Below are 72089 nucleotides of genomic sequence, written 5' to 3'. Positions count from 1 at the left end.
ACAAGCAATCAAACAGTGAATCCATAAAGTCCCCTAGTTGGACTAGTAAAATCTATAAAAAATGTAAAAAAAAAAAATTCTAAAAATATGAAAAATTAAAAAAAATAAATGTTCAAATCAGTTCCCATTCGCTCCATTGAAAATGAAACATTAAAAAAATAAAAATATACACATATTGTCACATTCAAAAATGACCAATCTATCAAAATCTGATCAGCACAAGTTGTGGCGAGAAAAAAATTCCAAACGCCTAATTTACGTTTTTTGGTCGCCACAAAAAGATGGAGTACCACCGCTGCACTGGGTAGTACACGGTGGCAGTGGTGTGGGCAGCCAGATGTTTAACCCCTCCATGGGTAGGGGAAATGCCCCGGGACTCGGTGTAGGTGACAGGGAGGTGCCGTTGGGATGGTCAGGGATCACTTAAGTACTCACTCAGTCTAATAACGCTGACACCGACAACCGTAGTAAACCAAAGTTCTTGATATCGCTGCAGCAGGGAGGGAGCACGCCTGGATCCCGTGCCCGTTGGTGTTGCTTGTTAGCCTGGGGCCTTTTTCTGTGGCACCTAACTTCTAACTGGTCCCTTTAGCATAGAACTATCGGGTCCTGCTCACCAGTGTGGCTAACTGGATGAGCTTGCTCTCAGGGTTCACGCTTGGGATTTTCTGGACTATGTATTGGAGCGGGTGGAGAACGGATCTTGAAGGCTCCGTCGTTGTCGGGTAAATTGCCAGGACGCCTGAATCTCCTTCCTGACCCAGGGTCCACGTACCCTGTCATGTCCTCGACAGTCCGTGCCCCTTGTCACGATCCCCTGCGACCAGCGTCCAGCTCCTACCAGGCCCAGACCAACGTCTACCACCTAGTAGTCTCAAGGAGCCCAGCTCCTGACCTCCTCTCACTTTCACCTTCAACACTACACTGTCCTGCTCTTAACACTCCTGACCTCCCCTTAACCAAACCCCCAAGTGGGCGACCCTATCCCCTTCAGGTCAGCCACTGGTGTGTCTGGTGGGTGTGGTGCAGAGTGTTCCTAGGATTTTTATTAACTTGTTCTTGGCAACACCAAAGGTCAGGGACCCGTAACCAAGGAGGAGGTGGATATTGTACAGAAGGGCAGATTGCACAATACCCTGTGACGACCTGATAGGCCAGGACATCACACATGCATAGTGTAGAAGGAGCTGGCAGGTCTAATTTGCGGTGATGTCACTTAGAAGAGTAGAAGGCCTGTGCTAAACTTTGGAGAGCGCAGCAATAGGCTAGTATATTAATACACTCGCACTACATTACAAGCATGAAAATAATAATATTTATTTACTTATACAGCGCTGTTAATTCCATAGCGCTTTACATACATCAGCAAAACTGTCCTCATTGGGGCTCACAATCTAAATTCCCTATCACTTTGTCTTTGGCGTGTAGGAGGAAATCCACATAAACATGGATTTAAACCAAGGACTGTAGCACTTCAAGACTGCAGTGCTAACCATTGAGCTACCGTGCCAGCAAGTATATCCACACACATTTAAATAATAAAAACGTTAATGAGAGTGCTTCTTTAATGTGAGTGGTTATGCCAGTTTCATATAAACTTTATCTACTATGTATATAAAACAATTTCCAATCTGTTCTTCTAGTGTATTTGCCACTTGTTTCAAATATGCTATCATTAACCTAACACTAAGGGCGACTTTGCACGTTGCGACATCGCACGTGCGATGTCGGTGGGGTCAAATCGAAAGTGACGCACATCCGGCGTCACTTTCGACATCGTAGTGTGTAAATGCTAGATGATACGATTAACGAGCGCAAAAGCGTCATTATCGTATCATCGGTGCATTCACCGACATTTCCATAACGCCGGTGCCGCGACAGGTACGATGCAGTTCCTCGTTCCTGCGGCAGCGCACATCGCTGTGTATGAAGCCGCAGGAGCGAGGAACATCTCCTACCTGCTGCCGGCGGCTATATGGAAGGAAGGAGGTGGGGGGATGTTTACATCCTGCTCATCTCCGCCCCTCCGCCGCTATTGGCCGTCTGCCGTGTGACGTTGCTATGACGCTGCACGACCCGCCCCCTTAGGAAGGAGGCGGGTCGCCGGCCAGAGCGACGGTCGCAGGGCAGGTGAGTGCATGTGAAGCTGGCGTAGCGATAATTTTCCCTACGCCCGCTATCACAAGATATTGTACCTGCTACGGGGGCGGGGACTATCTCGTGCGACATCGCAGCATCGGCTTGCGATGTCGCAACGTGCAAAGCCCGCCTAAAAATCATCACTTGATCAGAAATTCTTCTTCTACCCACAAACCTTTCTCCTTTCCTCCATTTATCTCTAAACTCCTGTCTAACCTGACATCTCTCAGATAACTCTCTTCTTGACCCTTTATAATCTGGTTTCAGCTTTTTACATTCTACAGAAACTGGTCTCAGAAAAGTCTCTAACAATCTACTAACAGCTAAATCTAATGCTCCATTATTTTTTTTTATTCTTCTGGATTTCTGTATCTGTAGTTCAGTGATGGCTTATTTTTGCGCCTTGAGCTGATGTTTTTAATGATGCCATTTTTGTGCAGATACTATATTCTGATTGCCAGGTAAGTAGTAAGAAGAAAAAACTTTTCAGCTCACCCATATATGTGCTTCCCAGATTCCAGCTGGATGCTCGCATTCCACCGGATCTCCATAGTACAAGATCAAATGGAAAAAAGAGGGGGGTTGGGACTCGGCACCAATTCCAAAAAATAAAATCAGAGACTTTATTTGATTATTTTAAAAATTTATATTACAAAAGGTTCCATGAAAAACGTCATAAGCCCTAAGACGTTTTTCATGGACCCATTTGTAATATGAATTTTTAAAATAATGAAATAAAGTTTCTGATTTTACTTTTTGGAATTGGTGCTGAGCCCCAACCCCCCTCTTTTTTCCATTTGCTATGTTCTGATTACCTGTTATTGCATTTTAAATTTTATGCCTTCTTCATGGAAGAAGGCGTAAATAGATTTTAATGTAATTTTTTTTAACCAAAGTTATTTTTTATATATCCCTGGATGTGGATCCTTTGCTGGAATCTTTTCCTCGTCCTTATTAATAAGGTAAGTAGATGTTTGCTCTGAAATATATGAATTTATGTCACTTATTCTCTTCTATGTTAAAAATGTACTTTAAATACTTTAATATTTAAATTTAATTATAGATTAAAAACAGATAATTACCATGAAAATAATAAATATATTTTATTTCATAATGTAAAATAATTTCCATGATACACTAAGCAGGAGAGATCTCTATTTCTGTTACAGGTTGACGGGTAGGATGTTACTTATAAATAGTGCAATAGCGACAAGCCGTGCAGAGAGCTCAGTGCACTGATCTTTCCATCTTAATCGACCAAGCCAACTGATGGATTGAACTTTAGTCAGAAAATCGTTCAATATTCATGACTTTGTCAGTATGTCTGTATTAATGAGGACAGTGATTGGGGTCACGCAAATGTTAAGAGATGTTTTCCCGGCTCTGGCTGAGGTCACAGTCTTGCCTACAGGTAACAGCACGGTAATATGCACTGGATTTCCATTGTAGATGGTACAGTACATAGTTATTACAGTAAATGATAGCATTGATTTCTCATTTCATTAACTGGTTTCTTATACAAATAATGACTGCGGTATCTGAGGTTAAGCAGACATAAGTCAGAAACTCAACTTGTTAGTTCATAGAGGACAGGGCTACATGTATATATAGTTCTATAATGTAGCCATATTTCCTTTAAACAGTTAAAGGCTGGGCCATTTACCCTCACTACTGACCAGGCAATTTTTTGTATTTTAAAGCGCTGTCAATTTTTTTCTCGTTTGGATATTCAAGTAATTTTTGCGCTTTTTTTCGTGATATATATGGCTCCATTTATATGTCACCATCAGATTTTCTTTTTTTGCTGTTATTGGGTGATATCAGTGTAAAGTAAGTGTCTATTTTTACCTTTTATTTTTATATGACTATGAAGACTACTAAAATACATTTAAAAATGTGTTCCCCTTTTTCTAACAATTTGGTTGCATTTCCATCTTTGTTACATTGTTGTATAACCTTTGACTTTTGCTGCAGTATTCTGACGGATAAGTAAAGCTTTACGGATATTGTAGCCTTCACCTTTCTTGTGTAAATAACTTATTTTCTTTCTCTGGTCTTCTGACATTTCTCTTCCATGTGGTGCTATTGCTGACAGCATGAAATTAAAAGGGTGTTTCCTTCTCGTTTGGATATTCAAGTAATATGTTTTGGTTTTTTTCGTGATATATATGGCTCCACTTATATATCATGAAATGAAAAGTATGTTTCCTTCTTAAGTAACGCCCTTTTGTAGTCACCTGTCAGTTAGACAGAAGTTTAATGAATAGTTCCACCTATATGTGGTTGAATTCTTGTTCATTAGAATTTTGCAGTCTAAACTTTAGCCTTGCACCTAAGACTTTCATTGGGGTGTATTTATTTTTGCAACATGACCTTCAAAGAAAAAATACTTTTTTGTGTGTGCAAAATAACAAACCTTGTTAGCAATCAAAGGCCCCTATTTGTGGGAGTATTTTGTATCCTTATCCGTATTGTCTTGTCCCATTTGTAACAGCTTTTGTACATTTTAATAAGCACTGCATAATTGGTGGATTAAATATACAAAATGTAATAGCTGTGTTCCTCTTGTTCTATAAACTGCACCCCTAAAGCCTCAGAGACTCATCGTTACCAGAAACAGGTGTCCAATTGGCCTGTAATAAATAAACGAATCATAGTGGCAGTTAGTTTTCTTTTTCTTTGGTCATTGCAGAGCTTCCATACTGAAGTATGAGTATATATATATATATATATATATATATATATATATATATATTAGTACAGACCAAAAGTGTGGACATACCTTCTCATTCAAAGAGTTTTCTTTATTTTCATAAAAATTGTAGATTCACATTGAAGGCATAAAAACTATGCATTGAAACATGTGGAATGAAATACTTAAAAGAGTGTGAAACAACTGAAAACATGTCTTATATTCTAGGTTCTTTAAAGTAGTCACCTTTTGCTTTGATTACTTATTTGCACACTCTTGGCATTCTCTTGATGACCTTCAAGAGGTAGTCACCGGAAATGGTCTTCCAACAGTCTTCAAGGAGTTCCCAGAGATGCTTAGCACTTGTTGGCCCTTTTGCCTTCACTCTACGGTCCAGCTCACCCCAAGCGATCTCGATTGGGTTCAGCTCTGGTGACTGTGGAGACCAGGTCATCTGGCGTAGCACCCCATCACTCTCCTTCTTAGTCAAATAGCCCTTACACAGCCTGGAGGTGTGTTTGGGGTCATTGTCCTGTTGAAAAATAAATGATGGTCCAACTAAATGCAAACCGGATGGAATAGCATGCCGCTGCAAGATGCTGTAGTAGCCATGCTAGTTCAGTATGCCTTCAATTTTGAATAAATCCCCAACAGTGTCACCAGCAAAGCCCCCCCCACACCATCACACATCCTCCTCCATGCTTCATGGTGGGAACCAGGCATGTAGAGTCCATCCGTTCACCTTTTCTACAAAGACACGGTGGTTGGATCCAAAGATCTCAAATTCGGACTCATCAGACCAAAGCACAGATTTCCACTGGTCTAATGTCCATTCCTTGTGTTCTTTAGCCCAAACAAGTCTCTTCTGCTTGTTGCCTGTGCTTAGCAGTGGTTTCCTAGCAGCTATTTTACCATGAAGGCCTGCTGCACAAAGTCTCCTCTTAATAGTTGCGCTAGAGATAAGAAGGTGTGTCCAAACTTTTGGTCTGTACTGTATATATATATATATACATATATAATGCAAAAATAGGAGCAGCACTTAACCTGTTGTGGTGCAAAGTCCTTCCAATCAGTCTCACCCGATTTCAATGAGCAGCAAAAAAAGTGAAGGCAGCACACAGCTTCAATCTTGAATGAAAACGTCTATTTATTGGCCCATATGATATATATGAATACTCATATGTTGGAATCAGATGTTTATATACTATATGTTCAGTGGGAAGTGTAGCACCCCTGAGACCCTCAGGGCACTACAGGGAACTACATCCTCTTGGGGATGCAGGACCTACCCCCTGGGACTTAGAGTACCAGTGCCGATTCCACCAAAACATGACCAAAATCCTAGTTCTCCACTCCACCCTGGGCATAGAGGGTTAACCATGTAAGGAGATGATCACCATGGGAACGAGTCCCCAAGTATAGCCAGCCTGGTGGGAGGGGTCAACAGTAAGTCTGAAGTCGGTAGTGAGTCTGGGGTCGAGTAGCACACAGGAGAGGTGTGCGGACGTGCCTGAGCTGGGTCCATGTAACGGTGCTGACAGTAATCCAGATGTGGGTTATCTGGGTTCGGGGAGCATCAGGTTCGAGAGGGAGTCCGGTATGGCTGCTGTGAATGAGGAGGCCTGCCAAACCATCATCCGGCAGCTGAACCAGAAGCGACAGGCTCGGGCTGCTAAGAAAAGGCAAGTGGTCACCCGCGACCTGCAGAAGAAGCAAGGCTTGCGCCGAGACACGTGGAGTGCCCGTGGGGTCTGTTAGCAGGGCACCGTTGATAAATTCAACCAGCATAAAGGGTGGGGATTTATAAAGGAGCCCAGAATGCACAACAGCATCTTTGTGTTCCGCAGGGATGTGCTAGACCACCTGGCACAGGGACATCCGGATCGTGACCTGCACCTGGGTGACATGGTCACGTACACCAGGCATCATGGAGAGAGGGGCTGATATGCCCTTGATGTGCAGAAGATCCGGGATCTGTCCCAGCCAGCCCCTCCTACTCCCCCACCATGTCCAAGATCCTCCACGCTGTGGTAGCAGAACCAGGCTTCCCCAGCAGTTACAAAGTTGAAATGTTATGTGTGCAGTTATTTTGCTTCCTGAAAATGTTTACCTAACCTGAACAATCTGCATAATAATCTAAAAATGTTTTGAAAATTTTGAATAATTTATGGAAAAGTAACCTGATTCTCTAGAAGTTAAAGTTAAATATGGACCACGGCTGAAGGACTGGCAGCAGCTAACACGAACTTGTGTTATTGTAAATAGTTGCACCCAGTGTGCCTTCCAGAGTAATCCCATCTGCACCATCAAGACATTGATCCCGCCACCAAGGAGAGAAAGGTTGGAGGCAAGGTCTGGGATAGAGATGACCCAGACCTGGTCACCAAAGGGACCAGTAACCTGCCTCCTCGAAGGGCTTTGGGGAACCAGGACCTTTTTGGGTGGTGGGTTGATGGAGGGGATGTTCAATGTTGTAACGTTTAAGAAAAGTGCCTCCACTGTGTGGAAGAATGTTATATGTATTGCTTAACTTTTTAACTTTTTCATTGTGGTTAAAAATAAAACTCTACCTTGCTTACAGCCCAAGGATGTGCTGTGTTTAACCAAGGGGTAATGTAGCACCCCTGAGACCCTCAGGGCACTACAGGGAACTGCATCCTCTTGAGAATGCAGGACCTACCCCCTGGGACCTGGACTACCAGTGCCCATTCCACCAAAACACAACCAAAATCCTAGTTCTCCACTCCACACTGGGAATACAGGGTTAACCATGTAAGGGGATGGTCGACATAGGAACGAGTCCCCAAGTATAGCCAGCCTGGTTGGAGGGGTCAGGAGTCAGTCTGGAGTTGTTAGTGAGTCTGGAGTCGAGTAGCACACAGGAGAGGTGTGCGCACATGCCTGAGCTGGGTCCGTGTAACGATGACCCCGGGGACACAGTAGAGAGGTTGCCAGGACAATTATCAAAGATCCCGCTGGGACCAGGGCACGCACGGGGCACTGGGCCCTAGGTCAAGCGCAAGTTTTAGACTGTTTGGCAAATACATGCCCGGTGAGGACACCTTCACGGACTTCCCCGAACCAAATAATCCGGGGTAATCAACAGTAAACTAGGATCAGGGTTTGGACACTTACCTCCCCACAGGGTCCGCACTGCCTGCCGTACGGAGGAGACTGTACCCCTAAAGGGACAGTCGAGGCCCCCCAAACACTCCACGCTACGGGGACCCAATCAACTGAGAGTGCCAGGGACAAAGCAACCTGGGTCACTACATTGGCACTGATCCTCCAAGGGACCTGAACCAGCAACCCCTGGGTCCACAATGAGTAGAGACTGTTAAAGACAATCTGGTGTGGTCTCCATTATTGCCCTCTTGCATCTCCCACGCACAGCCCTACCTGCGGAAGCCTACCATCACAGCTGCCACTACCATCAGCCCTGGGAGTACCCACATTCAGCAGCGGTGGTTCTCCATCTTTGACTGCAACCTGCAAGTGGCGTCACATGACAAAAACTCTTATCTCCCCTGTAAATACCCCCATTAACAAAAGGGGCCCAGGGCACGGAACGGGGCAACGGCCACCAGAGTGATATTCCCATTTGTTACTGCCCGGGATCGAGTACCCCATATCCCTGGGCACTACAGAAGCACCCAATAACCTGCCTATTAGCAACAAAAGTAATTGCCTCATCCATCAATCACAAGTCAATTCTGTGATTGTCCTGACAATTTTTGGCAAGTGGAGTTCTGCTGTTGAGAAATCATAAGTCGCATGGCAAGGTCCGTTAAAGGGTCTATATTGACTTTTAGGATTGCTAATTAATTTCACAGAAGAGCATTGCATGGCTTATAAGCCTCCTCACACAAGCATGCTAGAAGGAGAAACATTACCCCTTAGATGTTAATGAATTAGACGCATATTACTCCAGGGACCTTGTTCATTAAGACCGGTGTGCATAACACTAGTCTTAGGGAATCAAGGCACTAGTGTATAAAAGTCACCAACGCTCTGTTGACTCAAAAAATGAGCCGGAGTATGAGATGGTATACATGGAGCTTCTGAGCTCATGTTCACACTGGCCATTAGACAAAGAGAAACCAAGGGAAAAATTGTGAAAACATACCCTGCTGTAACTAAATAAAAGCATAGTGCATATAAACATAGGGTACTTAGTAAACACTATTTTTGATCAAAAAAAGCATAAAGCTATCCCACCAACGCCAAGGTGTACCCAGTTGGGATAGTACCTACACTCTCTAATATGTTGGTGGGATAGCTTTATGCTTTTTTTGATCAAAAACACTATGCTATAATTTAGTTACAGCAGGGTATGTTTTCACAATTTTTCCCTTGGTTTCTCTTTGTCTAATGGCCAGTGTGAACATGAGCTCACAAGCTCCATGTATACCATCTCATACTCCGGCTCATTTTTTTTGTTTTTATGTAGTTTTTTTGTATTGAGTACAAATGGGGTGTGGCCCTCCCTCTTGGTGAGCTGGACATTTCATTCTGTGAATCCCCCTGACTGTGTGTGTCCTGTTGGGACCCGGTCGCTCTCAGCCCTTAGCCACATTGAGGCCTATTTTAATATTAGAGAGTGTAGGTACTATCCCAACTGGGTACACCTTGGCGTTGGTGGGCTAGCTTTATGCTTTTTTGATCAAAAACAGTGTTTACTAAGTACCCTATGTTTATATGCACTATGCTTTTATTTAGTTACAGCAGGGTATGTTTTCACAATTTTTCCCTTGGTTTCTCTTTGTCTAATGGCCAGTGTGAACATGAGCTCACAAGCTCCATGTATACCATCTCATACTCCGGCTCATTTTTTTTGTTTTTATGTAGTTTTTTTGTATTCAGTGCAAACAGGGAGTGGCCCCCTTCTCAGCGAGCTGGACATTTCATTCTGTGAATCCCCCTGACTGTGTGTGTCCTGTTGGGACCCGGTCGCTCTCAGCCCTTAGACACATTGAGGCCTATTTTAGACTCATGGTAAGGTTTTAATATTAGAGAGTGTAGGTACTATCCCAACTGGGTACACCTTGGCGTTGGTGGGATAGCTTTATGCTTTTTTTGATCAAAAACAGTGTATACTAAGTACCCTATGTTTATATGCACTATGCTTTTATTTAGTTACAGCAGGGTATGTTTTCACAATTTTTCCCTTGGTTTCTCTTTGTCTAATGGCCAGTGTGAACATGAGCTCACAAGCTCCATGTATACCATCTCATACTCCGGCTCATTTTTTTTTTTTTTTGTTTTTATGTAGTTTTTTTGTATTCAGTACAAATGGGGTGTGGCCCTGCCTCTTGGTGAGCTGGACATTTCATTCTGTGAATCCCCCTGACTGTGTGTGTCCTGTTGGGACCCGGTCGCTCTCAGCCCTTAGACACATTGAGGCCTATTTTAGACCCATGGTAAGGTTTTAATATTAGAGAGTGTAGGTACTATCCCACCTGGGTACACCTTGGCGTTGGTGGGATAGCTTTATGCTATTTTTGATCAAAAACAGTGTTTACTAAGTACCCTATGTTTATATGCACTATGCTTTTATTTAGTTACAGCAGGGTATGTTTTCACAATTTTTCCCTTGGTTTCGCTCTGTTGACTCAGTAACAACAGCAGGGCCAGATTTAGGTCCTCGTAGACCCTAGGCACACCAACTTAAAGGTAACCTGTCAGGTGCAATATACTCCCAGAACCACTAGCAGTTCTGGGTGCGTATTGCTAATCCCTGCCTAACTGTCCCTGTATCTAGTAGCATAGATGAAGAGATACTTGGCTAATATTCAAAGTGAAGAAGAATTCAATGAGTTTGAAAAGGCTGCAAAAGAGCTTCTTCCAAATGCAGAATATAAACAAAGCTTAGACAGAAAATGCAAAATACATAACTTGTTTGAAGGAGAAACCAAAAAGGAAATAACTGCAAGAGACACTTTTCGAGTCCAAGTATTTTATACTATTGTTGACATACTAATGACAGAGATGAGGAAAAGGCATTTGGCATACAGTGAATTATGTGATAAATTCAGTTTCTGTGACGACCTGGACTAGTCAGCTCGTCCCAGGTAGTCACACACAACATCACACCCCCTCCCGATTAGGTGACATCAGTCAAACTAAAAACCTTGTCACCACCCTCCAGGTTTGATGTTCACACCAGGGGGGGTGGAGCCAGGTGGTAGGCTCCGCCCACCGAGGAGTCAGACAGGAGTCAAGTGGTAGTGAAGAGTAGTCGAGAGAAGGTGGAGAGCGGTCAAGTTCACGGGCAGTCCTGTGTCCAGGCCTGCCAAGAGACTACCAGGTGGCTGGGTTGGAGCCCAGTCACCATTGGCAAGGAGGCAGACGGTGGTGGCTGCCTACAGGAGCTGGGATTACAGCCGGTGGAACCGTAGGGACCGGGGTCGGGAGGTGGTCCACCGGTACCGAACCGGGGAACCAATTGGAAACCGGAGCACCAGGAGGGGTACTCAGACCCAGACGAAGCTTCGAACCGACAGGGCCAAGTCAAATCAACTGATTGCGGACTGGACTTTAGGACCTATCCTACACAAGTCCCGTTAGAAGATAACAGCCCAACCATACAGGGTAAAGCCACCGCCAAGGCATAGAGACCCAAAGGGCCAGAATCTGTGGGAAAACGGGCTCCTACAGCATATACAAGTCGGGGAGCGGACTACCGGTGTTTAGGCATAGGATTCAAACATTTACACACAGAGGTGCAGGAGAAAGGCGGAAACCACCAACCTATTCTGGGAGAAGCTGCAGCCGGCTGCGGGCCCCGTTCATCACTCCGTTTGGTTTACCAGAGACTCCAATGTGTTGTGTCAGAGTGAGTACACCAGTGCCTTCGGGACGCGCACCGCGCCGCACGGCAGTAGCGTCAAGCACGCATCACCCGCTCCCCCACCTCAGCACCTCCCTCGGGCCCCTGGGACCATCGCTCCCCTACCCACGGAGGGGTCAACACCAAGCTGCGCAACACCGTCCCCGGGAGGCCTAGTTAACGGCAGCGGTGGTGTCCATCCATTCACCACAACCCGTGGGTGGCGTCACGAACTTACAATCCAAACCAAACCACCGCGGCCCCGGCCGTGGAACTCCTCACCCAAGTCCCCGCGTGTAGCGCCAACTCCCTTGCAGAGTGACGTGACCCCCGGGTCCGTGAGAGGCTCGAGCCACCACCCGCAGTACGAGCACGGATCCAAGCGGCTCAGCGGTCGCAGCCGAGCCCGCTGGGCGGTACATTTCCTCACAGACAAGACCATATCAAGAGATGAAATTAAACTAAAGTCACGTATGTTAGTCAATATGTATTCATCAGACTTGGAGGAGGAATTTGTTGATGAGTTTCTAATGTTTTCTACTTTGTATACGGACAAAAAGTCTGTTCTTCAAATGTTGAGATCTCACTTTATAGATAATCTGACTTACAGATTTTTTTTTTTTACTTTTCCCAATGTTCACATTGCTTTCAGAATTTATTTATCAATACTTGGGTCCAATGCCGAAGGGAAATGGTCATTTTCTAAGCTGAAGCACATTAAGGGCTCATGCGCACATCGCATAATAGCATGCATTTATGCTGCGTATTGCACTGCAGCGTAAATGCATGCATCCTGCGTCCCCTGCACAATCTATGAAGATTGTGCATGAGACGTGCGCACGATGCTTTTATGAACGCAGCGATTTGGTGCTAAAATTTTGACCCAAATCCGTGCGTTCATAAAAGCAGCATGTCAATTATTGCTGTGTTCTGGATGCAGCTCCCACTCTGTCTATGGTGGGGGCAGCAGCCATAGCGCATGAAATCGGCTTTTTTTAACAAAATAACTGCATTCATTATGCAGTGTTTCTACAGTGATTTGACGCGCACATGTGCTGTCAAATCGCTGCAGAAAATTCAGCAGTAACGTGCGCATGAGCCCTTAGAACTATTTACGCTCGCTCATGGGCCAAGATTGTCTATCATCTTTGGCTCTTCTGTGCATTGAAAGTGAATTGAAAGAGTATGGAATTTGAAGGCATCATTAATGACTTTAGTGAAAAGAGAAGCCGTAAGTACCTGCCTTGATTAGTTCTGTATTAATTTCAATATGTTGTCAAATATTGTATAATTCTAGTTTATTGGAAGTTCCTATTAAAATCACATAAAAATGTATTAGTTCACATTATTTTTTTTACCTCAGGATATTTCTTTTCTATGGTTCCTATGCCGTAAAAAATTCATAGGCCCTAGGCACAGAGCCTACTGTGCCTAATGGGAAATCTAGCACTGAACGGCAGAGCCCCAAACTTCCTGTGGTATTGGCATAAGCACAAAAACTGTGCGTCGGGAGCTTTATGGCATGAATTCACATGTGATCCTGCATGTAAGCCTTACATCACCAAGTACAATGCCTACTGCTGGATTGAGTGGTGTACACAATGCTACCTCTGAACACTGTAGCTTTAACAATGTGTTCTGTGGAGTGATGAATCACATTTCATCTTCTAGCAGAGTGATGGACATGTCAGTGTTTGCCAAGTGCTAGGAGAACATTACCTGCCTGATTGCGATGTACCAACTGTAATATTTGGTAGAGGAGGGTTTATTTTATGGGCTGTTCTTCAGGTCTAAGATCAATGGAGACACGACAGAGAGAGAGAGACAGACAGGGAAAGAGACAGAGAAATAGAGACAGACAGGGAAAGAGACAGACAGAGGCAGACAGACAGACAGGCACAGAAAGACATAGGCACAGACAGACAGAAACCATCAGACAGGGAAAGAGACAGACAGACACTGATAGACAGGGAAAAAGACAGATAGGGAAAGAGACAGACAGGGAAAGAGACAGACAGGGAAAGAAACAGACAGACAGGGAAAGAGACAGACAGACAGGGAAAGAGACAGAGAGAGATATACAAAGGCAGATAGGGAAAGACACAGAGAAAGGGAAAGAAACAGACAGGGAAAGAGACAGATGGACAGAGGCAGACAGGGAGACAGACAGAGGCAGACAGGGAAAGAGACAGACAGAGGAAGACAGGGAAAAAGACAGGCAGACAAAGAGACAGACAGAAGCAGACAGGGAAAGAAACAGACAGGGAAAGAGACAAAGAGACAGATAAGGAAAGAGACAGACAGTGAAAGAAACAGAGAGAGATAGAGAGAGACAAATCGAGACAGACAGAGATAGAGAAATAGATAGACAGGCAGGGAAAGACACAGCATGACACACAGAGACAAACACACAGAGACAAACACATAGAGACAGACAGACTAAGAGACAGAGAGAGACTGATACAGTGACAGACAGAGAAATAGGCAGACAGAGACAGACATGGATAGAGACAGACAGACAGAGACAGACAAACACACAGATTGACAGACAGACAGAGATAGACAGTGAAAGACAGAGAGAGACAGATAAACAGGTAGAGAGAGACAGCCAGACAAAGAGATACAGAGACAGACAGGGAAATAGACAAACACACAGACAGACATACAGAGACAGACAGAAAGAGACAGACAGAGAGAGAGAGACAAGGAGAGGGATAGAGAGACAGTTACTATCCCGGGCAATGCTGGGTACTACAGCTAGTGGCTTAATAAAGTTTGATAATGGTCGGTTCTCTGATTTTCTAATACCAGACAGGGATTACAGACTGGTCATCTTACTTTGCCACCCTCTGCACATATAAAATTCCTCCTGAAATACTTGTATTGTATCTTGAATATAGCTCGTTTTTGTTTTTAGTTTACATTATACACTGCCTTGTGATTCATCTATGTCAGATTTCTCATGGACGGTGTGAAAATATACCATTTCGCTGGCCTACGTAGACAGCAGTTACACATATACCCATTTCTCTCTCTCAAGCAATGGACGGGATTATATAGAGTTCACACACAATTTCTTATTTTTTGAAGTATCTATCAAAGTAGAGGCACATAGGGGAACGCATAACCTTGCTCACCCCTCTGTGCCTGCAGTTTCTCTGATTGCTGATAACAGCAAAATGTGTTTTATTTCAGCGGTAGAGGTTGGAAACCTTTTTACCTTAACTCATACTGGCCTGTATGGCTCGTAACAACTTGTCAAAGCAACTTAAGCAACTCTCTTTTAGTTTAAGGAAAGCTTTTTCTGCTATTACATTTGAGAAATCTACAGGTCAGAAATGATAGGTCCTTCTGAGCTAGTGGAATATATGAGTAGATACTACCAGTACAGAGATATAGAATCTTCCAATGTTCTCAAATGCTTGAGGGCGATCCAGCAATTTATTTCAATTTAATTCCAGGTGCTTACATATACGTACAGTATATCACAAAAGTGAATACACCCCTCAAATATTTGTAAATATTAGCTTCAAGAGGTCACAGTACATGTTGGCATTTATGGTTCCCTTAATGAACTGTAGCTCCCCATGGCCAGCAGCACTCATGCAGCCCCAAATCATAACACTCCCACCACCATGCATGACTGTAGGCAGGACACACTTGTCTTTGTATTCCTTTTTACTATATCCATGTTCATAGCAAAGTATTTTTAAAAACACTTCTCGACTCTTGCCCTAGTTCACCAATTTATTAAAAAAAAAAGAAAGCCATGAAGATCCAAAGTAGTCCAAGGAATCCAATGCAGTCCACAAATGGGAACCTGAAATACATAAAAAGAGAGCGATAAAGAAATAAATACAAGAGACTGTCCCTCAGACCCGCAACACACATCCGTTTAATTTGTATGTGTGCAGTATGTATTTGCACGTACTGGAGACACGTACACACGGAGACCGATGTTATTCTATGGTAGATGGCACACACACGTAAAATCACACGGAACGTGTGTCCGTGTGGTAAGTACGTGTGTGCGCTTTTCTACACGGACAACATGTCCGTTTTTGGCCGGCAGCACGCAGGCACGGACCCGCTTTAGTCTATGGGTCCGTGCCTGCACGTACCGCACACGGAGTATGTCCGTGTTCAGCACGTTTCGTGCGTGTGCGTTTTTACACTAGCGATCTTATTTTTTGTTTTTTTTAAATTAAATTCAGTATACTTACCTTTTTTTCTGCTGATCTCAGTCATACTTACATTGGCGCTTGTTTTTTTTCTCCCCCCGGCTCATACCGCTCCCTGATCACCAGCGCGGCGAGGAACAGCTGTGCAGAGAATACGCGGCAACAATTACTTTGAATATGCTGGCCACTCATTAATCAATCTCGTATTCCCTGCTTTCCCCGCCCACAGGCGCTTGTGATTGGTTGCAGTCAGACACGCCCCCCATGCTGAGTGACCGCTGTCTCACTGCACCCAATCACAGCAGCCGGTGGGCATGTCTATACTGTGCAGTAAAATAAATAAATAAATAATTAAAAAAAACGGCGTGCGGTTCCCCCCAATTTTAATACCAGCCAGATAAAGCCATACGGCTGAAGGCAGTAATTCTCAGGATGAGGAGCCCCACGTTATGGGGAGCCCCTCAACCTAACAATATCAGTCAGCAGCCGCCCAGAATTGCCGCATACATTATATGCGACAGTTCTGGGACTGTACCCTTCTCTTCCCGATTTGCCCTGGTGCGTTGGAAAATCGGGGTAATAAGGAGTTAATGGCAGCCCATAGCTGCCAATAAGTCCTAGATTAATCATGTCAGGCGTCTCCCCGAGATACCTTCCATGATTAATCTGTAAATTACAGTAAATAAACACACACACCTGAACAATCCTTTATTAGAAAAATAAACACTAACAAATTACCTTGTTCACCAATTTAATAAGCCCGAAAAAGCCCTCCATGTCCGGCGTAATCCAGGATGGTCCAGCATCGCATCCAGCTCTGCTGCATCAAGGTGACCGGAGCTGCAGAAGACACCGCCGCTCCTGTCAGCTCCATGCAGCTAATGAAGGGAATAGCGCGATCAGCTGAGCTGTCACTGAGGTTACTCGCGGCCAACGCTGAATACAGCTGATCGCGCTATTCCCTTCATTAGCTGCGTGGAGCTGTCAGGAGCGGCGGTGTCTTCTGCAGCTCCGGTCACCTTCATGCAGCAGAGCTGGAAGCGACGCTGGACCATCCTGGAGTACACCAGACATGGAGGGCTTTTTCGGGCTTATTAAATTGGTGATGATGAGGGAATTTGTTAGTGTTTTTTATTTCTAATAAATGATTTTTTCAGGTGTGTGTGTTTATTTACTGTAATTTACAGATTAATCATGGAAGGCATCTCGGGGAGACGCCTGACATGATTAATCTAGGACTTATTGGCAGCTATGGGCTGCCACTAACTCCTTATTACCCCGATTTGTCAACGCACCAGGGCAAATCGGGAAGAGCCGGGTACAGTCCCAGAACTGTCGCATATAATGTATGCGGCAACTCTGGGCGGCTGCTGACTGATATTGTTAGGCTGGGGGGCTCCCCATAACGTGGGGTTCCCCATCCTGAGAATACAAGCCTTCAGCTGTATGGCTTTATCTGGTTGGTATTAAAATTGGGGGGGACCGCACGCCGTTTTTTTTAATTATTTATTTATTAATTTTACTGCACAGTATAGACACGCCCACCGGCTGCTGTGATTGGGTGCAGTGAGACAGCTGTCACTCAGCATGGGGGGCGTGTCTGACTGCAACCAATCACAGGCGCCTGTGGGCGGGGAAAGCAGGGAATACGAGATTGATTAATGAGCGGCCGGCATATTCAAAGTAATTGTTGCCGCGTATTCTCTGCACAGCTGTTCCTCGCCGCGCTGGTGATCGGGGAGCGGTAAGTATGAGAGAGGGCTGCTCACTTCAGTCACTCGGGGGATTAGCGGTCACTGGTGAATCCTTCACAGGTGATCGCTAATCAGTACGCGGCACACAGACAGAGCCACGGCATCACAATGAAGTCGGGTGAAGTTCACCTGAGTTCATTCTCATCGCGCAACTCTGCTGTCAGCCGACATGTATCATCGACATTGTGCAACACACAAACGGACATTTCACACGGACATTCCACGTACACATACACGGGCATTTTAGACACAAACACGGACATTTTACACGTACACACGGCTCGCATACGCCATCACACGGATGCCATACGTACCGGAGAAACGCCCCAAAAAAACGGAACACGGACCCGAAAAACGGACCGTGTCACACGGACTTTTTTTTGCGGAAGTGTGTTTTAGGCCTCATTCATCATTTCATTATAAAAAAACATTCTTGCACCTCTAATGTAATCAATGGTGTTCCCATGAAATCCACTGATTCTGTAGCACAAACTAAGAAGCCGTGCCAGATTAGGCTCAGCACTGCAATACCCGGAGACTGAGCAGAGCACAACCTGACCGAGAATAACCTATGAAGCATCATTCTCCAAACTAGGTTGCATAGGTTGTACTACAAAATTAGTGGATGTCATGGGAATTCCAGGGACTGTATCAGAGCTGCAAGGATTTATTTTTTATAATAAATTGGTGAACGAGGGACTGTCTCTTGTTTTTATTTCTTTACTTTTATCTTTTTTTGTCTTTTACGTTCCCATTTGTGGACTACGATGGATTTGGTGGACTACTTTGGATCTTCATGGCTTTTTTTCTCTTTAATAAATTGGTGAACCAGAGCAAGAGTTGTTTTTTTTAAATAAAATATTTTTTTCTGTGTGTTCTTTGCTCTTTCTTACTGAATTAGTAATATGGTTGTCTGATGGATGCCTCTCCATTACTAACAACAGAGCTTGATTACGGCTTACATTGCACAGCTGACATCAACCAAAAAAAATATTATCCCGATTACCACCGCACCAGGGCAATTGGAAAGAGCTGAGGCAAAGCACCAGAATTAATTCTTCTTATCTGATGCGCCACTTCTGAGGTGGCTGGGGCTGCTATTTTTATGCTGGGGAGGGCCAAAGAACCACGGGCCTTCGCAGCCTGATATCTGTGCCCAGCTGTCTGTTTTACCCTGGCTGATTATAAAAATGGGGGGGAGCCCACATCATTTTTTTAAAATGAATTATTTATTTAGTTCCCAGTAGCGACCTAGGAATTCAGGAGTCTTTCTCGTGTTGTTCCCATTCTATTTGAGCTTGGTTTCCATTCTTTCAGCAACTTTCCCGCCCCATCTTTCTTTTTAGGGTTTTCGGGAAAAAGGTTCATGTTCCTCATTGACTTCCATTATACACATTACTCCATCTAACCTGCTAGATTCGCGTTTCGAGCACTCAAGCAATTTAGTGCTCGCTCATCACTAATGCCAAAGTAAATTAGCTCTCAAATGCCAAATTGAACACTCGTTCACCTAACTTGCCTAATACATTGGGCCCTACAGATGAACTCAACTCTCTCCAATATAGTTCTTTGGGAATTGTGAAAATCACCCCTTCTCCAAAATACCAACCAGAGTAGTAAGTACCCTTATTTTCATATTTGATGTAAATTCACAGAAGTTGGAACACCTATCTATCAGACATTTATGACACTTGCCTAATAATTCATAAATGTCTCTGGTATTGAAATATGCGCTAGTATTGCTGCTGTAAGTTTGGCTTGTATATATGGTCTTATTAGTGGTTAAATAGCCTGTTGATGATCTAGCACTACTACTGTATGATGGTTTGACAGCTTTGTTCTTATTTAATACTGCACAACTCTTTCTAGGCATAACATAGACATTTGTTGCTTATACAGTATTTATTGTATAAAGTGATTCATGAGTGCCATATTTTCTCTCTGCACACATTCTAACATATTAACATAGTTTCTAAGACTGAAGGAAGACCTTATGTCCATCTAGTTTAGCCTATTTTTAGTGCCGCTGTTCTTCAGTGTTGAACCTGTGGAATGCAAAAACCCAGAGTAGAAGCCAGTTTTCTTAAATTACTTCCCGACTCCTCAGCTGGGTCAACTATCTACCTGTAATATTATGCTATTTATAACCTTCTATACTTTTGCTATCAAGAAAAGCATCCATTCCTCTTTTAAATTCATTCAGTGAGTTGGCCATCACCACTTCCTCAGGAAGAGAGTTCCAGAGCCTTAGGGGCACTTTGCACACTACGACATCGCAGGTGCGATGTCGGTGGGGTCAAATTGAAAGTGTCGCACATCTGGCGTCGCAGGCGATATCGCAGTGTGTAAAGTCTTTATGATACGATTAACGAGCGCAAAATCGTCGTAATCGTATCATTGGTGTAGCCTCGGTCATTTCCATAATTTGGAAATGACCGATGTTACGATGTTGTTCCTCGTTCCTGTGGCAACACACATCACTGTGTGTGAAGCCGCAGGAGCGAGGAACATCTCCTAGCTGCGTCCTGCGGCTCACGCCAGCTATGCGGAAGGATGGAGGTGGGCGGGATGTTTACGTCCCGCTCATCTCCGCCCCTCCGCTTCTATTGGCCGCCTGCTGTGTGACGTCGCTATGACGCCGCACGACCCGCCCCCCTAATAAGCAGGCGGGTCGCCGGCCAGAGAGACGTCGCAGGGCAGGTGAGTGCATGTGAAGCTGGCGTAGCGATAATGCTCGCTACGCCAGCTATCACCATCATATCGCAGCTGCGACGGGGCGGGGACTATCGCGCTCGGCATTGCAAGCATCAACTTGCGATGTCGTAGTGTGCAAAGTGCCCCTTACTGCTCTTACTTTGAAGAACCCTCTTCTATGCTGGTGCAGAAATTTTCTTTCCTCCAATTGAAGAGAATGGCCCCTTGTTCTTGTCATAGTCCTTGGTACAAACAGATCATGGGAGAGATCTCTGTATGGCCCTCTTATATACTTTACATATTTATTAGGTCTCCCCTAAGTCTTTTCTTTTTTAGAGTAAATAGACCTAATTTTGATAACCTTTCTGGGTATTGTAATGCACCCACTCCATTTATTATTTTAGTTGCCCGCCTCTGAACCCTTTCAAGTTCAGTGATGTCTTTCTTGAGCACCGGCGCCCAAAATTGCACACAATACTCCAAGTGTGGTCTGACGAGTGATTTGTAGAGGGAGAATGATGTTTTCATCTCCTGCCCCCAGACCTCTTCTAATGCATCCCATGACCCTATTTGCATTGGTAGCAGCTGCCTAACACTGGGCACTCCAATTTAGCTTCTTATTGACTAAGATGCCTAAAGCGGGCTTTACACACTGCGATCTCGCTAGTGAGATCGCAAGCAATCGTACCCGCCCCCGTCGGTTGTGCGACACGGGCATATCGCTGCCCGTGTCGCACAACCTCGCTTACCCCCGTCACACGGACTTACCTTCCCTGCGACGTCGCTCTGGCCGGCGAACCGCCTCCTTCCTAAGGGGGCGGGTCGTGCGGCGTCCCAGAGACGTCACACGGCAGGCAGCCAATAGAAGTGGAGGGGCGGAGATGAGCTGGACGTAACATCCCGCCCACCTCCTTCCTTCCTCATTACCGATGGAGGCAGGTAAGGAGATGTTCCTCGCTCCTGCAGTGTCACACACAGCGATGTGTGCTGCCGCAGGAACGAGGAACAACATCGCTAACATGCTGAAAACGACTTTTTGTTTCAGGACGACCTCTCCACGGCAAACGATTTTGCCCTCTTTTGCGATCGTTTAAGATCGCTCTTAAGTGTTACACGCTGTGATCTCGTTAATGACGCCAGATGTGCGTCACAAACAATGTGACCCCGATGATAATTCATTAATGATATCGTAGCGTGTAAAGCCCGCTTAAGTCTTCTTCCATGTCTGATTTCCCTAGCAGTTTTCCATTTAGTAAGTAATTGTGTGGCCCCGCAAGTATTGTGTCGGTGCATTACCTTCAGGGACTCCACGCAGCTGGATCTGGTCACAGGTAGGAGATCTTCTATTTAGGATTGTCGTGACGCCACTCTCAGAATTGCGGTCAGTGGGGACCGCCACTGCAAGTTAGGGGTGCCTGGGGCTGATGGTAGGTGCAGTCAGTTGTAGTAGCCTCCAGAGAGTGAGGCAAGCCCCAGGACCCTGTGTAGGTGTGTGGAACCACAAGGCGCAGAATAACTCAACACAAGCAGAATGTCTTTCAGGGGTTTTACTCACAGAAGGTGGCAGAGTGAGTAACCCGGGCGTAGCTGGGATGAACCAGGCTGGAACCAGGTATCCTTCAGGCTGACTGATGAGGGTGGCTACCGACTCGCCTTCCTTAGCCCTTCGCGTTTTGGGGTAACCCCGACTTTTAGTCCCTATGGGGGTCACCCAGGGAAGTTGCTGAAGCCTCTCTCCCCTTCGTTTTGGCCCGTTTGCTTGTAGCCTGGACCAGGACACTCCGGCTGCTTGCCTCCTGTGAACTATGGGCCCTAACTGTGGCGACGTGGCTGCGGACTCTGTAGTGTGGTCTTGGGGGTATGAAGTGCCCCCTCATGCAGGTTTGGCAAGGAAAGGTGGATCTATCCCTGCACTGGGACCTGCTACCCGTTTGGGCCTGGTAACTCCCTAGCAGTCTCCTTACTTCCCACTCCGTTGCTCTCTCTTTAGCTGAAGATGGATTTCGGGTAGCACTACTAGGTGACCGTTCTCCCCCGTCGGTAGTCACTGCGCGGACGCTGTTAGACTGCCACAGCCCCAGGGGTCTGCTCCTGACGTCTGCTCTCCCTGGACTGCCCACTAAACCGGCTCACTGCTCCTCCTCTCCTGTTCTTGCCTACGCCACCTAGCAACCAGGCTCTCTACCACACCCCTTGAGTGGAGATGGAGGCTTCGCCCCCTCCACTCCTCAAGTGGAGGTGAAGGCTTTGCCCCCTCCTGGGATCCCCAGGGGTCCTCTCAAAGGTACATGTGTGAGACCTGATCACTATGCGCCTGTGTAGTCACACCTCGGTCAGCCTTCTGGATTACCTGTTTGTACTGTCCCCAGCATGGGTGCAGTACTCAGTGGTGCCTGACCAGGTCAGGGGCGCCACATAATCATAGCATCTGTTTCTCCTTCCCATGTGCAAAACCTTACACGTATCTGTGTTAAACCTCATTTGCCATTTTTCAGCCCAATTCTCCAATTTACTCAAATCCATCTGAAGTTGCAAACTGTCCTCCTTTGTGTTAACTACCTTACATAGTTTTCTATCATCTTCAAATACTGATATTTTACTCTGTAAGCCATTCACCAAATCATTAATAAATATATTAAAAATATTCTCATTTTAACATATTTGTATTTTATATTTGTGACGCCCTGGCCTATCAGGTCGTCACAGGGTATTGTGCAATCTGCCCTTCTGTGCAATATCCACCTCCTCGTTGGTTGTGGGTCTCTAACTAACAATGTTGCCAACAGTCCTAGGTACACTCTACACCACACCCACCAGACATACCAGTGGATGGCCTGAGTGGAATAGGGTCGCCCACTTTGGGGGTTGGTTAAGAGGAGGTCAGGAGTGTCAGGAGCAGTGCAGTCGAAGCGAGGAAGTAGAGAGAAGTAGTTTGGAGGTGAAGGAGAGAGGAGGTCAGGAGCAGGGCTCCTTGGAAGCAACTAGGTGGCAGACGGTGGTCTGGGCCTAGTAACAGCCGTACCTCCAGTTGCAGGGAATTGTGCCAAGGGGCACGGAACTATCGAGGAGGACAGCCGGCGGCCTTGCACCATCACCAGGCTGGGACCAGGGCATGACGGGGTACGTGGACCCTAGGTCAGGGAGTAGCTTCAGGCAACCTGACATTTGACCCAACAAGAACAGAGCTTTCAAGATTCGTTCTCCACCCGCTCTAAAATAGGGGTACTAGCGCAACGAGGAGTATAGGACTTTCCACAAATATGGTAGAAAATCACAAACGTGAACCCTGAGAGCAAGCTCCCACACCTAGCCATTCTGGGGTGCGGGACCCGGCAAGTTCCACACTACCAGAACCAACAGAGAAGTAACTTAGTGCCAGGAGGCAGGTCACGGATCACCAGGCAACACCGTCGGGGACGGGACCCGAACTAGCTCCCCTCAGCGGCAGCGGTGTCCAGACCTTTGGTTTATCCAGTTGTCGGTGTCAGCTTTATGGACTGAGTGAGTACGCAAGTGGCCCCTGCGCTCCCCACGGCACCCCCCAACACCATCACCAAGTCCCTGGTTATTCCCCCTACCCGTGCAGGGTTCTAACACCTGGCCGCCCCATTCCATCTCCCCGGGTACTCCCAACTGCAGTGGTGGTACTTCCCAAATTACCACAAACCACGGGTGGCGTCACAAACTCTGACACATCCCCTGTAAATAACCCCCTTCGTTTGAGGAGCCGCACGACCCCCCGGGTCCGTAGACCCCTAGAGCCACCGCGGATCCGGATCCGAGCAGCCCGGCTGCTGAAGTGGGGGCGGCACATATTCTTTTTGTTGTATAATAAAGCTTCAAATACATTTACTACTGGGGGTAAACTTCTTATTTTCTATAGATTTTGCTGTTATATTGAAGTGACTACTGTCTAATTACGGCAGTATGTAGGTATTTAACCCCTTCACAACATACACCGTACTTGTATGGCCCATGTTAGAAGCAGGTGTATGCTGCAGGTGTGACGCCCTTGTGTCGCCCGGGGACCAGGGGTACTCAGATCCGGGCCACAGGGTCACTTCTGTGGGTATCACGGTGGCGTGACCCGGTCTGTGATCCCAGGCTCCACAGTAAAAGGGGATTTGGTAAGGGAGATTGTCCGTGACGCCACCCACGGTTGTGGTGAGGTTGGAACACCACCGCTGCTCTGGACGGGGATCCCGGGAGCGATGGTATGGAGCAGCTAGATGTTATTTCTCCCCTCCGTGGGTAGGGGGTTGGCTGTCCCGGGGCCCGGTGATGGGGTAAGCAGGGAGCAGGGCGCAGTGCTGCGGTGCGGTGCCCGAGGGCACGGGCGTACTCACAAGTAATTCACACGGAGTCACTGGTAAACTAGGAATTGCCGGTGTCCGCAGCCTTTGGTACGGGTGTCCCACACACGGTGCAGCAGCTCCTGTTCTTTCCCTGCAGCCAGGTGCCTTTCTCTCCACTCTCTTCCTCTTTCTCCTCAGCCGGGAATGGGGAATCCACTCCCCTGTAGTGATCCGGGTCACCCTAGGTACCGAGGGGCCACTACCCTGCTCCGGCTACCTCTGGCCCCTTCCTCACTAGGGCCTGTCCCGGCCCTCTCGGAGCACGCTTCACTTTCAGCCTGGGAGCTACAACTCCAGACTTCTCTTCTCTCTATCTCTCCAAACACTCTGCTCCAGCCCCTCCCCTCTGCTCTGCTTTACTCTTACCCTGGGGGATGTGGTTTGTCTTTCTGCACCAGCGTGGGATCAGATTACCAAGGAGGATTAACTCTTTCTGTGACAACCTGGCTTTGCCAGGGCGTCACACCCTGGCAAAACCAGGGAGTCACAGATGATTGTGCCCCCACCAAGGGTACAGGAATCGCCTCCTCCTTGGGATTCAATATCACATCCCACACACAGGAACACCAGCCACAAAACCCTAGTCACCTCCCCCCCCATGGCAATAGGAACACACCAGTGGGCGGGACCAGGCGGATGGGAGCTCCCACCCAGGGGTCCTGAGGTGCTAGGGGAGGGAACCAGTCAGAGAAGTGCTGGACAGGGAAAGTGACAGTCGTGTTGTGCTGAGCAAAAGTGACAGTCGTGTTGTGCTGAGCAGTCAGTGAAGTGTAGACAGGGGTCGGAGCCCCTGGACTACAGCAGCACCTGCAAAGGACTAGGTGTCAGATGGCAGAGCAGGGCAACAGGCGATGGAGATCCGGTCGCAGGAGACCCAAAGTGGACCGGGGTAGGGTTGGAGCCCGCCGGTACCGAAACGGGAATCCAGTCCGGAGGCCATGCACAGGTGGGGTACCTGGATCCTAGGACGAGGCAAGCTTCAAGCCCCTTGTTAATTGACCAGGCCGGGGACCAAGGTTTCAGGCCTTGTTTCCAAAGAGAAGCCCAGATAGAACAAAATGGCAGCCCACCGCGGGGGATAGGGTATCCGCAAACACCCACTGAGATCCCAAGGGTCAGTTTTCGCAGGCAACGGCTCCTCAGGTACACAACACACCGGGAGCGGATTTCTCCCGTTCCACACGGATTAAATTAACACAAGAGAAACACACAGTGCAGAAGGAAGGGCCCCTGCCCTGTCAGCCCGGGTGTGGGACCAGCACACCCCTCCAAAAGGCTCTCGGCATTCGGCTTTGGTTCACAAAAGTACTCTGTGTTTACTGACCATCCACATCAGTACAGCCTCATCCAGCACCACGACTACCAACTGTAAGTTCCCTATTTCCTGCCTCTTAAAGACTGCTCCCTGCAACCCCTCACAATACCCTGGGCCCCGGGACCACACATCCCCTACCCTTGGAGGGGATCCCACCTTGCTGCCCTGCTCCATCAGCCCCGGGCGCCCCCATATCCAGGCAGCGGGGGTGTCACCATCCATCACTGCAACCCACAGGTGGCGTCACTGACAAAGACTCTACCCCCTGTAAATAACCTCTTTTCACTCGTGGGCGACGGATGGCTGCGCGAGCTCCGGATCCAGCTGCCACTCGAGCTACAGCCACCGCCCGGATCCGAGTGCCTCGAGCGGCCCCCCGGTTGTGATCTGTCCCCCGCCCACGACACAGGCCCAAGGGGTGAGCTCATACCATACTTGGCAGGTAATGACTGTATTACAGCCAGAATCTGCTGCTAATAATCGGGGGTGGAGCTGAGTTCCATCTGCGATTGTTAATCTGTTAAATCCCACTGTCAAATTCTGAGAGCGGGATTGAAATGCTCTGGCATAGGGGTGCACAATTTTCAGCTCCCATCGACACACGTATGATGTGATGGCGGGTCCATGATGGGTTGCTATGACAGCAGGAGGTCTGCTGAAGACCTCCATACTTGTCATAGCAGTGCTTCTGTAGTCGAGTTTCCAAAGGAGACTGTGATTTCTGCTATATACAGCAATCCTGTGACATTGCTGTATATAGCACAAGAGATCAGACATCCTCAGGTTATAGTCTATAGACTATTAAAATAGTGAAAAGTAAAAAAGTTTTAAAATTATGAAAACAATAAAAAAATATAATTTCAAATTGCTCAATTTTTGCCCCATTAATAATAAAGATATTACAAAAATGCACATATGTGGCATTGCCATGTTCAATAAAGTACGAGCTATCAAAATATAAAAATAACTAACCCACCCAGTAAACACTGAAGAAAAAAAATCAAAAACACCAAAACTAACTTTTTTTGGTCTCTGCAATACCAGGAATGCTATAACAAGCGATCAAAACATCATAACTATGTCAAAATGGTAAAAATGTCATCTCGGCCCGCAAAAAATAATCTGTCACAGAAAATGTTACGAGTCTTGGAAAATGGTGACACCACTCATTCCCTTCCCCCCACCAATATTTTTTTTTTTCAAAAGTCTGTTTTTTTCAGCACTAAAATAATAAAAAAAAACTGGACGCTTGAATTTGCCATAATTGTACTGATGAGGAAAATCATATTGCAAGGTCATATTTACCACAAAATGTACACTATAAGGCCTGTTTCACACGTCAGTGAAAAACACAGACTTTTTCACTGAGGTGTAAAATTTGTGATTTACAGCACACGTGGGATGTCCATGTGCAATCCATGATACGTGCTCCGTTAACCGTAATTGCACATGGAGATAAACTCACCTGTCCCTGCTCCTGCTGTGGTGCTGAACTCTCCTGAATGCTGTGTCCGTCCACCTCTGCAGCTACTTCTGGGTCGGCTGTGCTGTGCATAAATGAATATGCATGACAGTAATTAGCCGGGCAGGAAGCAGCAGGCAGCGGGGGCTGGAGACAGCGTAGCTGAAGAAGGTGAGTATAAATATCATTTTACTTTCAATGTGCGTGTTTTTCTGGTACGTGTTTCACGGATCACACCATAGTGTGGTTCATGGGACATCAGTGATGCCAGAAAAAAAAGGACATGTCTCCGTGCGGCAATCACGGACACGCGTGTACGCCGCACAGAGACATGGTCAGTGAAAAATCACAGATGTGTGTGCATAGACCCATTGATTATAATGGATCTGCATATGTCAGTGATTCTGGTACGTATAAAAACTGTCACATACGTATCAGAATCACTGACGTGTGAAAGAGGCCTAAAGCATAGAGACGGTAAAGCATACAGCCTACTCCTTGGTATTGTAGGTAGCTATCAAGTTTGGACCTGCAGGGTGGCCGGTAACCTAGGCGACGACTGATAAACTAAAAATTAAAAATACCTTCTATTCCTGAAAACGGAGAGGATCTTTAGTAAGGGCTAAGTTGCGAAGTTGCTTGTTTTTACAAGCACTTTGTAACTTTACCCATTTATGAACTTGAGACAACCCTTATAAAAAGCTTTTTTTTTCTTGTCTACCAAAGCTAAAAAAAAAAAAAAAAAAAAAAAAGTACTTTACTGAAACATCCAAATCCTACAAGAAAGATGAAATCCACAGACTTAAAAAAGAAACATTGCGGATTAATTTATTTAAGCACACTAAGACCACATGAGGTTAATGAAGAAATGTTACTAAGAGCCACTTTTATAATGAATTTATTCCCAGTGCCTCATTTGTGTTAATTGCGGTGACCTTTAATTACTTTTATAGCTTTTCTCTTCAGGTTTGGATATTCTGATATCTTTATATATTTGTAATGTCACATTATTTTGATTGCAATTATTTAGAGAAATGCTCTTGTTGTTACGGGTTTGACGTAATGTCTAATCAAACCAAAATGTTAATAGATTTATACCTGCGCTAGAATGTAATGCATCTCCGGCTATTCCGCATGTCCTACAAAGTCAGTATACTCTTGTGTTTATAAGGCTGGATTTACAAACGTTTCTGGGTGGAATATGGATATCCTGCAGACTATATGGAAAATGTTCACAGATTTAGGCTATGTTCACACACTGTGTTTTTACCTGCGTTTTTGGTCCGTTTTTGCTGCAGAAATTTCTTGAGAAATTCTTGTAACCTTTCTGCAGACATTCCCCAGCGAAACCTATGGGGAAAAAAATTAGCTGTGCGCACACTGCGTTTTTTTCTTAAGCAAATTCTTTCAGTAGATTTTCTTAAGAAAAAGAATGTGCATGTCACTTCTTTTCTGCAGCTAACTGCGTTATTTCACTCCATTGACTGTAATGTAATCATGAAATAGCGCAGGAATAACGCAGGTAGCAAGTGATGTGCGTTATTCCCGCGTTATTTCGCGTTTTCAAGACATAGTGTACTTCCCTGCACTGCGTTTTGCAGGGAAGTGATGTCACTAGGACAGGAAGAGGAAGGAGAAGAGAAAAGAAAAAAGCGTGTGCTCCGCTGTATTTTTACCTTCCAGCCGGGTAAACACACAGCGGCGGCCCGGTATTCTCAGGCTGGGGAGAGCGAAGGACAGGGTTAATGCCCCCTCCCCCTCCCGCAGTCGAGAATATCAGCCGCAGCTGCCCCGGGACTATGCGACAGTAACGGCGTGTTACCGGCTCCTCCAGATGCCGTGATGCTGGGGCAATCTAGGTAATATGGAGTTAACGGCAACTAATAGCTGCCGCTAAGTCCAAGATTAGTGATGGCAGCGTCTATGACACGCCGTCACTAATCTGAAAGTGAAAGTAAAGAAACACACACCGAAAAATCCTTTATTTTGAATAAAAGACAAAAAGCCCCTCTTTCTCCACTGTATTAACCCCTCCCAGACACAGCTCCGACGTAATCCACAGCGATGTCCCCCGGCGCTTCCAGCCCTGCTCCAGCCGCGTGTGACAGTTCTCCATGGGTCAGTGAACAAGTGCTGAATGCGGCTCCTGAGCGTGACTGCGGGGAACGACAGGACATTTCTCACGGCCGCTGATGTGAACACACTACCGACTGCGAGAAGTGCAGTGTGTGGGGGGAAACATCATAAATAAAGCTGGAATATCTATCCCTCTATTATCTATCTATGTATCTATTATCTATCTATCCCTCTATCTATCCCTCTATCTATCTATCTATCTATCCATCTATCCATCTATCCCTCTATTATCTATCTATCCATCTATCCATCTATCCATCTATCCCTCTATTATCTATCTATCCATCTATCCATCTATCCATCTATCTCTCTATTATCTATCTATCCCTCTATCTATCTATCTATCTATCTATCTATCTATCCATCCCTCTATCTATCTATTATTTATCTATCTATACCCCTAAATATCTATCTATTATCTATCTATATCTATCTATTATCTATCTTTCTATATTATCTATCCTTCTATCTATCTATCTATCTATCTATCTATCTATCTATCCATCTATCCATCTATCCCTCTATCTATCTATCTATCTATCTATCCATCTATCTTATCTATCTATACCCCTAAATATCTATCTATTATCTATCTATTCCCCTAAATATCTATATCTATCTATCTATCTATCTATCTATCATATATCTATCTCTGTATTATCTATTTTTTTTTTTATTTTCAATGTGCTTTATTGCTGTAAAGGCATTAAAAAACGTGTGGCGCCCCTGACCTGGTCAGGCACCACTGAGTACTGCACCCATGCTGGGGACAGTACAATACAGGTAATCCAGAAGGCTGACCGGGGTGTGGAACACAGGCGCATAGTGATCAGCTCTCACACATGTACCCATGAGAGGACCCCTGGGGATCCCAGGAGGGGGAAAAGCCTTGACCTTCACTGGAATAGTGGAGGGGGCCAAAAGCCTCCATCTCCTCTCAAGGGGTGTGGTAAGAGAGTCTGGTTGCTAGGTGGCGTAGGCAAGAACAGGAGAGGAGGGGCAGTGAGTCAGTTAGAGCAGAACTCCATAGGGCTCAGTGAGGAGCAGACCTGTGGGGCTGTTGCTGTCTAACAGCGCCCGCGCAGTGGCTACTGACGGGGGAGAACGGTCAACTAGGAGTGCTACCCGAAATCCATCTTCAGCTAAAGAGAGAGCAACGGAGTGGGAAGTAAGGAGACTGCTAGAGAGTACCAGGCCCAAACGGGCGGCAGATCCCGAAGCGGAGATAGATCCAGCTTTCTTTTGCTAAACCTGCCGGTGTGGGGCTCTCAAAGCCCACGCCACAACACCACAAAAGCCGCAGCCACGTAGCCACAGTTAGGGCCCATAGCTCACAGGAGGCAAGAAGCTGGAGTGATCTGGCCCAGGCGACAAGCACACGGCGAACGAAGGGGAGAGAGGCTGCAGCATCTTCCCTGGGTGACCCCCATAGGGACTCAAAGTCGGGGTCACCCCAAACCACCAAGGGCTAAGGAAGGCGAGTTGGTAGTCACCCTCATAAAGTCAGCCTGAAGGATACCTGGTTCCCACCTGGTTCATCTCAGCTACGCCCGGGCTACTCACCCTGCCATCAAATGTGAGTAAAGCCCTTGAAAGACAGTTCTGCCTGTGTGAGTCATTCTGCGACTTGTAGTACTACGCATCTACACCGGGCCCTGGGGCTTGCCTCACTCTCAGGAGGCTATTCCAACTAACTGCACACACCATCAGCCCCAGGCGACCCTCAACCTGCAGTGGCGGTCCCTACTGGCCGCAATACTGAGAGTGGCGTCACGACAAGAAGAAGATCTCCTACCTGTGACCAGATCCAGCTGAGTGGAGTCCCTGAAGGTAATGCACCGACACAACGCCTGTGGGGCTTCACATCTGGCGTCACGAACAGGATAAGGACTAGACCTGTTCAGACAGGTGACCATGTGCCTGGGCGGTCCGCTTGAAAAGTTGGAAGCGCCGCCATATTGCCACCATGAAAAGCGCGCTGAAAAAACAACAGCAGCCCGCGCTGGAAGAAGTTACCGCCCACGAAGAGGTGTGGCTACCCAGAGATCCCCTGCAGAGTTCTGACCTTGCCAGCTATGAGAGTGGAAGCGTTCAGAGACGTCGGGACAGAAAGGGAGCCAGAAGCCTGCTGCTGGGAGAGGAGCTGCTGAAAGAGGCAGAGCGGAAACTGAACAGCTTGCTATTAGAGGCAACGGCGAGTCCACAGCTGGAGAGTCGTGCAGAAGAGGGCGCAGAAGAAATGGCGTCTGACCGCAGAAATCCAGAACCGGGCTCCGCTGCCTGGTGGTATCGGGAGCTGGCCCAGTTCTGCGACCGACTGGAGACCCGGGTCGTGGAGCAGATCCGAGAAGAACGTATGGAACTTCTGGAGATGGCTGCCGCGGTTCAGGCCTATGAGAGGGGAACCGCACGACGAGTGCCAGACCGGGCGGCGACGACTCAGACCCCGATGCTGCCACCGATGGGTGAGTCCAGTATTACCCCTGCCGGCCCGGATGCCCCGACCCCTGCTGCCACGCCCGCGGTCCCTGAAGAGGCGCCCGGCGCGGCGACGCTGAGCCAGGCCGCAGCCACGCCAGGTGCGGCCCGCCAAGCCCAGGCCGCCGCAGCGATGCCCTGCTCGGCCCGCCAAGACCCGGCCGCCGCAGCGATGCCCTGCTCGGCCCGCCAAGCCCCGGCCGCCGCAGCGATGCCCTGCTCGGCCCGCCAAGCCCCGGCCGCCGCAGCGATGCCCTGCTCGGCCCACCAAGACCCGGTCCCTGCAGCGACGCCCAGCCCAGCCTGCACAGATCCCATCGCAGCTGCGACGCCGATCCAGGCCGCCACCATACAGGGCGCGGCCCGCCAAGACCAGGCCGCCGCCAAACAGGGCGCGGCCCGCCAAGACCAGGCCGCCGCCATGCCGGGCGCGGCCCGCCAAGACCAGGTCGCCGCCATACAGGGCGCGGCCCGCCAAGAGATTGCATCACCATTTACCCCGGCCTGCAAGGCCAGAGCAGACACCGCTCCCCAGTCCAAAGAGGTCCCTGCTGGAAAGCCCACGCTGGGGGAGGACCCCGAATACTGGCGGCTGAAGGCTGACATGGAGGCCAAGTTTCCACAATGGTTGGTGGACCGGTACATGCTCCCTCCGCACACCCCCAAGAGGATTCCAGCAATCCCTGCAGCAACCACGCCAAAGAGTCCCCTGCCTGAGCCTGCTGAAGAAAGCCCATCCCCAGCACTGCCACCAAAGGAGTGCCAAGAAGAACTAAGGGGGAGAGGAGGCCAGGAAGCTGAGGAGCTGACTCCGGAGCCACCGGCAGTGGAGCAATACTCAGAGCCGGAGATGTTACCCTATTCCCGTTGGGATGAGGAGGACTTGACACCGTCTGCTGATGAAGACCAGCCCAGAAACCTCACCTGGGGCCCTGCAGGCATTGAAGTACCAGCCCGGCAAAACCCAGCCCGCAAGACAAGGCGTCGCAATAGAACAACGCTGTCCCCTGCACCACAGTCTCCAGAGCAGAGAGAAGTCACAGCCAGAGACCTACAGGAGAAAAAGTTCCTGAGAAGAGCCAAAGCCCTGGTATGGAGGAGTAAAGGAAAGTAAGAAGTCAGCAGTTAGAAAGTTAAAGTTTTGAAAAGTTTGTTTTGCAACGTTTACGTTTAAGCATGTGCCCACAAAAACTATTGTGAGAAAACCATAAACCTTAGGGCTATGAACTGGCTATAGCCACAAACTCTCGCAGTGTAAATAGTTACACCAGAGGGCACCACCACCACCAGAGTCAGCCTGTTTAGGGGCTTGGCTCGTCTGCAACCAGGAGGAGCCCGTCCGTATATAGGGCCTTGGCTCACCTGCGACCAGAGAGCATGCCTGTTTATGGGGCCTGGCTCTCCACCACAAAGAGGGTACCTGGTCAGCACCAACTGTGGAGGCCGCCTCTGCATCCTGCCAGAAGAGGCTGAAGGCGCGGATCCACCAGGCCAGGTATACCCTGAAACCACCAGCCCAAGTAAGCCGCCTCTACATCCTGCCAGAAGTGGCTGAAGCCGCGGCCAACGTGAAAGGGTTTTGGGTGGGTTAACGGACTTGTGGGTGGAGGGTGGTGATGTATGGTACCTGGTGCTTTTAAAAATGTTTTACATGTTTTAATGTTTTATGCATTTTAAAATGTTGTCTTGCAGCCCGAGGACGTGCTGGTGATAACTAAGGGGGAATGTGGCGCCCCTGACCTGGTCAGGCACCACTGAGTACTGCACCCATGCTGGGGACAGTACAATACAGGTAATCCAGAAGGCTGACCGGGGTGTGGAACACAGGCGCATAGTGATCAGCTCTCACACATGTACCCATGAGAGGACCCCTGGGGATCCCAGGAGGGGGAAAAGCCTTGACCTTCACTGGAATAGTGGAGGGGGCCAAAAGCCTCCATCTCCTCTCAAGGGGTGTGGTAAGAGAGTCTGGTTGCTAGGTGGCGTAGGCAAGAACAGGAGAGGAGGGGCAGTGAGTCAGTTAGAGCAGAACTCCATAGGGCTCAGTGAGGAGCAGACCTGTGGGGCTGTTGCTGTCTAACAGCGCCCGCGCAGTGGCTACTGACGGGGGAGAACGGTCAACTAGGAGTGCTACCCGAAATCCATCTTCAGCTAAAGAGAGAGCAACGGAGTGGGAAGTAAGGAGACTGCTAGAGAGTACCAGGCCCAAACGGGCGGCAGATCCCGAAGCGGAGATAGATCCAGCTTTCTTTTGCTAAACCTGCCGGTGTGGGGCTCTCAAAGCCCACGCCACAACACCACAAAAGCCGCAGCCACGTAGCCACAGTTAGGGCCCATAGCTCACAGGAGGCAAGAAGCTGGAGTGATCTGGCCCAGGCGACAAGCACACGGCGAACGAAGGGGAGAGAGGCTGCAGCATCTTCCCTGGGTGACCCCCATAGGGACTCAAAGTCGGGGTCACCCCAAACCACCAAGGGCTAAGGAAGGCGAGTTGGTAGTCACCCTCATAAAGTCAGCCTGAAGGATACCTGGTTCCCACCTGGTTCATCTCAGCTACGCCCGGGCTACTCACCCTGCCATCAAATGTGAGTAAAGCCCTTGAAAGACAGTTCTGCCTGTGTGAGTCATTCTGCGACTTGTAGTACTACGCATCTACACCGGGCCCTGGGGCTTGCCTCACTCTCAGGAGGCTATTCCAACTAACTGCACACACCATCAGCCCCAGGCGACCCTCAACCTGCAGTGGCGGTCCCTACTGGCCGCAATACTGAGAGTGGCGTCACGACAAGAAGAAGATCTCCTACCTGTGACCAGATCCAGCTGAGTGGAGTCCCTGAAGGTAATGCACCGACACAACGCCTGTGGGGCTTCACAAACGCAGGGACCAACATGAAAGAAAACGCACCGAAAACGCATGAAAAACGCACCAAAAACGCACATGCGTTATTGGTGCGTTTTTTAACGCAGGTGCGCTAATCCTTCACTCTCAAGAAATTTCTTAAGAAATTTCTTAAGAAAAATCATTTTTCTAGTGTGAACATAGCCTTAGGGCCATTAAGTCGCCAGCTTCCTTCACTAAAGAGACTCTGGGTGCTCTTGGGATGTTGCGTGGGGTGCATGATACTTACTGGTTTCTTCAGGCTGGTGTCCTTCACCCCACTGCCAGTTGTCGTAGACAGTCAGTAACACTTAGCCAACCAGAAACGTTCCTTTTTATTCTTCACACCATTATGACAAACATGACCTTCCTTCCTCTCAGTTTGGGATCCTACGCCTGTTTCCCTCTACTATCTTGGCTCTTGTCCTCAAGCTCCAGAGTCTACTTCCCCTGACTCCATTCACCTTTGTCCGATTCTGGACCCTCTCTAGTCAGACAACTCTTTAAGCCTCCCAGGGTGATCTGTAGGCTCCAGACCTCTCAAGGATACCTCAGGGTTTCCTGACTGGCCCTAGCAACCAAGGCCACATCTTCCCACACTTCAACCCCATTCTGTACTGGCTCCGGTCAAGACATCCCAACTGTCCTCTTTCCCGCATCTGTCACTTCCCCTTTAACCCTCCATCTTCCATCCTGTTGCTATCCCAGTCCAACCACTAAGTGCCGCCTTTGGTGACAGTCTCGCTTTACTGTACCTGGAACCTGCACCCGGCTAGCAGCATAACATATACAATTGGTATAGCACATAAAATACATGACATAAACAGTACAGGGGAAAGTCCACCCTCTACACATTCTCCATACACTTGTTGGCAGTAGCTTACACAAATATCCTGAGGCCGCATAGCCAAGATATGAATTTGGGTCTCCCTAGGACCTTCGGAGGGATTATAGAAAGAAATGAGCTTATATGTGAATAGGTCATATATGACAGGATTAAGCAAACACCTTTAAATGGAATGTCCTATCTAAACAAATCCTCTTTAGAATTAAGTAAGCCCATAATTAAGCGATTATCAGTAGGTAGGGTCTGTATGGCAAATTCAGGTAAAATTAAGTTTCAGAACTCATTTACATGTCAGTTATGTTCATTCATGTTTGAGTGTAATCAGTGTTTTTCATGTATAGCACTCGCACCTATGATAGTTTATGCTGCTATTATAGGCATCTAAATATTTTTATTTCTAGAGAACAAGTGCTGAGAGTTGCATCCCCAGTTAACTTAAACAGTCATAACTCTTGTCTGGTACTATGGGGTAAATGTGACCCCATGCAGATAGTGATTTTTTTTTTTATGGCACCAGACAAGGGTTAACGCACCACTTCAGCATCATTGTTTTTTTTCATCGCTGGAATGGTGCTTTAAATGTAAGTCCCCTGCCCCTTATCTTATACTCACCCTCCGCAGTTTTCAACAGAAATTTGGAGCCAGATTGATGAAGAGTACTGTTTGTCACTCATTAGTAGAGATGAGCAAACCAGTCGCGGTTTGGCTCGAGGTCGGTTCGCCGAACGGAGGTCCCGTTCGAGTTCGGTTCGTCGAACGTTCGACGAACCGAACTCGAACTGCATAGGAAACAATGGCAGGCAATCACAAACACATAAAAACACCTAGAAAACACCCTCAAAGGTGTCCAAAAGGTGATAAACAACTCACAACACAACACAAACACATGGGAAAGTGACAAGGACATATACTCATGCGAAAACAAAAGAGCTGGACAAGGAAAAAGAGGAGGACACACAGATATATGAGTATATGCAAGGAAACATCGATGCCATTACTGTGCAACTTGAGCCCTGCTCATTTTAGGCTTCCAATCTGGATAAATTGCCAGAGCTTGCCACGTACGCCTTGGGGATCTTGTCATGTCCTGCAGCCAGCGTTCTCTCGGAACCTGTCTTCAGTGCTGCTGGGGGTCTGCTGGCAGATAAGCACACGTGTCTGTCCACTGACAATGTGGACATGGCTCTCAGAGGACTTTCCTTCCCCTGGGTCAGCCAGGGGACGGGAAAGGCACGCGTATTTTTGAGAGTGCTTCATGCAAAGCATCTGTTTAATTTTGAAAAGGGGGATCAAGTGATGCCAGTCAAGTGGGGTGTGTGTGGCCCAATTAGTGGCAACGAGGAAGACTGTGGTTGGAGTCCCCTCGCTGTGTTTCTAAAAGAACCAAGATGAACAAGTCATGGCTCTCAGAGGACTTTTCTTCCCCTGGGTCAGCCAGGGGATGGGAAAGGCACGCGTATTTTTGAGAGTGCTTCATGCAAAGCATCTTTTTCTTTTTCAAAAGGGGGGTCAACTGATGCCAGTCAAGTGGGGTGTGTGTGGCCCAATTAGTGGCAACGAGGGAGACTGTGGTTGGAGTCCCCTCGCTGTGTTTCTAAAAGAACCAAGATGAACAAGTCATGGCTCTTAGAGGACTTTTCTTCCCCTGGGTCATCCAGGGGACGGGAAAGGCACGTGTATTTTTGAGAGTGCTTCATGCAAAGCATCTTTTTCTTTTTCAAAAGGGGGGTCAACTGATGCCAGTCAAGTAGGGTGTGTGTGGCCCAATTAGTGGCAACGAGGGAGACTGTGGTTGGAGTCCCCTTGCTGTGTTTCTAAAAGAACCAAGATGAACAAGTCGTGGCTCTCAGAGGACTTTTCTTCCCCTGGGTCATCCAGGGGACGGGAAAGGCACGCGTATTTTTGAGAGTGCTTCATGCAAAGCATCTTTTTCTTTTTCAAAAGGGGGGTCAACTGATGCCAGTCAAGTGGGGTGTGTGTGGCCCAATTAGTGGCAACGAGGGAGACTGTGGTTGGAGTCCCCTTGCTGTGTTTCTAAAAGAACCAAGATGAACAAGTCATGGCTCTCAGAGGACTTTTCTTCCCCTGGGTCATCCAGGGGACGGGAAAGGCACGCGTATTTTTGAGAGTGCTTCATGCAAAGCATCTTTTTCTTTTTCAAAAGGGGGGTCAACTGATGCCAGTCAAGTGGGGTGTGTGTGGCCCAATTAGTGGCAACGAGGGAGACTGTGGTTGGAGTCCCCTCGCTGTGTTTCTAAAAGAACCAAGATGAACAAGTCATGGCTCTTAGAGGACTTTTCTTCCCCTGGGTCATCCAGGGGACGGGAAAGGCACGCGTATTTTTGAGAGTGCTTCATGCAAAGCATCTTTTTCTTTTTCAAAAGGGGGGTCAACTGATGCCAGTCAAGTAGGGTGTGTGTGGCCCAATTAGTGGCAACGAGGGAGACTGTGGTTGGAGTCCCCTTGCTGTGTTTCTAAAAGAACCAAGATGAACAAGTCATGGCTCTCAGAGGACTTTTCTTCCCCTGGGTCATCCAGGGGACGGGAAAGGCATGCGTATTTTTGAGAGTGCTTCATGCAAAGCATCTTTTTCTATTTCAAAAGGGGGGTCAACTGATGCCAGTCAAGTGGGGTGTGTGTGGCCCAATTAGTGGCAACGAGGGAGACTGTGGTTGGAGTCCCCTTGCTGTGTTTCTAAAAGAACCAAGATGAACAAGTCATGGCTCTCAGAGGACTTTTCTTCCCCTGGGTCATCCAGGGGACGGGAAAGGCACGCGTATTTTTGAGAGTGCTTCATGCAAAGCATCTTTTTCTTTTTCAAAAGGGGGGTCAACTGATGCCAGTCAAGTGGGGTGTGTGTGGCCCAATTAGTGGCAACGAGGGAGACTGTGGTTGGAGTCCCCTCGCTGTGTTTTACATGATTTTCGAAGGGCATGACATGCCTAAGAGGTTGAGTTTCATCATCTGCAACTTGTTGGCAACAGAAAGGCTGCCTTTACATCCTTTTGAGACCGAGGATTTTCGAGACCTTATGCCCATTGCAGTGCCCCAAGAGCCGATGGCCAGTCGTCCTTCTCCAAGAAAGGCGTGCCCGTGCTACCACAGCAGGTCGCACACAACCTCACTGATTCCTTGAGAAACTCTGTGTGTGACAGGGTGCATTTCACCACAGATACTTGGACCAGTAAGCATGGACAGGAGAGTTACATGTTGCTGACTGGGCACTGGGTAACTATGGTGAGAGATGGAGAAGGGTTTGCTGTACAAGTCTTGCCGTCCCCACGACTTGTGTGTCAATCCTTCCTCTGTATGTACAAGTTCCTCCACTGCTTCTGCCACCTTAACCTCGTGTGGGTCCTCCACCTGTGCCAAAACCCTGTGTGGTCAGGCCACCCTTCCTTGTAACTGCGCCCAAGGAATCCCACACACCTCCTTACTATGCTGGCAGCAGAGCTCAAGGCCATCAGGCGGTCAAATGTTTACTTTGAAATGTAGGGGAAATGTGAGACACTGCTGAGGAATTGTGGACGGTTAGCTCTGGAGAGTGAGACCGAGTTTCATCAATGGTTGTCTACACTCAACCAGCAGTCAGGGAAGGTCGGGTGCGACAATGATGCAAACCTGTGTGCGGCCCTTCATCAGGGCAATGTGACACACGTGCCTTGTATGGCTCACGTGTTGAATCTGATTCTCCAGCAATTTTTAAAATACCATCCCGGCCTACATGGCCTTGTGCAGCGGGCACGCTGCTATGTGCTCACTTTCATCCTTCGCACCCAGCAGCACAACAACTTTCATCGCTCCTGAAGTCTTAGGGTCTGGCGGTTAAACGCCTGAAATGCGATGTTCCGACATGCAGGAATTTGAATCTGCACATGTTTCAGCGTCTGTGGCAGCACCGCAGAGCCCTGCTGAAATACGTTATGACGTATACCCTGGGCTAACTTGATCCAGAGGTGGTGCAGATCACGCTGCTGGAGTGGTGTCAGATCAAGGACCTATGCACCCTTCTACACAGTTTACAAATATCGACGAAGATCTTTAGCACTGGCGATGCCATTCTCAGCGTGACAATTCTGGTCATCTACAAGATGGAGCACACTGTATGCATTATTCGAAGTCAGGTGTTGGTCCAAGAGGAAGGGGAGGAAGTACAGGAGGAGTCATATGCAGAAGGGATAATAAGATCTACAAGGTCCAGACGGTGAGCGGCACCTAGGCGGCAGTCATGGTGGGGGAGAGGGATTAACAAGGGCGCATAGTATCAGCAAAAATTGTTGAGGAAGGTGCAGGAGCCCATGAAGAAATGGAGGACGAACTGGTGATGGGCATGGAAGACTCAGCAGATGAGTGAGAGCTTGCTCACATTTCGGTTGTGCGAGGTTGGGGGGAGAGGGCAGAGGAAGGAGGCACGATTCTCACCTCTCTGCCACCAACATACCAAGGACTTGGTCCTCCTGGATGCACAAGACACATGAGCGCCTTCTTGCTGCACTACCTACAACATGACCCTCGGATCGTAGGAATTCGAAGTAATGCTAACTACTGGGTTGCCACACTGTTAGATCCCCGGTACAAGACAAAATTTGGCGAAATAATTCCTGCCATAGAAAGGGACGCACGTATACAGGAGTATCTGCAGAAGGTGGTACGGATTCTTAGATCTGCTTTTCCAGTAAACACCAGTGCTGCACAGAGTGAATCTCAACGCTTTGTCATGGATAGGAGGAAATGGTCTTTTACTTGTCCACATCTGAGGGACCAAGGGCAGGCTGCTGTGCTGAGAAGGCATTGAGTACGGTGTCCCTGCAGAGCTGCACTTTTGGTCATATACCAAATGAGTTGAAAAAGGACAAATGCTGGTGGAAAGGGGAACAGGTGTGTTGGAAAGGGGAAAAAAGTTTTTGTCCGTGCGTTTGTTGGTTAAGCAAAAGTAACATTTGATGAAGAAACACCATCTGTTACGGTGGGACTGGCAGATTTGGATAAGGTGGTATATACTATGTTACCGCTATATAACGAAAATTAATAAGAAAAGAAAGAGAAAGGTATATATCCCCATCAGCAGTCAATGTCCACCGTGCTCCCAGATGGAAAAGGAGAGGTTGGCAACTGGAAGGTTAGGTGGAGGATACAGATCTGTGTGGCTATGAAACTAATAGTTGCCTGAACCGAGTTAGACGCCACTCGGATCTTGAGACTGGGAGCCCTGTTAGCGTCACAGGGTCCACACGCCCACCCAGCCCAGGAACTCCCTGTTAACATCACAGGGGCCATTCAGTACGCTGACCGTGTGCATTGGGGCCACACCTGTGGACAGCAGGCGCATCAGCAGCAGCAAGCCTGTTAATGCCACTGGGCTGCACAAGCAGGACTTGTAGGACAGGAGCTGGTCTTAACCGTTCTGCGTTACCAACTGTGGTGGCGGCCTGCATCGACGCCCTATCCCTGCCTACCTCTGGCCTAAAGCCGCAATGGGTTCAACACATGGAGGTGTGCTCTTTCGGAGCATAATAGAAGACTGCGCACCTCCTTGTTGGCTCCAGCCCGTTTTATAACCTGGGTCCGCCCCAAACCAGGGTGGACCACAATGCACCTCCTGGAGACAAAAGCAGAGTGACACGTCATGAGTGGCATAACTAGCATTCTATTTGGAACCGCAACTTCAATAATGACCTTATGGCTGCCACGACACAAACACCTCACCAGTCATCGTCTGACCATCAATAATGAGGTGACAAGTCATGGGGGCGGGCCACTGCAAGCCATTTGGGAGTGGCCTGGCCACATCGTCAGGACACCTGATGCCCTGTGGTCTATATGGGCCCCCCCACATCAGGGGCAGGGCCAAAGAGTTCATTACCGGACCAAGTTTCTGATGCAGTAAGTGCCTGAGCATGGTCAGTTGCATGAAATAGAGTCTCTGAAAAAAGACTATCAGCTTTAGCATGGTGTCTCGGCACAAAACAGGACTTAGACCCGGCACGGAATGCAAGTACCTGTGCAAAGAGGCTTTTCGCACTAAGTGTGGGAGCATGCGCTGTATCCCGAAATGAAGACTTAGCCTCAGGAATGGCACAGTCAGGCTGAGCATACTCACTAGGCGAAACACTGTAGTTAGGCTGCAGCTGGGGTAAATCGGCACACGCATGCGCACTAGTTGCCTGTCCACACTTACACGTGGAGGAGAAATTGCTCTTCGGGTGTGGACTTGGAGATGCTGTCTATGAACAGAAGGAAAAGCTAAAGGAAGCCTCACTTTCTATCCCACCGAATTATCAAATGCAGCAATGAATTCCCTGAGTTTGCTATAACATTAGCGTAGCATAATGTGCATGAGGGTGTCCTGCACAGGTGCTAGAAATAGCTTGGCACCAGTGGGACAATAATGAAATACAACATCCAGTTCTATGATGCCACTAAATGGCAGTGTTTTTTGCTATCATTATAGCTTATTAAAAACAGGGCAGGTGGGTGTCATGCAGAGGTGCTGCACATAGATTTGCACCAGTGGCACAATAATGGAGTACAACAGCCACTTCTTGTATGCCACTAAGTTTACTCAATTTTTGGTATTATAATGTCTTAGTAAGTAACAATGAGTTTGAGTGTGCAATGCAGGCAGAGGTGCTGCAAATATCTTTGCACTACTGGGGCGATACAGAAGTCCAACAGCCACGTTTAGGATGCCACTAAGTACACTCAGTGTTTGCTAGTATAATGGCTTAGTAACAATGAGTTGGAGTGTGCAATGCAGGCAGACGTGCTGCAAATATCTTTGCACTTGTGGGACTATACAGAAGTCCAACTGCCACGTTTAGGATGCCACTAAGTTCACTCAGTGTTTGCTAGTATAATGGCTTAGTAACAATGAGTTTGAGTGTGCAATGCAGGCAGACGTGCTGCAAATATCTTTGCACTAGTGGGACGATACAGAAGTCCAATAGCCACGTTTAGGATGCCACTAAGTTCACTCAGTGTTTGCTAGTATAATGGCTTAGTAACAATGAGTTTGAGTGTGCAATGCAGGCAGATGTGCTGCAAATATCTTTGCACTTGTGGGACGATACAGAAGTCCAACAGCCACATTTAGGATGCCACTAAGTTCACTCAGTGTTTGCTAGTATAATGGCTTAGTTATAATGAGTTGGAGTGTGCAATGCAGGCAGACGTGCTGCAAATATCTTTGCACTACTGGGGTAATACAGCAGTCCAACAGCCACGTTTAGGATGCCACTAAGTTCACTCAGTGTTTGCTAGTATAATGGCTTAGAAACAATGAGTTGGAGTGTGCAAAGGGCAGGAGGGTACAGTGTCAGGGTTGTGGGACTCTGGGTAGAGGAAAGGAAGCTTGCCTTTCTATCCCTCCTAATGGGGAAATGCAGCGAGGAAATCCCTGACCTTAGCTACACAGACGCTGTCATCTTGTGTAGCTGTTAAACTCTGTTTTCACGGACCTGTCACCTATGGCTCTGACCCTGCCGGTATGAGCCCTTAAAAGGACTGATAGAAACTTCTATCCCTATTCTGTATAGCGCTGTGTGTAGAGCGTACACAGCAGTATCGGAGACAGGAGCTACGCCAGCGGTGACTGACACCCAGATGCAAAAGAGATAATGGCAGATACCCGTTGTTATACTGCAGGGACATGTGACATGGACATCCTATCACACATGCCGTTGCTTCTCTGGCTAAAAGTCAACTTAGCTGTGTGTGTGTCTGGGATTGGCTGACATGCTGGCCCGCCCCACAACACGCGCGCGCTTAGGGAAGGAAGACAAGGAAAAAAAAAAAATGGTGATCGCCATTATACATACAGCAGTGATCTGAATGCGCTGTTCCCGCACACTATATACTGAAATGTCATAATAGTGTGAGTCACAGAGTGACTTACACTATTACAGCGGAAAGCCAGCTAGGAATTAGCTGGTTTTTTTGCTGCTAGAACCATTCTCACACGTATCTAGAACTATCGAGCTTTAGCAAAAAGCTCGAGTTCTAGTTCGATCTAGAACAGCCCCCAAAATCACTCGAGCCGCGAACTGGAGAACCTCAAACCACGAACCGCGCTCAACTCTACTCATTAGGGCCATGCCTCAGAGACTGCAAGCTGTTATAAAAGCCAGAGGGTGTGCAACAAAATACTAGTGATGTATTGGAGTGCTCTTTTGTTTGTTTGTTTTTCAGGATTCCATAATTTTTTCCTCATAATTGAGTGATTTCATAATTTTTCCCCCTGTTTGGTCTTGAAAAGTAACCATTACTGGCTAGCACATTATGTTTTCATGATTTTTTTTTGGGTGTTTCTTAAAGCCAGAAAGTTGACATTTGAAATGACTTTAGTTTGATGCAATGTCTGTGATCTGCTTTTTTAAACAAAAGTAAACAACTGAATGAACATCCTCAGAGCCAGGTGATTCCATAATTTTTGCCAGGGGTTTTATATACGCCAGGAGGAGCCCTGAAAGGGGACATATATACAAGAAGGAGGACATATATACAAGGAAGAGGGAAAAAAACAGGATGGGGACATATATATCAGAATGTGCCCAGGAGGGGATATACATACCAGGATGGGATATATATATCAGGGTGGGGACATATAAATCAGGAGGGTCCCAGGATCAGGACATACAGTATATACCAGGAGGAGGACATATATGCTAGGAAGGGGACAATAAACCAGGAAGGGGACATATATACCAGAAAGATATTATAAAGAGGGGTAATATGTGCGTGTGGGGGGATAGTATACAGAGGAGCAGTTTGTGTGTGAGGACTGAGGAGATATATATATATATATATTTATATATATATATATATATATATTGTGAGGTAGCGTGGTCGGCTGCGTAGCAGAAGACACGGGATCTAGGCACCCAGGGTCACAGCACACGGTTTATTTCACAAACCACAAGTCCAATACAGCATACACTTGTTTCTCCGGCAGATACTCAGGGAGTTGTGTTCACTCCCTCACACACTAGGGACCCACGCCCATGTTCCTGTTTCCTTTTAACCCTCACTTCAGCCTGTAGGGAAACAGGATTAACCCTGGAGTGGAGTTGCCATCTATACATGGAGGGAGCACAACCGGGGCGAGACGTACCGGCCGTCATGGACCAGCCCGGTCACAGTCTCACATACCCCCCCCCCTCAGTTCAAGCGTGCGGGGTTGAACTCCCGCCATCAAACACGGGCCGCGGGACAAGGCATCGGCGTTGCCCTGCAACCTACCGGCCCGGTGTTCAACCGTAAAACAGAAGTCCTGCAGAGAAAGGAACCACCGGGTAACCCGGGCATTCCGTTCCTTGGCAGACCTCATCCAGACCAGCGGAGAGTGATCAGTCACCAAGCGAAACTGCCGTCCCAGTAGGTAATAGCGCAGGGACTCCAAGGCCCACTTAATCGCCAGGCACTTCTTCTCCACTACGCTATAATTCCGCTCAGGAGGGGTGAGCTTCCTACTCAAGAAGGTGACGGGGTGTTCCTCCCCCTGAACCACCTGAGACAGCACTGCCCCCAGGCCGACCTCAGAGGCATCCGTCTGTACTATGAACTCCTTCCGGAAATCAGGGTTGACAAGAACGGGCTGTCCGCACAGGACCCCCTTCAGGGCCCGGAAGGAGTCCTCGGCCTGCGGAGTCCAGCGCACCATGACGGACTTCTTGCCTTTGAGAAGGTCCGTCAAGGGGGCCGATAGTCCCGCAAAATCCTTTACAAACCTCCTGTAGTACCCCACAATACCCAGGAAAGCCCTAACCTGCTTCGTGGTCAGGGGTCTATGCCACTTCTGGATCGCCTCCACTTTGTTAATTTGGGGCTTAATCACTCCTTGGCCTATTACGTAGCCCAAGTAGAGGGCTTCCGTGAGCCCCAACGCACATTTCTTGGGATTGGCTGTCAATCCGGCTGTTCGGAGCGCGTCCACCACCGCTTGTACCTGTTCCAAGTGGGTCTGCCAATCGGAGCTGTAAATAATGATGTCATCAATGTACGCTGATGCATACGCCTGGTGGGGTTCCAACACCAAGTCCATCAACCTCTGGAATGTGGCCGGAGCGCCGTGTAACCCAAAAGGCAAGACAACATAGTGGAAGAGACCCTCCGGCGTAACAAAAGCGTTTTTCTCCTTTGCGGACTCCGTCAGTGGCACCTGCCAGTACCCCTTGGTCAGGTCGAGCGTGGTGAAGTATCGCGCCTGTCCCAGCCTATCAATCAGCTCATCCACCCGGGGCATGGGGTAGAGATCGAACTTGGATATTTCGTTCAATCTCCTAAAGTCATTGCAGAACCTTAAGGAGCCATCGGGTTTAGGTATTAGGACAATAGGACTAGCCCATTCACTCCGGGATTTTTCGATGACCCCTAGTCGTAGCATTGTCTTCACTTCCTCTGATATGGCTTGTCTTCGAGCCTCCGGTACCCGGTATGACTTCAGGCGTACCTTCAGGTGAGGCTCGGTGACAATGTCATGTCGTATCAGACTTGTCCTACCAGGCAGCTCGGAGAAGACATCAGGGTTCTGCTGAACCAGCCGTCTGGCCTCTCGCCTCTGTTGCTTGGTGAGGGCTTCTCCAATCCTTACTTCCGGTTCGTCCTCTCCGGAGGGCGCTGGAGCCGGGGTTGAACGACCCGAAGAGGAGGGAGATGGGGAAAAATCAACCATCAGGCTTTCCCGTTCCTGCCAAGGTTTTAACAGGTTGACATGGTATATTTGCTCAGGTTTCCGCCTACCGGGCTGCAATACCTTATAGTTGACTACCCCGCTTCTTTCCTTTATCTCGTAGGGGCCTTGCCACTGAGCCAGGTATTTACTCTCCGCCGTGGGGATTAATACCAACACCCGATCCCCGGGTTTAAAGGTCCGCACGGTGGCTTGTCTATTGTAGCGGCCGCTTTGCGCGGCCTGAGCCTCCTGTAAATGCTCCTTCACAATTGGCATGACCGCGCTTATGCGGTTCTGCATTCCTAAAATGTGTTCAATCACACTTTTATGGGGGGTGGGCTCCTGCTCCCAGGTTTCTTTTGCCAGGTCCAACAATCCCCGGGGATGTCGCCCGTATAACAACTCAAAAGGCGAAAACCCCGTGGATGCCTGTGGCACCTCTCGGATGGCAAACATCAAATAGGGAAGCATCATATCCCAGTCTTTCCCGTCTTTTGAAATCACCCTTCTTAGCATGGTTTTCAGGGTTTTATTGAAACGCTCGACTAAAACGTCCGTTTGAGGATGATACACAGACGTACGCAACTGCTTGATCTGGAGTAATCGGCATAGCTCTTTGGTCACTTTAGACATGAATAGGGTCCCCTGATCCGTAAGGATCTCCTTGAGCAACCCCACCCGGCAGAACACAGCAAACAACTCCCGAGCTATAAGCTTTGCTGTAGTATGTCTGAGAGGTATCGCCTCGGGATACCGGGTGGCATAGTCAACGATCACTAGGATGTGTTGGTGCCCTCGAGCGGACTTTACGAGGGGCCCCACCAGATCCATCCCTATCCGTTCAAAAGGGACTTCTATAATGGGTAAGGGTACCAACGGACTGCGAAAGTGGGCCAGGGGTGCGGTAAGCTGACACTCCGGGCAGGTTTCACAGAACCGTTTTACCTCCCCGAAGACCCCGGGCCAATAGAACCTTTGCAATATTTGCTCCTGCGTTTTCTTGACCCCTAGGTGGCCACTCATCAGGTGTTTATGAGCCAAGTCGAGGACCCGCCGGCGATACGGCTGGGGAACCACCAACTGCTCTACCCCCACGCCCCTTATTTCATCTACCCGGTAGAGTAAATCCTGCTTAAGGGCGAAATGGGGGTACCTTACCTGGGCACCGGGTAGCTGTGCCACCCCGTCAACCACTGTCACCCGACTCCGGGCATGTATTAATGTAGGGTCCTGGAGTTGGGCTGTCCCAAACGTATCTGGGGACGCCTCCAACTCCGGGATGGGCTCGACCATCTCAGCCTCTCCTGCCAATACCTCTAGGGGCGACCTATCGGGTTCACACTCTGTCCCTATCATGGGGACCCCTACGGCAGGCGTTCCGGATTCGGGATTGTCTGGCTCAGGTCCCGGACGGTCCAATACCTGAAGGGACTTAGGAGGCCCCTTCCATAGAGTCCAAAAATACGGCAGATCCCTTCCTAGGATCACGTCATAGGGAAGAGAGTTCATAAGTCCCACCTCATGTTGCACCTGTCCGCAGGGTGCTGTGATGGTGACAACCCCCATGGGATAGTCTCGTCGGTCCCCATGTATGCAAACCACCCCCACGGTACGTCCTGTGGCCTTTATGTTAGCCCTTAGGGTTGATCGCACAAGGGTCACTAAGCTTGCGGAATCCAACAAGCCTGTAACCGGACGTCCATTCACCTATATTTGGCACAAGTGGGGCTCAGTCCCCGGGGAGACAAGGTCCGCGGTATATACGGCCTGAGCATACATTGAACCACGCCGGGTAACCCCACAATCCATGGGCTCCGTGGTGAGTGGACACTGGGCCTCCATATGTCCCACCCGCTGGCACCGCCAACATCTAAGAGGGAAGGATACCTCCTTGACGATTTGTCGTTTAGGGTACATAGCCTTCCGGACCGCAGGGACGGCGGGCGCGACCTCAGACGGGACGGTAACGGACTCCCGCACCGGTGTCAGCGGTGGGTCCTTGGCCCGAGGCTTGGAGGGGCCGGACCGACGGGCGGCAAGCAAAGTCTCAGTGTCCTATATCAAGTCCTGCGTAGCCACATGCCGCTCCACCAGACCTACTAATTGGTCCAGGGTACTTGGGTCGCCCTGTCCTACCCACCGTTGAATGGTGACAGGTAAGGTACGCACAAAGCGATCCATCACTACCCTTTCCACCATTTGCACAGGGCTCAGAGTGTCAGGCTGCAACCACTTCTTTACCAGATGCAACAAGTCATAGGCCTGGGAGCGTACGGGTTTGGCTTCCTCATAGAACCACTGATTTACCCGCTGAGCCCGTACATAGGTATTCACCCCCAACCGAGCAAGTATTTCGGCTTTCAGGGTCGTATAGTCTATGGCGTCCTCGGTACAGAGGTCCAGGTACGCTTTTTGGGGCTCCCCCGTCAGATAGGGCGACAATACCTCAGCCCACTGGGGGGTCGGCAGCTTTTCCCGCTCGGCCACCCGCTCAAACACCGCCAGGAACGCTTCCACATCATCCCCCGGGGTCATCTTTTGCAACGCTTGTCTCACCATTTTCCGGACGCTGCCGACGTCACCCGGTCCCGGGGTTGTTGCTGCCGGTCCGGCACGGATCGACTTGGCCAGGAGAACCATCTGTTCTTGGTGTCTTTGTTCCTGCAATTGCAAGGCTTGCTGCTGACGTGCATTGGCCTGAACCAGCTGCTTTAGAATGTCCTCCATGGCGTCGCCGGGTTTGGGCTGTAGTATAGCCGCTTGAATCCAGGACATGTGCTACCGGGTCACCAGAAATGGAAGCTACACCTCACCGGGCTGGCATGCCCGCCGATTCTCCACCATATGTGAGGTTGCATGGTCGGCTGCGTAGCAGAAGACACGGGATCTAGGCAGCAAGGGTCACAGCACACGGTTTATTTCACAAACCACAAGTCCAATACAGCATACACTTGTTTCTCCGGCAGATACTCAGGGAGTTGTGTTCACTCCCTCACACACTAGGGACCCACGCCCATGTTCCTGTTTCCTTTTAACCCTCACTTCAGCCTGTAGGGAAACAGGATTAACCCTGGAGTGGAGTTGCCATCTATACATGGAGGGAGCACAACCGGGGCGAGACATACCGGCCGTCATGGACCAGCCCGGTCACAGTCTCACAATATATATATATATATATATATATATATATATATATATATATATAAAATACAGTGCCTTGCGAAAGTATTCGGCTCCCTTGAATTTTTCAACCATTTCCCACATTTCAGGCTTCAAACATAAAGATAAAAATTTTAATGTTCTGGTGAAGAATTAACAAGTGGGACACAATTGTGAAGTTGAACGAAATTTATTATTTTATACTTTTTTAAAAAATAACTAACTGAAAAATGGGGCGTTCAATATTATTCATCCCCTTTAAGTTAATACTTTGTAGCATCACCTTTTGCTGTGATTACAGCTGCAAGACGCTTGGGGTATGTCTCTATCAGTTTTGCACATCGAGAGCCTGAAACAACAACAATGGATGGTGCGATCTGACACTGATGTTCCTTGAGCTTGAAGTTCACCGTTAATTTCTTTAGAAGTTTTTCTGTGCTCTTTTGTTACCATTTGTATTATCCATCTTTTTGATTTGTCATCAATTTTCTTCCTGCAGCCACGTCCAGGGATTTTGGCTACAGTCCCATGGATCTTAAATTTCTGAATAATATGTGCAACTGTAGTCACAGGAACATCAAGCTGCTTGGAGATGGTCTTATAACCTTTACCTATAACATGATTGTGCATAATTTTCTTTCTAATCTCCTGAGATAACTCTTTCCTTTGCTTCCTCTGGTCCATGTTGAGTGTGGTACACACAATGTCACCAAACAGCATAGTGAGCATCTGTACCCCGATATACAGGCCCACTGACTGATTACAAGATTGTAGACACCTGTGATGCTAATTGGTGGACACATATATTGATTTAACATGTCCCTTTTGTCACATTCTTTTCAGGGGTACCACCATTTCTGTACAGGCCTGTTTCATGAGTTTTATGTTTTTCAAAATTCTGTGGAAGCATGGTTGCAAAGCAATCTCTGACTTTCATTTGTTCATTTTCATAGATTTTTTATTTATTATTACTTTTGTCTGATTCAAGTTATTTCTGTGACCATTGTGGGTTTTCCTTTCATTAAATGAGGGGTATCAACAATTTTGACCACATGTGTATGTTGAGGACTAGTGTGTGTGTCGGGTTGATATTATACAGAGGGGCAGGGTGTGTGTGGGGGGCATATTATACAGAGGAGCAGTGTGTGGAGGGATATTATACAGAGGAGCAGTGTGTGTGGGAGAGATATTATGCAAAGTAGCTGTGTGTGTATGTGTAGGGGGATATTATACAGAGGAGCTGTGTGTGTGGGTGGATATTTTGAAGAAGAGCAGTGTGTGTGGAGCGAACATTATACAGAGGAGCAGTGTGCGTATTTGAATATTATACACAGGGCATTGTGTGTAGATATGTTATACAGAGAGGGGGATATTATACATGGGGCAGTGTGGACGAGATATTATGGAAAAAGGCGGTGTAGAGGGTGTATTATGGAGAGGGGCAGTGTAGAGGGTATATTATGGACAGGGGCGGTGTAGAGGGTGTATTATTAATTTTCCGGGGGAAATACTTCATTTTCTGGAACAACTTCAAGGGTAGTAATACTTTTGCCCATGACTGTGTGTGTGTGTGTGTGTGTGTGTGTGTGTGTATGTATATATATATATATATATATATATATATGCCCGCTTTTCCAAGCATGGCAGTGAGAGTGTGGAAGGTTTGAACGGTGGAGGCGGAGCTGGGGTGGAGCCTGGGCGGAGTCTCATGGAGGCACAATGATTTTGACAGTATGGGGCCCTTAAATTCCTAGTGGCAGCCCTGCACATGACAAAGGTAAAAGTAGCACAGGTGCTAAATTCTGATGAAACATCCAATCATAAATCTACCAATCATGGACGGGGTGATTGCTTAGTATTAAAATTGCACATGGAAAAGGCTTATATAGGGCACCAGTTACACAGGTACGTTTAGTGCACAATGTCTGTGTCGCGGGCGGAGGAGGGGACGCTGCGCTCTCCCACTGCTCGGGTCCGGCCGCTGCTGCTGCGGCTGCTGCTAATCGGTGGTGGCTCGAGCGGTGGGCCGGATCCCGGGGACTCGAGCGGCGTTCCTCGCCCGTGAGTGAAAAGGGTGGGGATTGGATTGTGGGGATTTGGTTATTGTCCATGACGCCACCCACGGTTGTGGTGATATTGGTGACACCACCGCTGCTCTGGATGGGGATCCCGGGAGCGATGACAGGGAGCAGCCTGGATGTTAGTTCTCCCCTCCATGGGTAGGGGGTTGGTTGTCCCGGGGCCCGGTGATGGGGTAGGGATGGATGGCAGGCGGGTTACCGGGCCTGGCGAGGTGCAGGGTCGCGGGGGCAGCGCTGTGCCGCACGGCACAGTGGTACTCACTCAGCCAATGATAAGGACAAAGTTCTCGGTAAAACACACGGCTGGATGGACGGGTCCCACAGACAGCTGCGGTGTTTCTCCTCCCGGCAGGTTGATGGTGACTGCCTTTCCCTGCACCTGTGTAACGTGTACGGTTCCAATGGGTTCCCACCGGTAACCCGCTCCCCAGCTTGGATGGGTGCTGAAGGAGCCCCTTTTGCCCGCAGGCTCTGGCCCTGGGAACTTTAGCCTTGGCGGTGACTGTGTTTCCCTCTCTCGGTTGGACTGTTGCCTTCTGACGGGACTTGGCTGCTGGGAAACCCAGGAGGTTCCCTTCGCTAACGGATTTGGCAAATTCACGGCGACTCCTAGCCTTGCCGGGGTCCGTAAGCCCCTGCCGGATGGTGCTGGCTTCTCTTTGCATACCGGTCCGGTACCGCCGGGCCACCGCCCGTCCACGGTCCTTACGGCTAGCTCCAATAGGCCACTCCTGCAGACGGTCACCACCGTCTGCCAACCTTGCTGATCTGTCCGGGCCACACACCCGGACCAACTTCAGGCTGCTTAACTGCCACTTTCCTCCTTCCACTTTCACTTCCAACACTAATCTGCCTTACTTTTCCCGCCTCCAGGACTGTGAACTCCTCGGTGGGCGGGGCCAACCGCCTGGCCCACCCCCTGGTGTGGACATCAGCCCCTGGAGGAAGGCAACAAGGGTTTTTGTCTGACTTCGGTGTGCCTGACCGGGAGTGTGGGGTGTGTTGGTGTTGTGCTTGTGACGTCCTGGCTTGTCCAGGGCGCCACATCTGGCTTACAGCCTATTAGTGACATCCATAATATTAGATCAGGTGGGTTGCCCAGCACTATATGAGTTAATATTGTCTCTTGGTGTTGGTAAATATGACTGCCTTTATTCTGTGATGTTTTTTGAATTATATTTCATTTCGATGAGTTGCTTTGAATTTTAGTATATTTTATTGTCACAAGATAATGAGGCCCTTTGATGTGGGTTGCAATCTTCCTTTTTTTCTCCAAAATATCAACCTACCTTATGCATTTTATACATCTTTTGCATTGCATATTTTTTTATCTTTTGCAGGGTGCAGCCAGGTCTTTTGAAGTTGGCTGGGTATATGTCTGTCCTGTGGGGTGCACTTATAAAGTGGTGGGCAGCCAACCTCATCTAATAGTATGGGCGTTACTAATATGCTGTAAACCAGACACTGTGCATCACATGTGCGTGACTGGCACCCTATACCGGCCTCAACTGTGTACGTTTATAATAGGCAAATACCCCCTCCATGAATGGTAGATATGCGACTGGTTGTTTCAGTATTTTCACCTGTGAGGCCTCCGCCTTCACCATGGGGGCCTGATACATTCTGCAGTACATTTGATATTGTGTGTTGGTGTTGGAACTTCTTTTTTGAGCTTTACATCATTTTTGGTGATTTGCTAATAATCTATTACCTGGCAGTGCCCCACCTTCTCCATCCTTCTCAACACTTTTCACCATTCCTCCTTGCTACAAACTTTCTTATCTCTTGGTATCACAGACTTGACAAATTCAATTTAATATCTGTTTACCATGTCATTTACAAGTGCATCTCAATAAATTAGAATATCTTCAAAAAGTTAATTTATTTTAGTAATTCAATACAAAAAGGGAAACAGATACATTATATAGGGTCATTACACACAGAGTGATCTATTTCAAGTGTTTATTTCTGTTAACGTTGATGATTATGGCTTACAGCCAATGAAAACCCAAAAGTCATTATCTCAGAAAATTAGAATATTATATAAGACCAACTGAAAAAATGATTTTATACTCAGAAATGTTGGTGCCTACTGAAAAGTATGTACAGTAAATGCACTTTGTCAGGGCTCTTTTAGCATGAATTACTGCATCAATGCGCCGTGGACTGGAAGCGATCAGCCTGTGGCACTGCTGAAGTGTTATGGAAGCCCAGGTTGCTTTAATAGTAGTCTTCAGCTCATCTGCATTGTTGGGTTTGGAGTCCCTTATTTTCCTGTTGACAAAACATCATAAATTCTCTATGGGGTTTAGGTCAGGCGAGTTTGCTGGCCAATCACGCACAGTGATACTGTGGTTATTAAACCAGGTATTGGTACTTTTGGCAGTGTGGACAGGTGCCAAGTCCTGCTGGAAAATAAAATTTCCATCTGCAAAAAGCTTCTCAGCAAAAGGAAGCATGAAGTGCTCTAAAATTTCCTGGTAGACGGTTGCGCTTACTTTGCAGTGGACCTACACCAGCAGATGACATGGATCCCCAAACCATCACTGATTGTGGAAACTTCACACTAGACCTCAAGTAGCTTGGATTGTGGCCTCTCCACTCTTCTTCCAGACTCTGGAACCTTGATTTACAAATGAAATGCAAAATTTACTTTCATCTGAAAACAACACCTTGGACCACTGAGCAAAATGAGCAACAGTCCAGTTATTTTTCTCCTTGGCCAAGGTAAGACACTTCTGGCGTTCTCTATTGGTTATGAGTAGAGATGAGCGAACCGGTCCCGGTTCGGCTCGAGGTCGGTTCGCCGAACGGACGTCCCGTTCGAGTTCGGTTCGTCGAACGTTCGACGAACCGAACTCGAGCCAATAGGAAACAATGGCAGGCAATCACAAACACAGAAAAACACCTAGAAAACACCCTCAAAGGTGTCCAAAAGGTGACAAACAACTCAAACACATGGGAAAGTGACAAGGACATATACTCATGCGAAAACAAAACAGCTGGACGAGGAAAAAGAGGAGAACACACAGATATAGGCATGGCACACCCTTATAAAGTCATGTAAAACACCGCAAGGTGACTCCAAGCGGAGTCTCCCTTTTTTCCAAAAATTGGGCCCCACACACACCCACCCCTTCAGTGGCAGCAGTTGTGCCCCAGTTGTACACTTCACAGCTAGATTTGCATCAAGCACATTCAAAAATACGCCATTCTTATCCGTCCCCAGGATGACACCGGGGTAGGTAGCAAAGTCTTTCCTGATCCCAGCTCTGTTCATCTTGGCTTCTTTTAAAAACACATCAAGCAAGGGTTACTCCAAGCGGAGTCTCCCTTTTTTCCAAAAATTGGGCCACACACACACCCACCCGTTCAGTGGCAGCAGTTGTGCCCCAGTTGTACACTTCACAGCTAGATTTGCATCAAGCACATTCAAAAATACGCCATTCTTATCCGTCCCCAGGATGACACCGGGGTAGGTAGCAAAGTCTTTCCTGATCCCAGCTCTGTTCATCTTGGCTTCTTTTAAAAACACATCAAGCAAGGGTTACTCCAAGCGGAGTCTCCCTTTTTTTCCAAAAATTGTGCCCACACACACCCATCCATTCAGTGGCAGCACTTGTGCCCTAGTTGTACACTTCACAGCTAGATTTGCATCAAGCACATTCAAAAATACGCCATTCTTATCCGTCCCCAGGATGACACCGGGGTAGGTAGCAAAGTCTTTCCTCATCCCAGCTCTGTTCATCTTGGCTTCTTTTAAAAACACATCAAGCAAGGGTTACTCCAAGCGGAGTCTCCCTTTTTTCCAAAAATTGGGCCCCACACACACCCACCCCTTCAGTGGCAGCACTTGTGCCCCAGTTGTACACTTCACAGCTACATTTGCATCAAGCACATTCAAAAATACGCCATTCTTATCCGTCCCCAGGATGACACCGGGGTAGGTAGCAAAGTCTTTCCTGATCCCAGCTCTGTTCATCTTGGCTTCTTTTAAAAACACATCAAGCAAGGGTTACTCCAAGCGGAGTCTCCCTTTTTTCCAAAAATTGGGCCACACACACACACACCCCTTCAGTGGCAGCACTTGTGCCCTAGTTGTACACTTCACAGCTAGATTTGCATCAAGCACATTCAAAAATACGCCATTCTTATCCGTCCCCAAGATGACACCGGGGTATGTAGCAAAGTCTTTCCTGATCCCAGCTCTGTTCATCTTGGCTTCTTTTAAAAACACATCAAGCAAGGGTTACTCCAAGCGGAGTCTCCCTTTTTTTCCAAAAATTGTGCCCCACACACACCCACCCATTCAGTGGCAGCACTTGTGCCCTAGTTGTACACTTCACAGCTAGATTTGCATCAAGCACATTCAAAAATACGCCATTCTTATCCGTCCCCAGGATGACACCGGGGTAGGTAGCAAAGTCTTTCCTGATCCCAGCTCTGTTCATCTTGGCTTCTTTTAAAAACACATCAAGCAAGGGTTACTCCAAGCGGAGTCTCCCTTTTTTCCAAAAATGGGCCCCACACACACCCACCCCTTCAGTGGCAGCAGTTGTGCCCCAGTTGTACACTTCACAGCTAGATTTGCATCAAGCACATTCAAAAATACGCCATTCTTATCCGTCCCCAGGATGACACCGGGGTAGGTAGCAAAGTCTTTCCTGATCCCAGCTCTGTTCATCTTGGCTTCTTTTAAAAACACATCAAGCAAGGGTTACTCCAAGCGGAGTCTCCCTTTTTTTCCAAAAATTGTGCCCCACACACACCCACCACTTCAGTGGCAGCACTTGTGCCCTAGTTGTACACTTCACAGCTAGATTTGCATCAAGCACATTCAAAAATACGCCATTCTTATCCGTCCCCAGGATGACACCGGGGTAGGTAGCAAAGTCTTTCCTGATCCCAGCTCTGTTCATCTTGGCTTCTTTTAAAAACACATCAAGCAAGGGTTACTCCAAGCGGAGTCTCCCTTTTTTTCCAAAAATTGGGCCCCACACACACCCACCCCTTCAGTGGCAGCACTTGTGCCCCAGTTGTACACTTCACAGCTAGATTTGCATCAAGCACATTCAAAAATACGCCATTCTTATCCGTCCCCAGGATGACACCGGGGTAGGTAGCAAAGTCTTTCCTGATCCCAGCTCTGTTCATCTTGGCTTCTTTTAAAAACACATCAAGCAAGGGTTACTCCAAGCGGAGTCTCCCTTTTTTCCAAAAATTGGGCCACACACACACCCACCCCTTCAGTGACAGCAGTTGTGCCCCAGTTGTACACTTCACAGCTACATTTGCATCAAGCACATTCAAAAATACGCCATTCTTATCCGTCCCCAGGATGACACCGGGGTAGGTAGCAAAGTCTTTCCTGATCCCAGCTCTGTTCATCTTGGCTTCTTTTAAAAACACATCAAGCAAGGGTTACTCCAAGCGGAGTCTCCCTTTTTTCCAAAAATTGGGCCCCACACACACCCACCCCTTCAGTGGCAGCAGTTGTGCCCCAGTTGTACACTTCACAGCTAGATTTGCATCAAGCACATTCAAAAATACGCCATTCTTATCCGTCCCCAGGATGACACCGGGGTAGGTAGCAAAGTCTTTCCTGATCCCAGCTCTGTTCATCTTGGCTTCTTTTAAAAACACATCAAGCAAGGGTTACTCCAAGCGGAGTCTCCATTTTTTTCCAAAAATTGTGCCCCACACACACCCACCCATTCAGTGGCAGCACTTGTGCCCTAGTTGTACACTTCACAGCTAGATTTGCATCAAGCACATTCAAAAATACGCCATTCTTATCCGTCCCCAGGATGACACCGGGGTAGGTAGCAAAGTCTTTCCTGATCCCAGCTCTGTTCATCTTGGCTTCTTTTAAAAACACATCAAGCAAGGGTTACTCCAAGCGGAGTCTCCCTTTTTTCCAAAAATTGGGCCCCACACACACCCACCCCTTCAGTGGCAGCACTTGTGCCCCAGTTGTACACTTCACAGCTACATTTGCATCAAGCACATTCAAAAATACGCCATTCTTATCCGTCCCCAGGATGACACTGGGGTAGGTAGCAAAGTCTTTCCTGATCCCAGCTCTGTTCATCTTGGCTTCTTTTAAAAACACATCAAGCAAGGGTTACTCCAAGCGGAGTCTCCCTTTTTTCCAAAAATTGGGCCACACACACACCCACCCCTTCAGTGGCAGCACTTGTGCCCTAGTTGTACACTTCACAGCTACATTTGCATCAAGCACATTCAAAAATACGCCATTCTTATCCGTCCCCAGGATGACACCGGGGTAGGTAGCAAAGTCTTTCCTGATCCCAGCTCTGTTCATCTTGGCTTCTTTTAAAAACACATCAAGCAAGGGTTACTCCAAGCGGAGTCTCCCTTTTTTTCCAAAAATTGTGCCCCACACACACCCACCCATTCAGTGGCAGCACTTGTGCCCTAGTTGTACACTTCACAGCTAGATTTGCATCAAGCACATTCAAAAATACGCCATTCTTATCCGTCCCCAGGATGACACCGGGGTAGGTAGCAAAGTCTTTCCTGATCCCAGCTCTGTTCATCTTGGCTTCTTTTAAAAACACATCAAGCAAGGGTTACTCCAAGCGGAGTCTCCCTTTTTTCCAAAAATTGGGCCCCACACACACCCACCCCTTCAGTGGCAGCAGTTGTGCCCCAGTTGTACACTTCACAGCTAGATTTGCATCAAGCACATTCAAAAATACGCCATTGTTATCCGTCCCCAGGATGACACCGGGGTAGGTAGCAAAGTCTTTCCTGATCCCAGCTCTGTTCATCTTGGCTTCTTTTAAAAACACATCAAGCAAGGGTTACTCCAAGCGGAGTCTCCCTTTTTTCCAAAAATTGGGCCCCACACACACCCACCCCTTCAGTGGCAGCAGTTGTGCCCCAGTTGTACACTTCACAGCTAGATTTGCATCACGCACATTCAAAAATACGCCATTCTTATCCGTCCCCAGGATGACACCGGGGTAGGTAGCAAAGTCTTTCCTGATCCCAGCTCTGTTCATCTTGGCTTCTTTTAAAAACACATCAAGCAAGGGTTACTCCAAGCGGAGTCTCCCTTTTTTTCCAAAAATTGTGCCCCACACACACCCACCCCTTCAGTGGCAGCACTTGTGCCCCAGTTGTACACTTCACAGCTTCATTTGCATCAAGCACATTCAAAAATACGCCATTCTTATCCGTCCCCAGGATGACACCGGGGTAGGTAGCAAAGTCTTTCCTGATCCCAGCTCTGTTCATCTTGGCTTCTTTTAAAAACACATCAAGCAAGGGTTACTCCAAGCGGAGTCTCCCTTTTTTCCAAAAATTGGGCCACACACACACCCACCCATTCAGTGGCAGCACTTGTGCCCCAGTTGTACACTTCACAGCTAGATTTGCATCAAGCACATTCAAAAATACGCCATTCTTATCCATCCCCAGGATGACACCGGGGTAGGTAGCAAAGTCTTTCCTGATCCCAGCTCTGTTCATCTTGGCTTCTTTTAAAAACACATCAAGCAAGGGTTACTCCAAGCGGAGTCTCCCTTTTTTCCAAAAATTGGGCCCCACACACACCCACCCCTTCAGTGGCAGCACTTGTGCCCCAGTTGTACACTTCACAGCTACATTTGCATCAAGCACATTCAAAAATACGCCATTCTTATCCGTCCCCAGGATGACACCGGGGTAGGTAGCAAAGTCTTTTCTGATCCCAGCTCTGTTCATCTTGGCTTCTTTTAAAAACACATCAAGCAAGGGTTACTCCAAGCGGAGTCTCCCTTTTTTCCAAAAATTGGGCCCCACACACACCCACCCCTTCAGTGGCAGCACTTGTGCCCCAGTTGTACACTTCACAGCTACATTTGCATCAAGCACATTCAAAAATACGCCATTCTTATCCGTCCCCAGGATGACACCGGGGTAGGTAGCAAAGTCTTTCCTGATCCCAGCTCTGTTCATCTTGGCTTCTTTTAAAAACACATCAAGCAAGGGTTACTCCAAGCGGAGTCTCCCTTTTTTCCAAAAATTGGGCCCCACACACACCCACCCCTTCAGTGGCAGCAGTTGTGCCCCAGTTGTACACTTCACAGCTAGATTTGCATCAAGCACATTCAAAAATACGCCATTCTTATCCGTCCCCAGGATGACACCGGGGTAGGTAGCAAAGTCTTTCCTGATCCCAGCTCTGTTCATCTTGGCTTCTTTTAAAAACACATCAAGCAAGGGTTACTCCAAGCGGAGTCTCCCTTTTTTTCCAAAAATTGTGCCCCACACACACCCACCCATTCAGTGGCAGCACTTGTGCCCTAGTTGTACACTTCACAGCTAGATTTGCATCAAGCACATTAAAAAATACGCCATTCTTATCTGTCCCCAGGATGACACCGGGGTAGGTAGCAAAGTCTTTCCTGATCCCAGCTCTGTTCATCTTGGCTTCTTTTAAAAACACATCAAGCAAGGGTTACTCCAAGCGGAGTCTCCCTTTTTTCCAAAAATTGGGCCCCACACACACCCACCCCTTCAGTGGCAGCACTTGTGCCCCAGTTGTACACTTCACAGCTTCATTTGCATCAAGCACATTCAAAAATACGCCATTCTTATCCGTCCCCAGGATGACACCGGGGTAGGTAGCAAAGTCTTTCCTGATCCCAGCTCTGTTCATCTTGGCTTCTTTTAAAAACACATCAAGCAAGGGTTACTCCAAGCGGAGTCTCCCTTTTTTCCAAAAATTGGGCCACACACACACCCACCCATTCAGTGGCAGCACTTGTGCCCCAGTTGTACACTTCACAGCTAGATTTGCATCAAGCACATTCAAAAATACGCCATTCTTATCCATCCCCAGGATGACACCGGGGTAGGTAGCAAAGTCTTTCCTGATCCCAGCTCTGTTCATCTTGGCTTCTTTTAAAAACACATCAAGCAAGGGTTACTCCAAGCGGAGTCTCCCTTTTTTCCAAAAATTGGGCCACACACACACCCACCCCTTCAGTGGCAGCAGTTGTGCCCCAGTTGTACACTTCACAGCTACATTTGCATCAAGCACATTCAAAAATACGCCATTCTTATCCGTCCCCAGGATGACACCGGGGTAGGTAGCAAAGTCTTTCCTGATCCCAGCTCTGTTCATCTTGGCTTCTTTTAAAAACACATCAAGCAAGGGTTACTCCAAGCGGAGTCTCCCTTTTTTTCCAAAAATTGTGCCCCACACACACCCACCCATTCAGTGGCAGCACTTGTGCCCTAGTTGTACACTTCACAGCTAGATTTGCATCAAGCACATTCAAAAATACGCCATTCTTATCCGTCCCCAGGATGACACCGGGGTAGGTAGCAAAGTCTTTCCTGATCCCAGCTCTGTTCATCTTGGCTTCTTTTAAAAACACATCAAGCAAGGGTTACTCCAAGCGGAGTCTCCCTTTTTTCCAAAAATTGGGCCCCACACACACCCACCCCTTCAGTGGCAGCACTTGTGCCCCAGTTGTACACTTCACAGCTACATTTGCATCAAGCACATTCAAAAATACGCCATTCTTATCCGTCCCCAGGATGACACCGGGGTAGGTAGCAAAGTCTTTTCTGATCCCAGCTCTGTTCATCTTGGCTTCTTTTAAAAACACATCAAGCAAGGGTTACTCCAAGCGGAGTCTCCCTTTTTTCCAAAAATTGGGCCCCACACACACCCACCCCTTCAGTGGCAGCACTTGTGCCCCAGTTGTACACTTCACAGCTACATTTGCATCAAGCACATTCAAAAATACGCCATTCTTATCCGTCCCCAGGATGACACCGGGGTAGGTAGCAAAGTCTTTCCTGATCCCAGCTATGTTCATCTTGGCTTCTTTTAAAAACACATCAAGCAAGGGTTACTCCAAGCGGAGTCTCCCTTTTTTCCAAAAATTGGGCCACACACACACACCCACCCATTCAGTGGCAGCACTTGTGCCCTAGTTGTACACTTCACAGCTAGATTTGCATCAAGCACATTCAAAAATACGCCATTCTTATCCGTCCCCAGGATGACACCGGGGTAGGTAGCAAAGTCTTTCCTGATCCCAGCTCTGTTCATCTTGGCTTCTTTTAAAAACACATCAAGCAAGGGTTACTCCAAGCGGAGTCTCCCTTTTTTTCCAAAAATTGTGCCCCACACACACCCACCCATTCAGTGGCAGCACTTGTGCCCTAGTTGTACACTTCACAGCTAGATTTGCATCAAGCACATTCAAAAATACGCCATTCTTATCCGTCCCCAGGATGACACCGGGGTAGGTCGCAAAGTCTTTCCTGATCCCAGCTCTGTTCATCTTGGCTTCTTTTAAAAACACATCAAGCAAGGGTTACTCCAAGCGGAGTCTCCCTTTTTTCCAAAAATTGGGCCCCACACACACCCACCCCTTCAGTGGCAGCAGTTGTGCCCCAGTTGTACACTTCACAGCTAGATTTGCATCAAGCACATTCAAAAATACGCCATTCTTATCCGTCCCCAGGATGACACCGGGGTAGGTAGCAAAGTCTTTCCTGATCCCAGCTCTGTTCATCTTGGCTTCTTTTAAAAACACATCAAGCAAGGGTTACTCCAAGCGGAGTCTCCCTTTTTTTCCAAAAATTGTGCCCCACACACACCCACCCACTCAGTGGCAGCACTTGTGCCCTAGTTGTACACTTCACAGCTAGATTTGCATCAAGCACATTCAAAAATACGCCATTCTTATCCGTCCCCAGGATGACACCGGGGTAGGTAGCAAAGTCTTTCCTGATCCCAGCTCTGTTCATCTTGGCTTCTTTTAAAAACACATCAAGCAAGGGTTACTCCAAGCGGAGTCTCCCTTTTTTCCAAAAATTGGGCCCCACACACACCCACCCCTTCAGTGGCAGCACTTGTGCCCCAGTTGTACACTTCACAGCTACATTTGCATTAAGAACATTCAAAAATACGCCATTCTTATCCGTCCCCAGGATGACACCGGGGTAGGTAGCAAAGTCTTTCCTGATCCCAGCTCTGTTCATCTTGGCTTCTTTTAAAAACACATCAAGCAAGGGTTACTCCAAGCGGAGTCTCCCTTTTTTTCCAAAAATTGTGCCCCACACACACCCACCCATTCAGTGGCAGCACTTGTGCCCCAGTTGTACACTTCACAGCTAGATTTGCATCAAGCACATTCAAAAATACGCCATTCTTATCCGTCCCCAGGATGACACCGGGGTAGGTAGCAAAGTCTTTCCTGATCCCAGCTCCGTTCATCTTGGCTTCTTTTAAAAACACATCAAGCAAGGGTTACTCCAAGCGGAGTCTCCCTTTTTTCCAAAAATTGGGCCACACAGACACCCCATCAGTGGCAGCACCTGTGCCCTAGTTGCAAACAGGATGTTTTGATTTGCATCAAGCACATTCCAAATCCACAAGCATTTACTCTCCCCAGGATGACACAGGGGTAGTAAATTCCTTCTGGATCCATGACTTGTTCATTTTGATGAACGTCAGTCTGTTCACATTGTCACTGGACAGACGCGTGCGCTTATCTGTCAGCACACACCCAGCAGCACTGAAGACACGTTCAGAGACAACGCTGGCAGCTGGACACAACAAAATCTTCAAGGCGTAACTGGAGAGCTCTGGCCATTTTTCTAGATTTGAAGCCCAAAAGGAGCAAGGCTCCATTTGCAAAGTCATGGCATCGATGTTCATTTGGAGATACTCCTGTATCATCCTCTCCAGCCGTTGACTATGTGTCAGACTTGTTGTCTCTGGTGGCCTTGCAAAAGAGGGTCTAAAAAAATTATGAAAAGATTCCATAAAATTGCTGTTACCAGCACCAGATACGGTCCTACTGGTACGGGTAGACTGTTGAAGATGACGAGACCGTCCCATGTTTGTCAAGTTACAACTGAGAGATTCCCTCCCTGCACCTGCACGGTTGTTTGGTGGAAAAGCCGAGCTAAGATCGAGTAACAGCTTCTGCTGATACTCCTGCATACGTGCGTCCCTTTCTATGGCTGGAATTATGTCACAAAATTTGGACTTGTACCGGGGATCTAATAGTGTGGCAATCCAGTAGTCATCATCACTTCTAATTTTGACAATACGACTGTCATGTTGGAGGTAGTGCAACAAAAAGGCACTCATGTGTCTTGCGCAGCCATGCGGACCAAGTCCACGCTGTGTTTGTGGCATAGAGGTGCTACCCGTTCTTTCTTCCTCTGACATCTCCCCCCAACCTCTTTCAACTGAAATTTGACCAAGGTCTCCCTCATCCGCTGAGTCTTCCATGTCCATGGACAGTTCGTCCTCCATTTCTTCATGTTCTCCTGCACCTTGCTCAACATTTCGCCTGCTACTATGCGCCCTTGTCGATCCCTGTCCCCCATGGTCCCATGCCTGCTGCGTTGGTGATGATGAACGTCTGGACCTTGGTGATGTTGTTGTCCCTTGCGCATATGAATCCTCCTGTAGTTCCTCCCCTTCATGTTGTCCCACCCCCTGACTCCGAATAGTGTTTAGCGTGTGCTCCAGCATGTAAATGACTGGAATCGTCATGCTGATAATGGCATTGTCAGCGCTAAACATATTCGTCGCCATGTCGAAACTGTGCAGAAGGGTGCATAGGTCCTTGATCTGAGACCACTCCATCAGGGTGATCTGCCCCACCTCTGCATCTCGTTGGCCCAGGCTATACGTCATGACGTATTGCACCAGGGCTCTGCGGTGCTGCCACAGTCGCTGTAACATGTGGAGAGTTGAATTCCAGCGTGTCGCCACATCGCATTTCAGGCGATGAACCGGCAGGCCGAAAGACTTCTGGAGCGATGCAAGTCGCTCTGCTGCGGCGCTTGAACGGCGGAAGTGAGCAGACAGTTTTCGTGCCCTGTTCAGAAGGCCATCTAGGCCGGGATAGTGTGTTAAAAATTGCTGGACGACAAGGTTCAACACGTGAGCCATACAAGGTACGTGTGTCACCTTGCCCAGGCGAAGGGCCGCACCCAGGTTTACAGCATTGTCGCACACGGCCTTACCAGGCTGCAGGTTGAGTGGAGACAACCATTTATTAAACTCGGACCGCAGAGCTGAACACAACTCCTCAGCTGTGTGACTCTTATTCCCAAGACATGTCAAGCTAAAGACCGCCTGATGCCGTTGCGCTCTGCTGCCAGCATAGTAATGAGGGGTACGTGATTCCTTCTGCGCAGTGAGAACGCTGGTGGCCTGACCAGGCAGGCTTGGGGCGGAGGTGGAGGACCCAGATGAGGTGGAGGATGCAGAAGCAGTGGCGGAACTTGGACAGACAGAGGATTGACACACAAGTCGTGGGGACGGCAAGACTTGTGCAGCAGACCCTTCACCATCTATCACCATAGTTACCCAGTGCCCAGTCAGCGACATGTAACGTCCCTGTCCATGCTTACTGGTCCAAGTATCGGTGGTGAAATGCACCCGTTCACACACAGAGTTTCTCAAGGAAGCGGTGATGTTGTGTGCGACATGCTGGTGTAGCGCGGGCACACCTTTCTTAGAGAAGTAGTGGCGACTAGGCATCTGGTACTGGGGCACAGCGACAGACATAAGGTCTCTAAAATCCTGTGTGTCCACTAGGCGGAAAGGCAGCATTTCGGTAGCCAACAGCTTACAGAGGGATAGAGTCAACCTCTTAGCTTTGTCATGGGTCGCAGGAAGTGGCCTTTTATTTGACCACATCTGAGGGACAGAGATCTGGCTGCTGTGTGTAGACGGTGTTGAGTAGGGTGTCCCTGGAAAAATGCAGGTTTGTGAGGAAAGTGCAGGCGGAGACATGATGTTGCCTTCATCCAACGTTGGTGCTATCGATGTCTGAGAGAGCTGTACACACTCACTTGTTTCCCCTTCCAAACCAACTGACGACCTACCAAGCAAACTGCCTGTTGCGGTTACAGTGGTGGAAGTTGTGCGTGGTAAAACAGGTGTGACAGCTGTCCCCACAGTCCTAGAAGATGAAGAGCGCGCGGATGCACTGGAAGGGGCAGGCGGTGGATGGTTCGCTCCGCTAGGCCGCATTGCAGCACGGTGAGCTTCCCACCGGGACCTATGATATTTATTCATGTGACGATTCATGGAAGAAGTTGTCAAACTGCTGAGGTTTTGACCTCTACTAAGAGAACCATGACAAAGTTTACAGATCACATAATTTGGGCGATCTTTTTCTATGTCAAAAAAGGACCAGGCTAGGCAAGGCTTAGAGGCCATGCGACCTGTTGATCCACCCCGAATAATGCTCATAGGCAGAGTGGTGGCTGAGGATGCAGTTGTAGACGTGCTACCAGTGCTCCGACTCTGTCCAGGAAGGCGCAAGGTAACTTCGTCGTCGGTTGCATCCTCCTCCACCGCCTCTGTTGACCTCCTCGAGTGCCTGACTGGGGGTTGACAGTAGGTGGGATCTAGAACTTCATCATCAATTGTTGTGTTTGCACTCCCCTCCCCCTCAGACCGAGCCTCTTCTTGCCCTGACCGAATATTTAAGTTGTCATCCCAATCGGGTATCTGCGTCTCATCTTCATCAGTATGTTCCTCATTGTCTATAACCACAGGTGTTACAGTTTGTGACAAAGGGTCAACATTATGCTCAGAAACTTGGTCCTCACGGCCTGAATCAGAGTCACAAAGGTTCTGGGCATCACTGCAGACCATTTCCTCTTCTGTACTCACTGTAGCTTGGGAGCAGACCTCTGATTCCCAGGCTATAGTGTGACTGAACAGCTCTGCAGACTCAGCCATCTCAGTTCCACCATACTGTGCAGGGCTGATGGAGACTTCAGAGCTGGGAGAAATCAAGTGTGATTGGGATGACAACTCAGAGGACTGGTGTTTTTTGGATGCGGTACTTGAAGTGGCTGAGAGGGCACTTGTTGGACCACTTGAGATCCATTCAAGCATTTTCCTTTTTTGCCCATCATCTACCTTTGTTCCTGTTGTTCGTGTCCGTAAAAAAGGGAGCACATCGGATTGTCCACGGTAAGTAGTAGACATCTTACTTTTGCTGGTAGATGGTCTATCTTCAGCAGATGATAATGGAGCTTTGCCACCTTCCCCACGGACAAAACCTTTTTTGCCTTTTCCACCACGCCTCTTCCCCTTTCCACCAGCATCTGTCATTTTGCCACTCATGTTGATTGCGACAAGATTGTGGACTGAAAATGTGGTAGTAAAAATTGAGAGGTGGTGAAGATTGCAGTGGTGGTCTAGCTTTATTAACAGCAGAATAATAAAGAATAAATATCCCTGACAATGCAACTACGGCCCTTAAACTGGCAGCAAAAATTGCTAGTATAATGGCTTAGTTATAATGAGTTGGAGTGTGCAATGCAGGCAGACGCGCTCTGCAAATGTCTTTGCACTAGTGGGACTATAGCAAAGTCCAATAGCCACAGATAGGATGCCACTGGGTACACTGAGTGTTTGCTAGTATAATGGCTTAGTTATAATGAGTTGGAGTGTGCAATGCAGGCAGACGCGCTCTGCAAATGTCTTTGCACTAGTGGGACTATAGCAAAGTCCAAAAGCCACGTATAGGATGCCACTAGGTACACTGAGTGTTTGCTAGTATAATGGCTTAGTTATCATGAGTTGGAGTGTGCAATGCAGGCAGACACGCTCTGCAAATGTCTTTGCACTAGTGTGACTATAGCAAAGTCCAATAGCCACGTATAGGATGCCACTAGGTACACTGAGTGTTTGCTAGTATAATGGCTTAGTTATAATGAGTTGGAGTGTGCAATGCAGGCAGACGCGCTCTGCAAATGTCTTTGCACTAGTGGGACTATAGCAAAGTCCAATAGCCACGTTTAGGATGCCACTAGGTACACTGAGTGTTTGCTAGTATAATGGCTTAGTTATCATGAGTTGGAGTGTGCAATGCAGGCAGACGCGCTCTGCAAATGTCTTTGCACTAGTGTGACTATAGCAAAGTCCAATAGCCACGTATAGGATGCCACTAGGTACACTGAGTGTTTGCTAGTATAATGGCTTAGTTATCATGAGTTGGAGTGTGCAATGCAGGCAGACGCGCTCTGCAAATGTCTTTGCACTAGTGTGACTATAGCAAAGTCCAATAGCCACGTATAGGATGCCACTAGGTACACTGAGTGTTTGCTAGTATAATGGCTTAGTTATAATGAGTTGGAGTGTGCAATGCAGGCAGACGCGCTCTGCAAATGTCTTTGCACTAGTGTGACTATAGCAAAGTCCAATAGCCACGTATAGGATGCCACTAGGTACACTGAGTGTTTGCTAGTATAATGGCTTAGTTATCATGAGTTGGAGTGTGCAATGCAGGCAGACGTGCTCTGCAAATGTCTTTGCACTAGTGGAACTATAGCAAAGTCCAATAGCCACAGATAGGATGCCACTAGGTACACTGAGTGTTTGCTAGTATAATGGCTTAGTTATAATGAGTTGGAGTGTGCAATGCAGGCAGACGCGCTCTGCAAATGTCTTTGCACTAGTGTGACTATAGCAAAGTCCAATAGCCACGTATAGGATGCCCCTAGGTACACTGAGTGTTTGCTAGTATAATGGCTTAGTTATCATGAGTTGGAGTGTGCAATGCAGGCAGACGCGCTCTGCAAATGTCTTTGCACTAGTGGGACTATAGCAAAGTCCAATAGCCACAGATAGGATGCCACTAGGTACACTGAGTGTTTGCTAGTATAATGGCTTAGTTATAATGAGTTGGAGTGTGCAATGCAGGCAGACGCGCTTTGCAAATGTCTTTGCACTAGTGGGACTATAGCAAAGTCCAATAGCCACGTATAGGATGCCACTAGGTACACTGAGTGTTTGCTAGTATAATGGCTTAGTTATAATGAGTTGGAGTGTGCAATGCAGGCAGACGCGCTCTGCAAATGTCTTTGCACTAGTGGGACTATAGCAAAGTCCAATAGCCACGTTTAGGATGCCACTAGGTACACTGAGTGTTTGCTAGTATAATGGCTTAGTTATAATGAGTTGGAGTGTGCAGAGGACAGGAGGGTACAGTGCCAGGATTGTGGGGCTCTGGGTAGAGGAATGGAAGCCTGCCTTTCTATCCCTCCTAATAGGGAAATGCAGGGAGGAAATCCCTGACCTTGGCTACACAGACGCTGGCGCTGTTTTCAGGACCTGTCACCTTAACTCTGACCCTGCCGGTTTGAGCCCTTAAAAGGACTGCTAGAAAGTGCTATCCCTATGCTGTCCAGCGCTGTGTATGGAGCGCATACAGCTGTATCAGCGATAGGACTCAAGACGGAGCTGCGACAGTGATGTCTGACACCAAAGACGCAGAAGAGATAATGGCGTCCTGGAGGAAAATGTCCGTTTTTATAATGCAGGGACATGTGACATGGACATCCTATCACACATGCCGTTGCTTCTCTGGCTAAAAGTCCACTTAGCTGTGTGTGTGTCTGGGATTGGCTGACATGCTGGCCCGCCCCACAAGACGCGCGCGCTTAGGGAAGGAAGACAAGAAAAAAAAAAAAAAAATGTCGATCGCCATTATAGAAACAGCAGTGATCTGAAGGCGCTGTTCACGCACACTATAAACTGAAATGTCATAATAGTGTGATTCACAGAGTGACTTACACTATTACAGCAGAAACCAAGCTAGGATTTAGCTGGTTTTTTGCTGCTAGAACCGTTCTCGAACGTTTCTAGAACTATCGAGCTTTTCCAAAAAAGCTCGAGTTCTAGTTCGATCTAGAACATGCCCCAAAATCACTCGAGCCTAGAATTGGAGAACCACGAACCATGAACCGCGCTCAACTCTAGTTATGAGTGGCTTGACACAAGGAATGTGACAATTGTAGTCCATGTCCTGGATACGTCTGTGTGTGGTGGATCTTGAAGTATTGACTCCAGCAACAGTCCACTCCTTGTGAATCTCCCCCAAATTTTTGAATGGCCTCTTCCTAACAATCCCATCAAGGCTGCGCTTATCCCGGTTGCTTCTGCACCTTTTTCTACCACACTATTTCCTTACACTCAACTTTCCATTAATATACTTGGATACAGCACTCTGTGAAGAGCCAGCTTCTTTAGCAGTGACCTTTTGTGGCTTACCCCGCCCTGTGGAGTGTGTCAATGACTGCCTTCTGGACATCTGTCAAGTCAGCAGTCTTCCCAATGATTGTGTAGCCTACTAAAAAAGGGACCATGTTTTCCGTAAAATTTTTTATTGAGTTTACAAAAAAGTAAACAGCGTAGTGCTTATAACACATATCTATATATATAATTGCCTTATTCTGTCTGTCTGTCTGTCTGTCTGTCATGCTCCGAAATTGTGTCCTTACGGGGACACAAAGCTGATTGGCCGCTGGGCTCGCCATGGCCCCGCCCCCCCACACGGATTGGCCTCTCGCCCCGACTCTGCAGGCCCCGCCCCCCTCACGCAATCCACGCTCGCTCTGGCCCAACTGACACGGAGCCCCGATTCCCAGGTGAGTACACACACACATCAGATCACACTCACTCTCACACTCACTCTCACACTCACTCTCACACACACTCTCACACACACCTCACACATCACAACATGCTGGGATATCGCTTGCTTCTACACCGGCTCCGTCAGGATCCCAGCAGCGCCACACATAACCTTGCGATGCTGGGATCTTCACGGAGGCCGTGAAAGCTGGTAACCATTATACACATCGGGTAACTAAGGTCCCTTAGTTACCCGATGTGTATCATAGTTACCAGTGTACACTGGCTCACACTCACTCTCACACACACCTCACACACACATCACATCGCATCCACACATCAAGGTCCTGCAGCTGCGGAAAATACAGACACATAACAGCACACACACACACACATACACACACAAATCAGATCACACTCACACACACCTCACACATCACATCGCATCCACATACTCACAACATCCTGGGATATCGCTTGCTTCTCGGCCTCGATACTGTGCTGTTGTGATCTTCCAGGACCTGCCGGAGGATCACATGGCCAGAAGCATGTGATATCCCCGGATGTTGTGAGTATAAGCGCGTATGTGCGATATCATCAGTGTCTGTGTGTGTGAGTGTATGCGATCGGGTGTGTGTGAGTGGATGCGATCGGGTGTGTGTGAGTGGATGCGATCGGGTGTGTGTGAGTGATGCGATCGGGTGTGTGTGAGTGGATGCGATCGGGTGTGTGAGTGTCGGCAGAGGAGCACGGCGTGCTGGAGGAGGCTGGGAGCAGAGAGGCTGATCATGGGGAAGGCTGGGAGGAGAGAGGCTGATGCTGGGGGAGGCTGGGAACGGGAGGCTGATGCTGAGGGAGGCTGATGCTGAGGGAGGCTGGGAGGGGAAAGCTGATGCTGGGGAAGGCTGGGAGGACGGAGGCTGGGAGGAGAGAGGCTGATCCTGGGGAAGGCTGGGAACGGGAGGCTGATGCTGGGGAAGGCTGATGCTGAGGGAGGCTGGGAGGGGAAAGCTGATGCTGGGGAAGGCTGGGAGGACGGAGGCTGGGAGGAGAGAGGCTGATCCTGGGGAAGGCTGGGAGAGGGAGGCTGATGCTGGAGGAGGCTGGAAGGAGAGAGGCTAATGCTGGTGGAGGCTGATGCTTGGGGAGGCTGATGCTGGGGGAGACTGGGAGGGGAAGGCTGATGCTGAGGGAGGCTGGGAGGAAGGAGGCTGGGAGGAGAGAGGCTGATCCTGGGGAAGGCTGGGAACGGGAGGCTGATGCTGAGGGAGGCTGATGCTGAGGGAGGCTGGGAGGGGAAAGCTGATGCTGGGGAAGGCTGGGAGGAAGGAGGCTGGGAGGAGAGAGGCTGATCCTGGGGAAGGCTGGGAACGGGAGGCTGATGCTGGGGAAGGCTGATGCTGAGGGAGGCTGGGAGGGGAAAGCTGATGCTGGGGAAGGCTGGGAGGACGGAGGCTGGGAGGAGAGAGGCTGATCCTGGGGAAGGCTGGGAGAGGGAGGCTGATGCTGGAGGAGGCTGGAAGGAGAGAGGCTGATGCTGGCGGAGGCTGATGCTGGGGAGGCTGGGAGAGGGAGGCTGATGCTGAGGGAGGCTGGGAGGAGGGAGGCTGGGAGAGGTAGGCTGAGAGAAGAGAGGCTGATGCACACACACACACACACACACACACACGCGCACTGCACAACACACCACACACACACACACTAGGAACCACAAACAACTGCCCTACACAGACACCCACACACACAGACAACGCTGCACACACACAACACCCAACACACAAACACCGCGGCACACACAAATATACGCACATACCGCACAACACACACATTGCACAAAACATACCTCCCCCCAAAACACACCACACACACACAAACCGCGCAACACACACACAACGCTACAGACACACAGCGCTCCACAAACAACGCAACACACGCAACACACATACAACACCGCTCTCACCCCCCGTCACACCCAGACAACACCCAG

This window comes from Anomaloglossus baeobatrachus, chromosome 1 (genome assembly GCF_048569485.1).
Source record: "Anomaloglossus baeobatrachus isolate aAnoBae1 chromosome 1, aAnoBae1.hap1, whole genome shotgun sequence".
NCBI classification, from domain to species: domain Eukaryota; kingdom Metazoa; phylum Chordata; class Amphibia; order Anura; family Aromobatidae; genus Anomaloglossus; species Anomaloglossus baeobatrachus.
This window is presented reverse-complemented; position numbering follows the sequence as displayed.